Source organism: Scyliorhinus torazame, chromosome 1 (genome assembly GCF_047496885.1).
Source record: "Scyliorhinus torazame isolate Kashiwa2021f chromosome 1, sScyTor2.1, whole genome shotgun sequence".
Classification (NCBI taxonomy): Eukaryota; Metazoa; Chordata; class Chondrichthyes; order Carcharhiniformes; family Scyliorhinidae; genus Scyliorhinus; species Scyliorhinus torazame.
The window spans coordinates 326,576,257-326,648,345 of NC_092707.1; the positions used below are offsets into that span (position 1 = coordinate 326,576,257).

At 48.6% G+C, this 72,089-nt stretch overlaps 1 pseudogene; it reads right to left on the reverse strand.

The window, feature by feature from the left end:
- Positions 1 to 32,483: 32,483 nt before the first annotated feature.
- Positions 32,484 to 32,588, reverse strand: LOC140430254 (U2 spliceosomal RNA; annotated as a pseudogene).
- Between the last annotated feature and the right edge of the window lie 39,501 nt (positions 32,589 to 72,089).

Genomic DNA, 72,089 nt, shown 5'->3' on the forward strand with positions numbered 1-72,089 from the left:
TTAATCTTTACAGTCTTACAGTCTATCATACTGTATTCAAATGACTATTTTCTCTCCTTTTCTTTACTTCCGGAAAGCTCAGGGGCGTGATCTCCACGTCTTGTTCCGCTCACGCTCAAGCATCACGAGGCCAGTGAATAGCAGAGAGGCCGAAAACGTGATCCGCGCCGGGCGCCCAACAGTTTGCAATGCAACTGGCCCGCTTCTGTAAGCGAAATCAGGATTGGCGAGAAACCAATGATCACATTTAAGCCCTATTTTCATACAATCAACGAGAGCGGCCCCATATCCAACGGCCTCCCGTTATTCAGCGGCTTCCCCAATAAATGGTCACACTGGCGCCGATTAGTACTCCTTTTGAAAATGTGAAGCTGGTGGAAGGGCTCCTGTGGTGAGCCGAGGACGGGTGTAGCAATCTTTGCTCACAGGCAATCTTGGCACCACCATGCCAATCTCTGGATCCCAACCCCATTCCGGGGGCAACCCTTGTCCCTGCCCATCTGCCTCACCGATCACCTATAGCCCCCTTCGACTGCTGAGGCCTCTGACTGCGCGGCTGAAGGATATCGCTAATCGGGAATTGGCAATCGTGGGTAAGTGAGCACTTGGTATATGCCAAGTGGATTCCCGTGGGTAGGCGGGCCGTGTAGCATGTAAGAGTCATTGCCTAGCATCCCAATCAGACTGTGATGTCTGGACACTGGGGGAGGCACACGCAGCAGCCAACACCCAGGGGATGGCACACAGCTCCGGGGAGATGTTCACGACCAGAGGCTGGATGTGCGCCAAGGGGGGTGGGGTTGCCCGGGGAGATGGGCAAAGGGTCCAGTGGTCAGCCCGCATTGCGGAAGAAAGTGACAGAGGCATCATAGTGGTTGTGCAAAACCTTGTTTAATGTGCTGTACACTACCCCATTCCTTGTGCTGCCGCCTCCCAACACCCCCAGCCCCCAACCCCACCCACTATCTAACCCTCCCCACCCCCTCCCCCATACCCCAGTGCCCTCAGCGACTCTCACTGTGTTTGGCCCTCCTAGATCTACCACTACATCTTGGTATTTCCCCAGGATGCACATCTGAGGTGGAGGCATGCAGCTGCTTACCGCATCCCATGGCCCTTTGATGCCCCTGGCGAGCATCCTCTGGCGGCTCTGAGGCCGGAGGGTCCAGGCTCATTTGTCAGCAGCACATGCACAGCTGTGCCGCCCTGTCCCATGTGCTGCCTGAGAGACCCGGCCTCATCAGAGAGCTGGGACTCAGGGGCGCTGGTGGCCACCATTGCCACTCCATGGGATGGGTCCGTGTTGGCACCCAGATCCCCCTCATTCCGATCGGTGCCCATAGGACACTGGGGATCACCTCAGGATGGAGGGCCAGCTGGTTCGAGCCCCGGCTGCCCTTCCTCGTCTGGCTCTGCCAGCCCTGGCGGTTCCCCACGGTCCGCACCATAGTGTCGACGCCCTCAGCGATGCTCCTAAGTGACTGGGAGAAGCTCCGCAGTGCCTCAGCCATGGCCATGCCCATCTGAGAGCGGAATATGTCCCACAGAACCTTATCAATGTTAGTCTGGCACTGGGTGTCACCCCCCAGCGAGGCACACATACTGCCGAGACCCTCAGCCATGGCCATCACCAATTGCGCAATGCCTTGGACACCTTCACTCATGGTGCCCACGTCATGCACCAAGCTCTCCACTGCGGTCACCAGCATAGCAGTGTTTGCCTCAGTGCCACTCATTGCCGGTGCCATTCCTGCGCCCGTAACCTCTGGGACTCCAGCTATGGATCAGCTGGAGTGACGCTGCCATCTCCACCTCTGAATGTCTCGGCTGCTCCCTATCATCTCCATCAGCTCCGGGTAACTCACTTCCAGAGCCTCAGCATCAGGCTGGGATCCAACTGGGTCCTGGGATCCAGCAGAGCTCCGACTGCTGTCTCGCCTGGGGGTTGCTGCCTCCACCTGATGTACATCATCAGCAGTGTGGCGCTCACCATATTGTGCCCCAGGGGCTTGACCACTAATATGTCCCACCGAGATGTGTGTATCTGTGTTGGGGGGGGGGGGTGTTGATGTCAGCTGTGCCACAACTATTATGATGGCAGTCTCAGAGCTCTCCTCTGAAGTGTTCTCTTCGGAGTCAGGGGGGGACGGGGGGGGGGGGGGGGGGGGGGGGGGTGCATTGGTGTCTACTTACTCATGCTGCCCGGTGTAGGTCGTTGACCTTCTCCCTGCACTGGAAGCCAGTCCTCTTGGTCACACTAATGGCTGCTGCCAGCTCATCCCAGGCAGCACTGGCTGCCTTGTAGCTCACCCTCCCAGACCTCTGGGGGTATGGGACATCCCTCCTGGTCTCCGCTGCGTCCAGGAGCCTCCCCAGGCCACCGTTCCCGAATCTTGGGCTGCTCTCCTCAGTGCCATTGTTGCGAGCTGGCTGGAGTTGGCCGAGCAACTGCAGTTTAAGTGCTGCTCGACCTTGTTAGCGGGAGGCTGGCGAGCGCGGTCCCGCAAATCGGCTGGTTGAGGCTTTATTTGTGGCAAGAAGCCCATGAGGCCTCCTTAAGTAGACCAATTAACGTTGAATTGTGTTGACAGTTCGCTGGGCCGAGCGCCTGGAAACCCGCGGCAATTCCCGCTCGCTGCAACACTTGGAAATTTTTCTGGAAGATCGCGCCCCAGGTATCTAAGTGCTAACCATGAATCTGACCACAATGCTGCAATTTATTTTATTAATGGTGCAGAATTTAATTTATTGTTATAGTTCAATAAACTATATATAAACTATATATGAGAACGCTTACCCGGAGATCAGAGGCTGAATGCCCAAGGTGGCCTTCAGGACGCGCGACAACGCAGAATCGCCGAGCAGAAACTTATAGCCAAGTTCCGCACAGATGAGTGCGGCCTCAACCGGGACCTGGGATTCATGTCGCATTACATTCATCCCCCACCAACTGGCCTGGGCTTGCGAAATCCTACCAACTGTCCTGGCTTGAGACAATTCACACCTCTTTATCCTGCGGTTACCCCTATCTCTGGATCTGTAAAGACTTAATTAACTGCATATGCTCGCATTCTAAGCATTGTCTTGCATCTTTGAATTTGTCTGTATATATGTTTCTGGAACATACCTCTTCATTCACCTGAGGAAGGAGCAGTGCTCCGAAAGCTAGTGTTTGAAACAAACCTGTTGGACTTTAACCTGGTGTTGTAAGACTTCTTACTGTGCTCACCCCAGTTCAACGCCGGCATCTCCACATCAGAATAATGAAAGATGTATTGGAAATTTTCCATGGGTAAATCTGCATGTTTATTACCAATTTCGCAATGGCTCCCAGTCAGGCATTTCAAAAAAAAGAAGAAATAATAGTCACTTACAAAGTAGATATTCAGTGGAGGATTTTTGTGAGTCGATGAACTGTAAGTGTGTAAATTAGCTCACTATTGGCTTCAATTTGTCCATTGCCATTTATATATTTTACATAATATGTGAAGGGAGACCCTGGGCGGGATTCTCCGACCGCCGACGCAAAATCGCGTTTGGCGATTGGCCGGAGAATCCATTTTTACGTTGGAATCAGAGGCGGCGCAGTTTTTCCGATGCGCCGCCCCCTCAAAAACGGCATACTCCAGGAGTACGGCGCACGCCGTCGGGATGGCATCAGGACGTCACCTGAGGCCCTCTGCCGATGCTCCACTCCCGATGGGTCGACTTCCCGATGGCGTGGGATATGTCCTCTCACGTTTCGTAAACATGGCGTGGCACCTGCAGACTGTGTCCAGCGCCGCCACAGTCAGGGGGGGAGCCGATTCGCTGGCAGTGGGGGCTTCGGCAGGAGCTGGGGGGACTGGTGGGGGTTGGTTCAGGGGTGGCGGGGGGGTTTATAGGGGGGCAGTTTTTGGCAGGCCCGATCCGCAGTCAGCCAATGCCATGCTGTACGGCGTGGCTGCCACAGGCCGGCACCTTGCGGATGTGCGGCCACGGGCCTGGCCATTTTACGTCCATTGGCAGGTAAAGCTGGGGGCTTTACAAGGCGCGGCTGCTGGCCTCTCACCAGTCACAGAATCGGTGAGGTTCAGCGCCGATTTTGGCGTTGTAAAACGCCTGCAAATTTTCCGTTTGAGCCAGCACTGAGCCATTGAAACGGAGAATCCAGCCCCCGTCTCTTTTCAGTATCCAAACACCACGCCCCTACATAGTTTGAGTTTGTTATTTAACGCAGGGAAGAAGTTAAATTTGTTCTCTATAGGGAGAAGGGAATGAATCAGATGAGAAAAGGGGATGCTGATAACTTACTGGTCATCTGCGTTTAGCCAACACAAAAACAATCAGAGTTACGATCGGCACAATGCAATCGCAGCTGGTTTTTTCAAGCTTTCATGATCCCAGACAAGCAAAAAACTTTGCATGTTGAATTAAAATCTACAGCATGGAGCTGAAAGAAAAAAAACTTGAATTATATGTGGTACAATATATATTGCTGAAATGTGATTTGGCAAAAATGCACTTCCTGTCACAAGACCAGACATTTTCTGGTCACGGATGCTGTCAAATTGAACAGCAATTGCACAAGAACTCTTCTGCCCAAATGAACTTTTCTCCAAAAATGTCATACAACATATAAATTAAAGCCACAATAATACTTTCCCTAAAGTTCCAGATGTTCACTTCCCTCAGAAACTATTTATGTCCAACATTTTTTACAAAGGCCCTTCTCCACATCATATTAATATTTTTTTTTACAAGGATGCCAAACCTATGTAATTCCTCAGCTCCTCTGCGACAATCTTTAGGCTGCTAAAATAGAAACTTGGCCACACTTGCCAATTTGCTTCTTTAGTCTCCATTATTTTCTGCAATGTGATCCGTACCTTGGTTTCCTAAATAATAAAAAATCATCTCCAAACCACTTCTAATAAATTAATCCTGCATAACCCTTTGATGAATCACATGATCTGATCATGTCATGCTTCAGGAATAACATCCTTTAAAAAAATGTAACTATTTGTTTTCCCTTTCTTTTCTTCTCCCCTTTTTGCTTCCATGGATCATGCACATTCTGTCGCGTATTTAACAGGTGACCCACCTACTTCCAGACCTTCATTTATAGCGCTCATTAGGAGTTGCTTCTAGGAGCTGTTCAACCATGGCTGACAATGACTTTGTCAATGGGGATATGTTTCTTCCCAGCTTGGTGCCTGTGGTAGTCAGTATTAGGGGTATTACGGTACCCTGAATAATGCTGTAAGACCATTGGTGTGGGAGGTACCTGAGACTGCTATTTCATTGGTGAAGCCTGCCTGCTGGTTCCGCCCAGTAAGGCGGAGTATAAGAGCCTGTGTCTCCTCAGCAGCTGCATTCTGTACCTGCGCTGCTGGGGGAAATATATAGTTTTTCCTCGGATGGTGATGTCTAGTACGAGGGGACATAGCTTTAAATTGAGGAGAGATAGATATAGGACAGATGTCAGAGGTAGGTTCTTTACTCAGAGAGTAGTATGGGCATGGAATGCCCTGCCTGCAACAGTAGTGGACTCGCCAACACTAAGGGCATTCAAATGGTCATTGGATAGACATATGGACGATAAGGGAATAGTGTAGATGGACTTTAGAGTGGTTTCACAGGTCGGCACAACATCGAGGGCCGAAGGGCCTGTACTGCGCTGTAATGTTCTATGTTCTATGTTGTATAAAGCCTTCAATTGTCTCCAATCTCGCCTCAGGAGTTATTGATCGAGCATCAGTACCTTTCCACAATAGCATGCCTGACATTAGGAACTCAAATTCAGGAGAATTCAAACCTAGAACTGAAGATGATAGGCGAAGGTCTTCGGGAGCTTTATAAGGTTGATACTTCTGTGAAAATATTTGGCCCTTGGATGTGCTATTCGAATAGGGCTGGGCTTTCTGCTTTTAAACGTTTATGTTTTTGGCACCAGATGATACCTCAACTTGTGACTAAAACCATACAGCTTGTGTGTACCCAATGTAACTCAGTAAGTGATGTAACTCAGTTATCCACCCCATTTCTACTGAAAACTTGTCCTCAAGCCATTCATTACCCTGGTCATTATTTAATTAATGTTTTGCATTTCATTAGTTGTTTTGAGGCCTGATGAAACAAATTAAATAAATGAAAAGCAGCAGAAGTGAGACAATTTTTTCAATATTAGCATACCACACAAGAAAATCAGCCATGATGAACTTTTCTCTGTTGGGTATTTAGTATATTCCTAGTTAAGCTATGAGTCCCTGTTCAGCTTCTTGCAACTGAGCCTGTCAAATTTCCTCCAATTATTACTTAAATTCATTTTTACTTTCAAATCTCTTCCGATCACATTCAGATGAGGTAATGTCATGATGACCCAGCTGAAGTAAATCCACCAGCTTTAACGAGTGTTAACTTAGCATTTGTATGCTTCTCAAGTTTCATAAATTACCTGCACAATGCACATGGTGACTTTGGAGAGTTGAAATCTATAAGCAGCAATAATTAAAAGTGCGGATTGAAAGTTTTCATATCAAAATCAAGCTGGAGTAAATTATTCTGAGTAATTTAAACTTTTTCAGTAGCTGCAAGCTTGCATCACATCATCAAGCACTCACCTCAAAAGGTTCCAAAATTTTCTTTGGCTTCATTGCAACATAATGTTTTGATGAGGAAAGTAATTTTGCATTTAAGTCATAGAATCATACACATTCATAGAATTGACAGTGCAGATGGAGGCCATTCGGCCCACTGAGTCTGCACCGGTCCTTGGAAAGGGCACCCTAATTAAGCCCACACCCGCACCCTATCCCCATAACCCAGTAACCCCACCTAACTTTTTTTTGGGACACTCAGGGCAATTTAGAATGGCCAATCCACCTAACCTGCACATCTTTGGACTGTGGGAGGAAACCGGAGCACCCGGAGGAAACCCACGCACACACGGGGAGATCGTGCAGACTCCGCACAGACGGTGACCCAAGCCGGGAATCTAACCTGGGACCCTGGAGCTGTAAAGCAGCTGTGCTAACCACTGTGCTGCCGAATCGTTGGTAAATCGTCTCAAGGGACAGCAAATCGAAAGCAATCTCAAAAAATAATGTTGTTTAATTATTTTCCTTACCAGTTTTCATTTCTGAATAAAATTAATCATAAAATGATGTCATTTGACCAATATCATATAGCTGTTAGGTGAGGCATTTTCAGCATTTAAACATCCGGCCAGATGGCGGGTAGAAAATTTGGATTTGTAACCCTGCTGGGTATGATGCTATTGAAGACCCTTCAAATGGAGCAGGGCTTGGGGGGCATCTCACGCTGGGTGGGACACATATTTGGGCGCTCCCTATGCGTGGGTTTGTCATGACATCACTCAGCACTACTGGCTGATTTGATGCGCTATCTGCGAACTTAGACCATGCAGGCCCATTCAACGAATCCACTTGTCGCTCACCAAAGAAACAGCATTCAGCTCCAGGGAGTTCCAGAATTAGTGTTATTTAAAGGGTTAGGTACCCAACATGAAAGCAAGGCAATTAGGAATAACCTCTGCTATTGCAAAGTCTCTGGAAATATTCTGGGGCATTTTTATTATCGTAATAGTGAATTACTTGATTTGGTAAAGAGCATTGGTGCATCTACACAGAAGGACAGAATTCGATGACCTGTCCAAACAGAGGTTGCAGCAGCAATGGAGCTGTGTGCTGGCCAGTATGTGGGGATTATGGCTTCTATCCAGAGCAAGGTATTACATTTAACATTGCGTGTTGATACTTGGTTACATTCAATAAAGGATTAACCGCAGCCATATTGGTGTCAAGTTCAAATCAATCTTACACAGCCAGCAGCTGTTCAGTAACAAGAAGACAAGTTATAAATGTCTTGATATGTTGATAGTTTCCAGTCACATATCTGCAGGATATTTTTGGGCACAACTCAGGCTTTTTAGGATTGCAGCAATAACCGTATAACATTTTCTGTAGCCCGATCAATTTGTCATTGCAGTACATTGACTGCCTCCATACACTGATTTTTGGAGACTTCTACTTGTGTCACAATATGCACAATTTGTTTTCAATATTTGTGAGGAGAAAGGTGATTAAAACTTTTTCTTGTCATCATTTCCTGCATACTTTAAAACTTCACACTTGGGTAAAAGGATTTGTTAACTTTTCTTTTGCCAATTAAGTTCCCTCCCCGGACAAAGATGGAATGAAACAAGAAAAAAGGATTCACAGTTTTCAAACCACGGAAAAGAATGAATTATAGTGGGAGACTGTGTAGTGAGCCTTAAGCTCTATATAATGAAGATGTACAAAAGTGGAAAAGCAAATGAGGTGGCATATTTAGAAGTTAGAAAAAAAACAACAGAAGAAAGTTCAGAGGCGCTCTGACCAAGGTTGTGACAATAGGTGTATATAAACAAAACAATCATTGAAAAAGCAATGGGAACTTAAATGTGGAATATGTCCCTCATCATAACATTCTGGCACACTGATTGATCTATCAGGAAATATACTTCTTCTATCTTCAGGACCATGTCAGTATCACGTGTTGTAATACGCCTTTGAGAGATAACTGTATGATATCACTAGAAGGAAGTGTGTCATGCAACCCTACTTTAGTTTCACTTTTGCTTTTCAGCAAAACACACACACACAGCTCCACTGCTGATCTCTTCAAGCTTTCTATCTATATATAAATGTTCTTATGTACCTAGTCTTGAACCCCCAAGATGTTTTCCCAATCCTTTATGAGAGTTTGGTGTCTGTATCACTGTAACAACATGGCATGCGAACAGCAGTGGAAAGGCATGCGAACAGCAGTGGAAAGGCAGGTCTAAGATAGCGAATAGCCTTAGATCTTGCCAAATGACATGAGATGGCCTTCGACATTCTGGTCAGACCACAACAGAGCTGCCACATCAGAGAGTGTTGAAATTGCAGCGTGGTGACTGCAGAGAATAGTTTTGATGACAAATTGCCAGGATAGTGCTCAGACATAGAGCTGGTAAGCAGATGGATCCCTTGCTGTGAGATTGCAACGCATAGCCTGCCAGTTCAGTGAGTGGGACAGCATGTCAAGAGAATGAGCACCGGTTTGCTCAGTCAGGAAAGATGAGTGACAAGGGTGCAGGCCAGATTAAAACAAAAACATCGAAATCGGGCCAGAGATGGTTCTTAATTATAATGGGCATGTGAAAGTGGCTACATAGACACTCATTCCACGTACTACAGTAGAAGGAAGGTTGAAGAGATATTGTCAAAATGTCCACCAAATTCACCAGTTTGAATTGGGATGCAGCTGACCTTCTATCCGAAGTCAATGCTGAAACATCGTGCGAAGCTAGGTGGTTTCTTGATTCAGGTGCGTGTAAACCAGACAAGCAGCCATAAAAATTCACCAAATATTAGGGAATGAAGGTCTACTACACCAGCTGAACACATCAGGATTAACACAAGAAGACCTAAAGGGCCTAAATCCTAAAGACCTAAAAGGTATGCGGTGCAATTCTCTGTTCCTGAGACTAAGTGTTGAAGCCAGGGCAGGATTTGTGGACTCCCACAATAACAAAACTGGCACCGCACCTGGACAGATTCAACAACCGTGGAGGGACGAGCACGGCGCCATGTGGAACACAGTCAATCCCAATGAGAAATGGTGCGGGAATCGCTGGGTCCATGATTGATGCTCAGAAGGTTGACAAACTGCAGCAGCACATACACATTACACTCCCCACACACATTCATCCCAGCCAACAAGATGTCATTGGTTGTGCTGGAGCATGCCCATCCCGTTGATGGGTTGGCGAGGCCAGAGGGCACCTAGGCACCTGGGAGGACACCCATACGACCTGTGACCCTAAGTTCACAGTGGGCAGTCAGCGGTGTGCGCAGCTGCACGATTGTCTTGCAATGATGCTCCATGCCCGTCCACCCCGACCCCACAGCTCACCTCCTGGCCACCCCCTACTACTCCTCTCCCAGCCCTGGCAGTAGCCCCCCGGCCAACGGCACGACTGTCCGAAAACTAAGACGATGTCGGACACTTTCCGTACTCCCTTTCTCTCCTTCAGCAGCCACCATGCCTGTTTCATGATTTTTAGAAGCTCAAGTGAACCTCGACATCGTGAATTCGCCCCAATGGAGGCAGAGGATCGCAGAGGCCCTGGAGAATACCGGGGCAGGCCGGTTAATGATAAGCCAATTGCGTTTACTGTATGTGTGTTCTGGAACGTATTGATGCTGTAGAGACACCAGAGAATTAAGATTTGGCATGAAACCGACACCCGCCACAATTTCGGCATCAAAACCGGTTCTCCGTTCAATCGCGTTTCCCGATTCGGGTATCGGCCGACAGAGAATCCTAGCAATGGGCAATATTGCAAGACCGGTTCAGAATCAGGTTTAACTTCCATGTTCATTGACTGGAGTTCATGTTATTTCTACAACAACCTACAAAATTCATAATTCACTTTGTCAGCAGATATTAAGAAGGGTACATACTATGATTTTTCAAATACAGAGCTAGCAGACAGAATTGTTGAGTTGGTGATTGTATCCACTCCCATGAATTCCAGAAAGATCTACCAGACAAGCCCAAAATATATAGCATTGAACAACTGTTCGTAAATAGAGCTAAATGCAGAGTAATCCTCGCATGCCAGTGAAGATTTCAGGTCCTAAATGCCACCCCAATTGTTGACGTACTCACTAGAACACTCAAATGTAGCTAGAAGGTGTGATCTTCTGCATGCACCAAGGAAATGCCCAGCATTCCAGCAATTCTACAAGGCAGGTGGCACAAATGGCCATTAGCACTGGTAGTGCATTACAGCAAAGGCTGAGATAGCTACAAAGAGCTGTTGCTGATTTTCTCCTTGGTTCAATTGCTCTGTTTTATTACCTTTGCTCTCGAGTCGCCAGGTATCTTTATGATACCGCCACGAGGTTCAAGTCCGAGTAATGATCAATAATCCAATACACCGATTAGTAAGATTTAAATCAAAGCACATTTATTATACATAGTAATTGCTACTCATGCACAAATTCTACATCTAAGCTACTTCTACAACTAACAGGCCTATACTTAACTTTGGACTGGCCCACCAGGTCAGGGGAACAAATGGCCTTTCGTTCGGGTTCTGAGTCTGCGGGATTCGAAGTTGGTACGGATTGGTAGCTAGGAGCGCCTATCTCGTAGCGAACGTTGAATTAAGACTTATGTCAGTCGATGATCACTGCACCGGTCACGGTCAATGGTGGTTCGTGTTGCTGGGTGACCCGGGCAGGAAGAAGAGAGCGAAGAGGAGCTGCTAAAGAGAGCGATTTGAACTTGGGACTTAACTCTTATAGTCTCCAGGGGCTTCCTGCCTTTCGGGGCGGACCCTGTACCTGGTCCCAAGTGATTGGACTTTGTCCCAATCGCTTGGTTTGATTTTCTCCAATACTGGAGCGGTTCCCTGATCGATGGGCGGTCTTGAGGTGTTCGTTCACCTCCTTTGTGTTGGCTCCTGCTGGCACCGAGGAGTCTGGCTTTGCTTTGTGTGTCAAAAATGTTATTTATTGTTCCTGGGGATTGCTTATCAGTATGCAGACGGCTGCTACTTTGTTATGCTGATGACCGCTGGTATCGATGTTGTATGAGAGGTAAATACACAGCAAACCTGCAGCCGCTGGTTTCTGTCTTGTTGGCTGACTTTCCCATCAGCCTTTGTCGTTCGCCATTTTAAATCGGGAGTTGGCCACTTTAGGTGGCTACAGAGCCATACACTGATCCAAACAGACTGCACACAACGGTTGTCTTCAAATGACCATCTGGTATCCCCTCACGTACCTGAGGTGACTGACAACCAGAAAATCATGATGATGTCCATGATGAGACAATGAGCGGTGAATACATGTTTCACACTATAAATCTTGTGGAAAGCTAAGACGCTGTCACACCGCCCGAAGTGTTTAAGTTATTTGTCCCAAGAAAGTTGGCAACTATTTACTGTTGGCCAAAATTGACACAGGGGCAAGTGCCAACATGCTGCCTTTGTGAATTCTAAAACACATGTTTTCACAGACGTGGAAGGCCATAGTGATACCTACCTTTGTGAAACTTTTGGCAAACAACAATTCACTAATCCCATGTGCAGGATCCATAGGCCGAGCACAAATGCACAACAGTGAGGCCGAACCAAGGATAAATTGGATCCATTCCAGCTCCTCAACCACCATGCAGTCCAAATGCAAACAAGAATAACATCCAATAATCACAACCCCACACAGAGCATTGTGAGCAATTAAAGAAACCTACAGTCAAGGTTACTATTACAAGATCTGGGCATGCCAGCAGGTTATCTTTACGCTTTAGATACTCATTCCTCAGTTCTATACACTTATGTAATGGTATCTAAACATGAACATGTACTGTAAGCAGTTATACTTCTTTCGAAAGGGGCAAAGAATATTAAAAAATAAAAGGGGATGTTGCAAAATGCCTTTAATGGATAACAGCATGACATTACTAGAAGAGAAGTGAGCCATACGATTCAGTTTTAGTTGCACTTTTGCTTTTGAGCAGAGCACACACACATGCGCACATAGCTTTGCTTCTGAGTTCCTCAAGCTTTCTACCTAAACATAAATGTTCTTGTCCTTCGTCTAAACAAATGAACCCACAATGTGCTTCCCTAATGAGCGATTGGTGTCTGCATCATTATAATGACCCGACATTAGGCATTGTCAAACAAGCTCCCGAAATACTGGGACCACCTGTCTACCAAACATTGGTAGGTTAACACTTGACTTTGCAAAAAATCAATGTAAGTAATGGAGTGAGAGAGAGAGGAAAAAAAAGAGAAAGAAGGCGCGAGAACGGCATCAAGGGCAAAAGAGGAGAGGGGAATTGCCTACCATGAGGAATGTTGTACTATTCTTGCTACAATTCCTGTTACCTTGAGTAGAGGGACCTCTGAAAGATTCTGCCACCCGCCATTATACTTTTGGAGACTTTGGCTTTCTCGAGCACAACCTTGGTGCTGTGTAAAATCTGGCATGGCAATATCGGAAAAGTCTAGCAACTGCTGTGGAGACATCATAATTCCAAACATGACACCAACCTACTTCTGTTAAATACAGGCTGAAGGGCATTCTGAAAAATATTTGTGACATATTGTGAAAGAGACCCACAAATCACTGAAAGGCAGATTTTGCCCAATAGATTTTGCAATCCACACAATTGTAACAGATCTACTGCTGTATTGGAAACAATGATATAAGTAAACAACTGCAGTAGGAGTAGGCAGATGAATTAAAACTTCAATTTGCACATTAAGACATTGCAGATTCTTTATCATATTATTTTGCTATAAACCAAACACATTTGTAGTGAACTGTACGTTCAGAATAAATATCACTTGCTGCTATTTTAAGGTGAACTTGGGGAAACTTTAAGGAACTGTTTCATAAATTAAGTTTAAATTTCTTGGTCCATCTATAATTTAATAGTAATATTGCATTATGCTAGAAAGTGAAATGTAACAAACTATAATTTAAATTATTTTAAATTAATTTTGATAGTTAATAATGTGTCCAAATAAATGCAAAACCCATATTCTTTGGTGTTACTTGTTTGTAAAAGTATAGCATTCCTAGCTTTAAATCCATATTTTGTTCAGGTGGCATTAAGATTGCAGTTTGTCACAACACTTTGTGCAGCAACTGTGACCTTTTTGATAGTAAGTCACTAACAGCGAACCAGTAATTTCAATAACTGACATTTCACTTCAACAAGTCCTACATTTAAGTTGTTTTTAGGCACTATGTGAAAAATAAAGGGCGAAATTCTCCGTTATCGGCGGAAACTCCGCCGATCGGCGCAAAAAACGGCGCAAATCCCACTTGCATCACGTCATAAAAATGGGCCGATAGTCTGCGGCCCGAAATGGGCTAGCAGCGACGTAACGGGATCCGCGCTTGCGCAGTGGTTCACGCCGTGCAGCGTCATACGCGCTGCACGGCGTGACGGCTCATAAGGCCGCGCAGCTCCCCCCCACCCGACCGGAACACCCGACCGCAACACCCGACTTGATGGCTGGCCGTCGCTCAGCCCCGAGGTTCGAGTCACGCGATGTGGAGGCGCTCCTGGACGCGGTGGAGCAGAGGAGGGACGCCCTGTATCCCGGGCACGGCCGCAGAGTTGCCCCACGCCACAGCCGGCGTCTGTGGAGGGAGGTGGCAGAGGCCGTCACCGCTGTGGCCCTAACACCACGGACAGGCACCCAGTGCCACAAGAAGGTGAACGACCTCGTCAGAGCAGGCAGGGTGAGCCTCCCCCATATGCCCCCTCCCCATATCCCCCCCTCCCCATATCCCCACCTCCCCCATATCCCCCCTCCCCCATATCCCCCATCCCCCATATCCCCCCTCCCCCATATCCCCCACTCCCCCATATCCACAATATCCCCCCTCCCCCATATCCCCCCTCCCCCATATCCCCCCCTCCCCCATATCCCCCCTCCCCATATCCCCCCTCCCCCATATCCCCCCTCCCCCATATCCCCCCTCCCCCATATCCCCCCTCCCCCATATCCCCCATATCCCCCTCCCCATATCCCCCATATCCCCCCTCCCCATATCCCCCTCCCCCATATCCCCCATATCCCCCCTCCCCATATCCCCCCTCCCCCATATCCCCCCTCCCCATATCCCCCTCCCCCATATCCCCCATATCCCCCCTCCCCATATCCCCCATACCCCCCTCCCCCATATCCCCCCTCCCCATATCCCCCCTCCCCCATATCCCCCCTCCCCCATATCCCCCATATCCCCCCTCCCCCATATCCCCCCTCCCCCATATCCCCCCTCCCCCATATCCCCCCTCCCCATATGCCCCCTCCCCCATATCCCCCCTCCCCCATATCCTCCCCTCCCCCATATCCCCCCTCCCCCATATCCCCCCTCCCCCATATCCCCCCTCTCCCATAGCCCCCCTCCCCCATATCCCCCATCCCCCATATCCCCCATATCCCCCCTCCCCCATATCCCCCCTCCCCCATATCCCCCATATCCCCCCTCCCCCATATCCCCCTCCCCCATATCCCCCCTCCCCCATATCCCCCCTCCCCATATCCCCCCTCCCCCATATCCCCCATATCCCCCCTCCCCCATATCCCCCCTCCCCCATATCCCCCATATCCCCCATATCCCCCCTCCCCCATATCCCCCCTCCCCCATATCCCCCATATCCCTCTCCCCCATATCCCCCATATCCCCCCTCCCCATATCCCCCCTCCCCCATATCCCACATATCCCCCCTCCCCCATATCCCCCCTCCCCCATATCCCCCCTCCCCCATATCCCCCCTCCCCATATCCCCCCTCCCCCATATCCCCCCTCCCCCATATCCCCCATATCCCCCCTCCCCCATATCCCCTCCCCATATCCCCCCTCCCCATATCCCCCCTCCCCCATATCCCCCATATCCCCCCTCCCCCATATCCCCCCTCCCCCATATCCCCCCTCCCCATATCCCCCCTCCCCCATATCCCCCATATCCCCCCTCCCCCATATCCTCCCCCTCCCCCATATCCCCCCTCCCCCATATCCCCCCTCCCCCATATCCCCCCTCCCCCATATCCCCCCCCATATCCCCCATATCCCCAAGTGAATCCAGCCCTAACCTTAACCTCTGCAATGCACGCGCAACCGATGGCGTGCATTCATATACCTGCCAACACTGTTGCCTTTTACCCCTGCCACCACCCCCCCCCCCCCACAGGAGAAGCGCGCACACAACAATAGGGAGTATGTGAGGACTGGAGGAGGGCCCGCTGATGAGAGGCCACTGACCGTACACGAGGAAAGGGCCCTGGAACTGGCTGGCGGACCTGAGGACCGGGAGGTTGCTGATGCAGAGGTCGGGGCCCCACGAGCAAGTGAGCCACCAACAGCCCGTCCCCATATCCCCCCTCCCCTATATCCCCCTCCCCCGTATCACCAGATCACTGCCTGATGTCTAACCATGCATGCTTCATTGTGTATCGCAGGACCAAACGTCCAGGCACCCATCCCCGCAGATGCAGACCGCCCGCAGGATGCCCCTCGGAGACCACAGGAGACGGAGAGACCCGCACCCTCCAGCATGCGACGCCCGCAGGATGCCCCTCGGAGACCACGGGAGACGGAGAGACCCGCACTCTCCAGCATGCGACGCCCGCAGGATGCCCCTCGGAGACCACAGGAGACGGAGAGACCCGCAACCTCCAGCATGCGACGCCCGCAGGATGCCCCTCGGAGACCACGGGAGACGGAGAGACCCGCACCCTCCAGCATGCGACGCCCGCAGGATGCCCCTCGCACACCACGGGAGACGGAGAGACCTGGAGCAACAGGGAGACGACACCCCCGTCACGTGCGGGAGCGACCACCCAGCGATGAGGGGGGCAGCCACAGGCCCCCGTCACATCCGAGCCAGGACACCACTACCCAGGACCCCACTATCCTGGACACCCCTACCCGGGACACCACTACCCAGGACACCCCTACCCGGGACAGCACTACCCGGGACAGCACTACCCGGGACAGCCCTACCCAGGACACCCCTACCCGGGAAGACGAAATACCGGACAGTGACTCAGAGTGGATGGGTGGAGACGAACCCCCACCCCAAAGTGCCATGGACTCAGAGTGGGACGAAGAGCACGACACAACGCCACTGCTGTCACCAACACCCTCCACCATCGCAGAAACACTCACCACGGTTGGGCACTTTAGTGATGAGGCGTCTGGTACACTCACTGGTGCGCACAACACAGCCGTCCCGGTACAGCAGGTGGAGGTAGGAGCAGCAGAGGGACCGGGCGGTCGGAGGGCAGCCCAGGCCAAGCGAACATCTGCCGCCCAGATGGATCCCGGGTTCCTGCAGTTACCACACCCACACATAGATCCGATGCAACCACCGACATGGAGACGAGCGAATAGGGTGACGGGTGGCTTGCGGCGGCTGCGGTCGCAGGTGGAGGAGTCCACCCGTGTCCAGGAGCTGGGAGTGGTCCCGGTCATGCGTGCCACCCAGGCTGACACCGCACGGGTGGCGTCCGCGGTGGAGGCAATGGGTGCGACGATGTCAGACATGGGGAACGGTTTGTGAGGCCTGGGGCCTTCCGTGCAGGCGGCGTCTGTGGCCCAGGAAATGGCTGCCCTCTCACAGGAGGCCATGAGCCAGTGCCAGCGCCAGATGGCAGAGGCGCTCAACGCCATAGCCCAGTCTCAGCAGGCCATGGCCCAGTCTCAGCAGGCCATGGCCCAGTCTCTGCAGGCCATGGCCCAGTCTCAGCAGGCCATCGCTGAGGGCATCGGCGCCAGTGGCCATGTGCGAGCTGGCGTCGCACTGTCGCAGACAGGGTTCGACAACCCCCTGGGCTCCATGGCTGCAAACCTGCAGACCCCTGTCGATACCAGCACGGGCCTCCAGGACTGGCAGCGCCAGATGTCGGGGGCGCGTCGGATGGCCAGTCCGTTCGCATCCCCCACCCATGTAGAGGCCTGGGGGCCATCGGGCACCCCGAGGGAGGAGGAGGTGGTGTGGTCCGTCCCGGCTCCCTCTGTAGGGGAGGTCCCGGTACACCGCGACACCTCGGACTCCACCCCTTCCGTCCCAGGTGCATCGGGTGGGCAACGGGCAGGACAGGCTGGCAGCTCGCCATCCCAGTCGCCCGGGCCGCAGCCTGGCCCAGCTAGGCCAGGACGCCTCAGGAAACGGCCGCCAAAGGGATCCGGTGTCAGAGGGCAGGAATCACAGGAGTCCACCTCCAGTTCTGCTGTACCGTCTGGGGAACCACGTACACGTAGTCAAAGGGCCCGTAAGGCCAAACAATTAGACACTGAGTAAGTTGGCACGGGTGCAGGGCACAGATGAGTTTTAGGGGCTAGGGCACGTGCATGAACTCCTTTGGTTATTAAAGTCAATGTTACACCTACCGAAGCTGCCTTTGTGCTCTGTCCAAAGTGTGCGGGCGTGTCATGTACGTTGAGCGCAAGTGTGTGTGTGAGGGGTGGTCTTACCTCAGCCCCAGGTGAGTCTGCCCCCTTCCCCCTGGGCCGCCATCAACATCCCCCGGGCAGAGGACGGGACCGTGCGCTGCAGTGTCACAGCCGCATGCAGGGATGGTCCGGGTGGATGGTGGTACTGTGGCCATGGGTCAGACATAGTCCAACGATGTAGAGCCAGGAGCTCATCGGAGGCGGGTTGTCATCATCCTCCATGGCCTGCGATAGACACGCGTCCACCCGCAACTGGGTGAGCCCGGCCCGTTGTGCCGCCGGTGGATCGGCAATTGGGGGTGGGGGGGTGGTGTGCATGCGGGTGGGGTGGGTGGGGTTGGGGAGGGGGTTGAGGGTGCTGGGTGGGTGGATGGGTGGGGGGTGTGGGTGGTCGGCTGTTGTCATGGTGTGCGGTCTGTGGCCATACTACCCGATTCCCACGCCCATCTAGTCAGTGAAGCGGGCGTCTATCAGTCTGTCCCGTGCCCGCTGGGCCAGCCGGTAACGGTGGACAGCCACCCGCCTGTGTCTACCCCGTCTGCCCTGACCATTGCCCCCATCCCCCTCATCTGGGGAGGACTGGGCCTCTTCCTGCTGCTCCTCCACTCCACCCTCCTCTGCCTGCGGCACATCGCCCCTCTGCTGGGCTATGTTGTGCAGGACGCAGCACACCACAATGATGCGGCCGACCCTATCAGACCGATACTGGAGGGCGCCCCCAGAGAGGTCTAGGCACCTGAAACGCATCTTCAGCACGCCAAAGCACCTCTCGATCACTCCCCTTGTCGCTACATGGGCTTCATTGTAGCGGTTCTCCGCCTCATTGCGTGGCCTCCGTATAGGCGTCATCAGCCACGATCGCAATGGGTAGCCCCTGTCCCCCAGCAACCAGCCCCTCAGCCGGGGATGGCGTCCCTCGTACAGGCCGGGGATGGATGACCGCGACAACACGAATGAGTCGTGTACACTGCCTGGGTGACGGGCGCAGACGTGCAGGATCATCATGCGGTGGTCGCAGACCACCTGTACGTTCATTGAATAGGTCCCCTTCCTATTAGTGAACACGGCCCTGTTCTCTGCAGGTGGCCGCACGGCGACGTGCATCCCATCGATCGCGCCCTGGACCATGGGGAACCCGGCAACGGCAGAGAAGCCCACGGCCCGGGCATCTTGGCTGGCCCGGTCCACGGGGAAGCGGATGTAGCGGTGCGCCATGGCATAAAGGGCATCTGTCACTGCCCGGATGCACCGATGCACCGATGTCTGCGATATGCCGGACAGGTCCCCACTCGGTGCCTGGAATGACCCCGTTGCATAAAAGTTCAGGGCCACCGTAACCTTGACGGACACAGGGAGAGGGTGTCCCCCGCCAGTGCCACGCGGTGACAGGTGTGCCAGCAGGTGGCAGATGTGTGCCACGGTTTCCCGGCTCATCCGGAGTCTCCTCCTGCATTTCCGGTCCGTGAGGTCCTGGTATGACTGCCGGGGCCGGTACACACGGGGCGCCCTCGGGTGCCTCCGTTGCCGTGGGGCCACGACGTCCTCCTCCCCCTCCTCGTCCTGTCGGTCAGGTGTCCCTCCAGCCTGGGCGGCTGCCGCCTGCCCCTCTGCGGCAGCCTGCGCCGCCTCTCTGGCACGCTCCTCCTCCTCCTCCTCATCCAGGGCAACATAGACATGAGCGGCTGCCACCACGGCGGCCAACATCGCTGGATGGTCTGAAAACATGACGGCCTGGTGCGGGGGGGAGGGGAACGACGACATGTCATCATTGCCCATATCCCCTCCTCCCCCCAGCCAGGTGGCATGGACCGCATGGGTCCAACTGTTGGAGGCTGGCACCTGGCCAGGTGGACCAACTCATTTGCCCTCCCATCACCCACCCCGGCACGGACCCCCTCCCCAACCCCCAACCTCCACCCCAGCACGGACCCCCCCCCCCCAACCTCCACCCCGGCACGGACCCCCTCCACAACCTCCACCCCGGCACGGACCCCCTCCCCAACCCCCAACCTCCACCCCAGCACGGACCCCCCCCCCAACCTCCACCCCGGCACGGACCCCCTCCCCAACCTCCACCCCGGCACGGACCCCCTCCCCAACCCCCAACCTCCACCCCAGCACGGACCCCCCCCCAACCTCCACCCCGGCACGGACCCCCTCCACAACCCCCAACCTCCACCCCGGCATGGACCCCCTCCCGGCACTCCCCCGGAGCCCAGCCTACTCTAACCACCCCCCCCCCCCCCCGCCGCACACACACACAAGCCGAGACACACCTCTCCTCACGCAATCAGTCTGCGGCCACGCCATTTCCTGCCCAGAGCCAACCCCCCAGGCCGTCACTCACCTCCTCGCTGGTCGGCGTGAGCCTGGAGCACCGGGTCACGCCGATGAAAAGGAGGTTTGATTCACGTCGACGTGAACGGTCATCACGTCGACGGGACTTCGGCCCATCCGGAAGGGAGAATATCGGCAGGCCGAAAATCGGCTGCCTTGCGCAGACCCGTGACATTCTCCGCGGCAGCGGCGCCATTAACGCCCCGCCGACTTTTCTCCCTTCGGAGACTTCGGCGGGGGCGGGGGCGGGATTCACGGCGGCCAACGGCCATTCTCCGACCCGGCGGGGGGTCGGAGAATGACGCCCAAAGACTTGAAAATGGGGCCCAAGATGCGTGCGCACAATTCCAATCGGTACACAGTCCTGTGTGAATGCACTCAATGATCAATAGCAATATTCAGAGCAGCAAGGTTATGATTAAATCAGCACGCACGCTGATTCTCAAGCCACTGATGCCAAATTGCGACTTCACATTCAAGCCAAAACCATGCCCTGAATTTTACTCTTGGAGTGCTTGCAAATTCAGCAGGGCCCGACAAGATTGCGATCGCCACAGAATATCATACTGGGTGGATAATTAGAGCTCACCCAGCGTGAAGCACAGGGGTGGGAGCGCATCGAAACCTGGGTCTAATGGGGACCCGGCGGGGTATTTAAAACATGCAGATGCATCTCCCTGAAGACTGCCGGGAGTTATGGGGAAGGCTGAAAGGCTGAAGGAATCGAATAAGTGTCCTGTTTGCAATCATGACCTCATGGTGGGCATGTAAGGTGACCCCGCAAATCCGGTGGGTACTCTGCCCCCCTTATCCCATTTCTCGGATGAGTTCCTGGGAGTTCTGGTGGAGTAGGTCACTGCCAGACAAGACATTCTAATGTCAAGGGGGAGGCAAGAGACCCTTGACCCCCTTGATCAAAAAGGCCTGGACAGAGGTTACCACCAGGTCAGTGGGCACAATATGGTTTGCTGCATGTGGCTTCAGTACTGCAAAAGGTTCAATGATCTGCGGTCAGCAATGGTAAGTGCACAGATGACACGGAACTTTGCGGGGAAGTGTAGTTGAGTGTCTATTCCTCGGGGTACTCAGAGAAGTAGGAGTGTGTGTCAACAGGTTAACTGCCACTGAAGCCTGCACTGGCAATGTAAGGATGTCAGCATGCTTGGCCTCAGCCCAATGGAGGGTGAGGTGTGCCACTGTGACACACCCCACTAACTGGCTATGGTGGAGGTGGTGGTGCAAGCTGGAATGAATCATCAAGGAGATGAAGCACGAATGAAGAATTCTATTTTTCACTTTCAGGAGAAGAGAAGCCATAATGCCGTAGTTTGCCGAAGAATGGGTGGTGGTATATGCCCAAACTATATGGCCTCATCAAATCGGACAGCAATGTACTGGAGCTGGAATGCCATTGGCCAGCTCGCTCCACCAATCATGGTGAGGCAGAAGTCTTAGATGAAGGGTGCAGGTCACAGATGCGGTGGGTAATGCAAACATTATAGGATCCTCTCATCTGAAATGGAAATGTTGCAGCCAGAGTGCCCATTGAAGCTCCAATGCAGATGGCACCATTGACAATGCAGGTCTCCATTATGTCATCATTCCACAAAGCATGCATAAAGACTATGATGATTGCATGTACCGATATGTTGTCTTCCTAATACAGACACATTGGGCGGGATTCTCCACCCAGCGATTGTGGAATCGCGAAGCACAATTGGGCAGAGAATCATGCGTAAGCCTAATATCGAGGCCAGTGCCAGGTGGCCACTGGGATGCCATGCTCCAGTGCCTCAACAGCGCATGACTGTGTTCCACGTCGCATGCCGGCATTGGCATGTCATTAACAGGCCCGACCCGGCAAGTTCTGAGCTCCCCACGATGCTCCGCCTCTGCCAGGAGGAATTACAGACGAAGATGTTCACTTGTGATATTTAAAATTGGGAAACTGAGGGAGAGAGAGGAGGTAAGGCATGTTCCCCGAGGAACGGTCATGGGTTGCCAGTCCTGCCGCTGCCTGGGGGAGCTTCTGCCAGGGCCGGGCGGGGCGCAGCGGGGGCGGTCAGGCGATGAACCATGGGGTCGAGGGTGTCAACCTGTGACCATGGTGCCCACGCATGGCTCCCATTTCTGCAGCCTGCAATGCAGCCATCCAGCTGCACACCCCACCAACTGCCCACCATGACCCGTGATTGTGCAGAGCCTCACTGGTCATTCCCCCCCTCCACCCCCAACACACACACACAACCATCTGCGCACACCACCTTGCTGACAGGGCATCATGCGGTCCACCCGAGGAGGATGCCACGGTAGGTGACACAGGAGGGCGCAGTCCCCTCTGGCCAGGCACCGACGGGGCCAAAGGTGCGGGGCTGAAGGCAAAGCGGGAGGGTGTGGGTGGGAATGGGATGGTGGCACTGCATCGGGCCCCATTGAATTGGCAGCACCTGTTGTTCGAGGACCTGCTGGTCCCAGTCTGTCGCCGAAGACTCCGGATGACCAGGGAGAACGTTTGGCATATCTGTCACATCATGACGCACCTGGAACAGTTATGTATGGAGGTGGACATCCACTCATGGTGGCTGTGAAGGTGAACCTTTATGCGACAGAGTCCTTCCAGGTGCCGAACGGGGACATGTCTGGGATCTCACAGACCTTGGTGCACAGGTGTATCCGTGCCATTACAGAAGCCCCGTATGCCTGGGCAGCACAATACATAAACCTGAATATAGACTCAGCCCACCAGGTTGCCTGGGTTTAACACTGCTGTTGAGGCTAATGACACCTATCTGGAGGCCACAGATCAACGCCCATGCAGCAATCATGCAGCAACAGGGCATTGGAATCCTGAAGATGCGGTATAGATGCCTGGACCGCTTTGGAGGGACCCCTTCAGTATAGCCACAGGAGGGTCTCCCACATCGTGGTGGCTTTCTGTGTCCTCCACAACATTGCACAGCAGAGGGGCGACATGCTGGAGGAAGGGGAGGAAGAATCCTCGGCTTCGTCCAACAAGAAGGATTCGGAAGAGGGCCAGGATGAGCAGGACATGGGGCTTGAGCAGGCACATCATACTTGCATGAGGAGCTGGCAGGGGCAGAGTAGTCCCTGGGCATTGACAGTGGGAGTGCTGCTGGAGACCAGGACCATGCCTGAGGCAGATAATGAACCTCTGGAGTTGTCGATCAAGCGGCAGATGCTGAAGCCCAACAGAATGTGCAGGGAGATTTGGCAAAGTGTAATCCAAAAAGTACTCAATGGCAGAAAAGTCAAAGGAAGACAGTGCATTTCACTGGCTGTGAAGGAAGAAGAAAGCTACAGCAGCATGATGGGCCCAGTCATTATGGATCAACATGTCCTAGGGGGGGGGGTTTGCTAGAGCTGTTGGGGAGAGTTTAAACTAATGTGGCAGGGGGATGCGAACCGATGCAGAAAGTTGGAAGGTAGTAAAACAGGGACAGAAACAAAAGGCAGTACGGGGGAAAGTGTAAGGCAGAGAAGCCATAGTCAAAAATCAAAAGGGCGACAGTACAAGGTACAGTGACTGAGGGGAGCTCAGTGAATAGGACCAGGAATACTAAAAGGAATAAAACGGGAAGTGAAAACATTAATGGAAAGCGACGCGGCAGGTTGTTACATGAAGAAATGGGTTCAACGACAAGGAAAATTAGGAGAAAGGTGAAGAGGAAATATAACTTAGGAGAGGTTACTGATCGAGGTGTTAAGATTCGGAACAGAGGTAAAAAAAGCCAATATAAGTGTACTTTACCTGAATGCTCGTAGTATTCGGAATAAGGTAAATGAGTTGATGGTGCAAATCATCGTGAATGACTATGATTTAGTGGCCATTACTGAAACATGGTTAAAGGATGGTCATGACTGGGAGTTAAATATCCGAGGGTATCAAACTATTCGGAAGGACAGCGTGGATGGTAAGGGAGGTGGTGTAGCGCGGTTATTTAAGGATAACATCCGGGCAACAGTAAGGGATGACATCGGTGCGTAAGGATAAGGTTGAATCTATTTGGGTGGAAATCAGGAATAGTAAGGCGAAAAGGTCACTGATAGGAGTAGTCTATAGGCCACCAAATAGTAACATTATGGTGGGGCAGGCAATAAACAAAGAAATAACTGATGCATGTAGAAATGCTACAGCAGTTATCATGGGGGATTTTAATCTACATGTCGATTGGTTTAACCAGGTCGGTCAAGGCAGCCTTGAGGAGGAGTTTATATAATGTATCCGTGATAGTTTCCTAGAACAGTATGTAATGGAACCTACGAGGGAACAAGCGGTCATAGATCTGGTCCTGTGTAATGAGACAGGAATGATTCAGGATCTCATAGTTAGGGATCCTCTCGGAAGGAGCGATCACAATATGGTGGAATTTAAAATACAGATGGAGGGTGAGAAGGTAAAATCAAGCACTAGTGTTTTGTGCTTAAACAAAGGAGATTACAATGGGATGAGAGAAGAACTAGCTAAGGTAGACTGGCAGCAAAGACTTTATGGTGAAACAGTTGAGGAACAGTGGAGAACTCTCCAAGCGATTTTTCACAGTGCTCAGCAAAGGTTTATACCAACAAAAAGGAAGGACGGTAGAAAGAGGGAAAATCGACCGTGGATATCTAAGGAAATAAGGGAGAGTATCAAATTGAAGGAAAAAGCGTACAAAGTAGCAAAGATTGGTGGGAGACTAGAGGACTGGGAAATCTTTCGGGGGCAACAGAAAGCTACTAAAAAAGCTATAAAGAAGAGTAAGTTGGATTATGAGAGTAAACTTGCTCAGAATATAAAAACAGATAGTAAAAGTTTCTACAAATATATAAAACAAAAAAGAGTGGCTAAGGTAAATATTGGTCCTTTAGAGGATGAGAAGGGAGATTTAATAATGGGAGATGAGGAAATGGCTGAGGAACTGAATAGGTTTTTTGGGTCGGTCTTCACAGTGGAAGACACAAATAACATGCCAGTGACTGATGGAAATTGTCCCATTGGGCAGACGCAGCATGGGTTCATAAAGGGCAGGTCGTGCCTAACTAATTTAGTGGAATTTTTTGAGGACATTACCAGTGCGGTAGATAACGGGGAACCAATGGATGTGGTATATCTGGATTTCCAGAAAGCTTTTGACAAGGTGCCACACAAAAGGTTGCTGCATAAACTAAAGATGCATGGCATTGAGGGAAAAGTGGTAGCATGGGTAGAGGATTGATTAATTAATAGAAAGCAGAGAGTGGGGATTAATGGGTGTTTCTCTGGTTGGCAATCAGTAGCTAGTGGTGTCCCTCAGGGATCAGTGCTGGGCCCACAACTGTTCACAATTTACATAGATGATTTGGAGTTGGGGACCAAGGGCAATGTGTCCAAGTTTGCAGACGACACTAAGATAAGTGGTAAAGCAAAAAATGCAGAGGATACCGGAAGTCTGCAGAGGGATTTGGATAGGCGAAGTGAATGGGCTAGGGTCTGGCAGATGGAATACAATGTTGACAAATGTGAGGTTATCCATTTTGGTAGGAATAACAGCAAAAAGTTGGTTTCCAGGTACAACAGGTGATTAAGAAGGCAAATGGAATTGTTTCCTTCATTGCTAGAGGGATGGAGTTTAAGACTAGGGAGGTTATGCTGCAATTGTATAAGGTGTTAGTGAGGCCACACCTGGAGTATTGTGTTCAGTTTTGGTCTCCTTACTTGATAAAGGATGTACTGGCACTGGAGGGTGTGCAGAGGAGATTCACTAGGTTAACCCCAGAGCTGAAGGGGTTGGATTACGAGGAGAGGTTGAGTAGACTGGGACTGTACTCGTTGGAATTTAGAAGGGTGAGGGGGGATCTTATAGAAACATATAAAATTATGAAAGGAATAGATAGGATAGATGCGGGCAGGTTGTTTACACTGGCAGGTGAAAGCAGAACTAGGGGGCATAGCCTCAAAATAAGGGGAAGTAGATTTAGGACTGAGTTTAGGAGGAACTTCTTCACCCAAAGGGTTGTGAATCTATGGAATTCCTTGCCCAGTGAAGCAGTAGAGGCTCCTTCATTAAATGTTTTTAAGATAAAGATAGATAGCTTTTTGAAGAATAAAGGGATTAAGGGTTATGGTGTTCGGGCCGGAAAGTGGAGCTGAGTCCACAAAAGATCAGCCATGATCTAATTGAATGGGGAAGCAAGTTCGAGGGACCAGATGACCTACTCCTGCTTCTAGTTCTTATGTTCTTATGACATTGAAATCTGACCACCCACCTGTCAACTCTTTTGGGTAAGGTCCCATGTTAAACAGAGCCACACGCAGGTTTCTACAAGGGGATAGATGTTATGATAAAACCTTTGTTAGTCCGCACTTGGAATACCGTGATCAGTTCTGGGCACCACATCTTTGAAATAATATATTGACTTTGACAGGAGAGAAGCAAAGATTTACTGGGATATCTGGACTCCATCAGTGAAATTGTAAATATATCGTGGAATTTAGAAGGTTAAAGGGAGATTTGATCAAAGTTTTAAAGATATCAAGTTAAAGAGTAGATAGAGAGAAACTGGGTGGGATTCTCCAGTCGCCCAGCCATTGGTTTCTCAGGGGCGTGCCGTTCATTGGTGCTGGGATTCTCTCTTCCCACTGCTTGTCAATGGAATGATGATAGAGTGTTGGATATTGGCTGCACATGGAAGTCATGGTAATGCAAAGGCAGCACAAATTTGCCATCCTGCCTACCTTCACACATTGGGCACAGGTCCATCGTGATCCCTATGCCTATTCTGGGGATTATCACATTTAGCCAGCTCTGTCTTTGAACTTCAAAGTCCTCTGTCATCACTCCACTCTTTGTTTGCAATCAACCGTATGGTGGCACAGTGGGTAGCACTGCTGCCTCACAGCTCCAGGGTTCCAGGTTCAATCCGGCCTCGTGTGGCTGTCTGTGTGGAGATTGCACTTTCTCCCTGTGGGTTTCCTCCTGGTGCTCCGGTTTCCTACCACAGTCCAAAGATGTGCAGATTAGGTTGATTGGCCATGCTAAATTGCTCCTTCGTGTCCAAAAAGGTTAGGTGGGGTTACTGGGTTGGTGGATAGGGTAGAGAAATGGGCTTAAGTGGAGTGCTCTTTTCCAAGGGCCGGTACATACTTGATGGGCCGAATGGCCTCCTTCTGCACTGTAAATTCTATAATATCTATGATAGCCCGAGGACTATCAGTTACCCATTTTAGAGTGGAAGATTATATAGTTAAATTATATCATGTTTAAAGATTTAGAGATATTTGTTGCCATGAAAAAAATAATTGAATAAAGGTTTTATTGTTTGAGAAGGCATGAGCTAGGTGGAATATTTACCATGATGCTGTCAGATCCCAATAAAGATATGTGTTTCATTGTGATTTACATCAGCACCTTCTGTTTCTATACAAACAGAAGCGGTTTATCGCAAGTTTTTTATTTGTAAAAGTGTGCTCCTTATAGGTGACTGGAAGGAATGCAACAAAACCCTAACTATCCAAAGCATTGCTTGATGGAACATTGATTGCAAACCATATAGCCTTATTTGTAATAAATCAACTGCTCGAAGATAGACAGTGTCGCAAAGAATAACTATTCTGGCAGGTTACTGAATATATTTTGATATATATAAATGACATTATGGTGCATTATTTTATTTTTAAATGATCCTAACCTGTGTTCTCAAACTTAATGTGCTCATTTCCTTGTGGTACTATATTCTGAACATTTTATGATAACAGAAATGATTGTACAGCAAACAAAGGACTCATCAATGTTCCAGGAACATAAGGCTTGATTTTAACCCTGTCCACTTGCCAGAATGTGATGGGTAAGTGGTTAAAATGCTGGTTGTGTGCTTCTCGCCGCACTGCCACCATTTTAACTGCACACTTTATGGATTCTGGAATGACCCCAGTCAGAGGCAGGCGAGAGTTTCATTACTGCGCAAAGGTTGTGGCCAAGTGATTCAATTAGAACCTCGATAGGACATTTAAAAAAATAAATTTAGAGTATCCAATTCTTTTTTTCCAATTAAGGAGCAATTTAGCGTGCCCAATTCATCTATCCTGCACATCTTTGGGTTGTGGGGGTGAGACCCACGCAGACACGGGGAGAATGTGCAAACTCCGCACGGGCAGAGACCCGGGGCCAGGATTGAGCCCGGGTCCCTCGCGCTGCGAGGCAGCAGTGCTAATCACTGTGCCACCGTGCCACCCTTGAACTTCGACAGGAATTTAACTGCTCATCAACATAGAGTCCCTACAGTGCAGAAGGAGGCCATTCGGATCATCAAGTCTGCAGCAATCCTTTGAAAGGGCATTCTACGTAGACCCACTCCCCCGCCTATCTCTGTAACTCCGTCTAATCCACACATATCTGGAAACCAAAGGGTAATTTAACATGGCCAATCCACCTAAACTGCACATCTTTGGACTGTGGGAGGACACTGGAGCACCCACAGGAAACCCGCGTGGAAAAGTGAGGAACATTCAAACTCCACGCAAATTGATCATGCAATTTGTGCACACAGTCGGTTGCAACAGTGAAACCTGGCAGCAGGCAGGAAGGCTGAAACTCCCCAAAAGTATGTAATTTTAAAGTTTAAATATTTTTCTAGGCGCTGGGAGGTGCAGGAGAGTTCGGCTGGGCCCGACAAGTGAACGCTAGGCTTCTCTCTTGCACAATCACTATCTCCTGTGGATGCCAATGGCCACTTGGCTTGGGGCAATGCTCCCCTGGATCCCTGCCAGTAGTCTCTTGCTGCTCCAAAATCCTGACCCTGTCCTCTGGTCCAGTAGTGATTTATGCGAGCTTCTTGCAGGGGTCAGGCATGAAACCCAGGTGTTACAATTTGACAAGAGCCTCCTACGACAACATCAGGCAAACTTACCACTGGCATGATGAATGTTTTATTTTAAAATAAATTTAGAGTATAACTTCACTGCAGTGTTAATATAAGTCTACTTGTGACGCTAATAAAGATTATTATTATTATTTCTTCCAATTAAGGGGCAATTTAGCGTCGATGATCCCAGTGGCGGGATCAAGACAGGCCCTGGGTTGGTTGGTGGGCCCGTGTCGCCCCCCGCACTCAGTGTGGTGGGGATTCTGGCCCGGAGGGTGACTGTCTGAAGGCTGTCAGCTGCCCAGTGCCAGGAGCACAGGGTGCACATGTGGCTGTCTGCAGTGGGGTGCAGGGCTCACTTGTGCCTGACTCTGTGTCGCCCCTCACCCCCTCTGGAGTACTCCCGGAATCTGGCACATCTTAATAGAAGGTTGTTTTGCTTTTCTGCCTCCGTAGATAGTTCAGGCAGTGCCCTATTGGGCCCCCTCCACCAACACCCCGAGTCCTGCCCTCCCCACCACCCTCCTTTCCCCTTTCTCCCCACCACCCCCCTTCCTTTCCCTTCTGTTGGTACAGAGGCGAGGGTGTCTTTGGTCTCTCCATCGCAAAGTTTAGTGCTTGTACCATTTGTTTTTTGTAGAAATGTGTTGTGAACTGTATTAACAATCAGAGTATCCTACCCCCCCTCCCAGTACATTGGTACTGAGGGGGGGTACCCTGTTTCTCCAACAGAAAATTAGTGTTTGTACCCTTTGGCCTTGTATATATTTTTTACTGTTTTAATAAAAAGATATGGCCAATCCACCTACCCTGCACATCTTTTGGGTTGTGGGGGTGAAACCCATGCAGACATGGGGAGAAGGTGCAAACGGCACACGGACAGTGACCCAGGGCTGCGATCAAACCCGGGTCCTCAGCACTGTAGGCAGCAGTGCTAACCACTGCGCCACCATGCCGCCTGTGCATGATGAATGTTTGTTGAACAATGCACAATCATAAAGGGATAGATTTAAATGGCACAGATGACTTTGATATACCAGCCCTAATTGGATAATCAATGTGAGTTTAAGTCATGTAACTCACCAATCACAAGGTGCTTGGCTGATGCTGCGATAGCTACCTAAAAGGCAACCATTTAAAAGGAAACTGCCATTTTTCAGCAAATAACTTTTAAAAGTTCTCAATTGTTAACATCGGGCGCATGCATGGAAAAACACCTGGGATTACAGATGCAACAATTAAGATTGTGCCCTCTCCCCTGTAGTGATATTCAGATATCAATATACATGATCAATGTATGTAAATGTAGTACAGTCATTTCAATACTAGATGGCTCACAGTCAGACACTATATGAACTGGTTTCCCGCCTTTTCTAAGTCAGATGATTATAAGAAGTGATTCAGAACAGTAAATAGCAAGACATAGAATAGCTAGAGTGAGAGAAGGGAGAACTGGTTTGTTATAATAGTGTATTGTTATACAATTATCGGTATTGTACTTTAATTCTTTATTGTTAGTTTAGTATTGAGTAAAAGGACTCACAGTTTATTATTTTGTTACTCATTAAATAGTTCATCTTTCAACAAGAAGACGATTGTTCATTTTATCATCCTGGTGGATTCAAGAGTAATATATATATTTTAGATAAGTCATTATTTAAAATATAACATCCCCCAGGTCTTACAATTTCTTCCTATCAGAAATGATGGTGCGTATCTAATTCCCTTTTGGAAACCACAATTAAGTCTGCTTCCAAGCAACACATGCCAAATCGTTACCACTCGCTTTATAAAATGGTTTGTCCTCAAATCGCTTATGATTCTTTCGCCAATCACATATCCACCAACAGTTTCTCTCTACCTATTCTGTCTGGACCCCTCATAAGTTTGAACATCTCTATCAAATCTCCTTTAAACCGTACCAACTCCAAGGGGAATGACTCAAAGCTTATAATGAGAAGTTTGGTTAAGCTATCCATTCTGCGGAGAGTTGATGACAGCTTACACACCATCTCCCTGTGTGAGCCGGTTCATTGAGAATATGCTAGCTAACATCACCAAGAAGAGAACCGAATGCCCACAAGTGGCCTCGCAGTCTGAAAAGCCTGAGAACATCAAACATCGAAGTCAAGGACCAACCAACTAAGATCTTCCACTGGAGTTACCTCAGTAGATCAGGAAGACCTCGCAGAAATTCCAGGCAAATGGCACACTAAATGAGGCAGATGTTTCGAAGCAGGAAGAAATTAACCAGGCAAAACAAAAGCAATTTGCATTTGTATAGCACCTTTGATGTAGTAAAACATCCTACAGTACATCCCACTGGAGAGTTATAAAATTAAGTTTGGCACTCAGTCACATAAGGAGGTATTAGTATAGCCTGACCAGAGATAGGTTTAAAGGTGCGCTTTAAAAGAGGAGAAAAGAGAGGTAGAGAGACATTGGCCGCAATTCTTCAGCTGTTCGTTGGCGGAGGGATTCTCTGCTCCCACCGGCAGCACATCCCTGCCTGCGGGTTTCCCGGTGAAATGGGGTGGCTTCAATGGGAGTTCCCATTGACAGCGGCGGGAACAGAGCATCCCGCCACCAGCAAATAGCGCATCACCTCCCGCTGCTGAGAAACACACGTCTGCGAGGCCCCTGAAAAACCCGCCCGTAGAGGAAGAATTCTCGAGCCTAGACCTCAGGCAGCGGAAGACGCAGTCTTTGGAACAATTAAAATCAAGAATGAACAAAAGGCCAGTGATAGAGATATTGGAGGATTTTCTAGCTGAAGGATGTAACAAAGATAGGGAAGGGAGAGGTTTCACAATAAAGCTGAGAAATTTAAAATTGAAACCTTGCTGCAGCAAGGGTTGATGTGGCTCGACAAGCATTGGGGTAATGAGTGACTGCCAGTTAGGATGCAGGTAGCAGAATACTGGATGAGTTCAAGTCTATGGAAGGAAAAAATAAGAGGCCAACTAAGAGAAATTTACGACCATTCAGGAGAGCTTATTAAGTATAATAAGATATGAAACTTAAAAAACTAGATAGTAGTTTACAGGTCGCTAGAGGCTTTACTTCCCGTGTTAACCTTGGACATAGCGCACACTACTTTGTATTATTCTTTGCGTCTGAATAAAAGCTCATAGCCTTACAGTTGAAGTAGATGCTTTATTGTGTGAGTTTGTTCTCTCTCCAGCGCTTATATATTTTTTTTACTTTTTCAGAGTTACAAAGCCAGGGCTCAGAGTGTGGTCAGGGGCGAACACCTAATCCAGCTCCTCGTCTGCTCCAAAAACCAATTCAGATTCAAATTGAACCCAATTCATGGTCTCTACAAGAGAGACATATCAGATCTGAGTCAAAAGGCTACTACACTTGATCTTAGCCAAAAGGCCAAGAAGCGATCTCCAGCGCAAAGACTATATGTTACATCTGAGCTGCCTGTCTGTGTCCTGCTCACCAGCTGCCATTCCTGTGAAGAGTGCCCCTTGACTTCCTGTTTTGTCTCTTATATACATCTCTGGTGCTCCCTCTAGTGGTTACTTAGTTGTGCTGTATTTACATTAACCATTTGTGTATATACAGTGATGCATATCACTATAGACTTGGCTTGGATTTTATTGCTTCTTCTCTTTGTCTTACTCGCAGCAGAACATCGGGCACCAGACATGGTCGGTGAGCCTGAGGAAAGGGTGGACGTCGGCATCGGATAAGGAAGTGAGACCCCACCGAGTTGCGGTTCCCCATGGCACGTCTGTCACCAGACCCCCCCCCAACAACTATGTCCACACCACCCTCATATCCCCCCCCACACACACCACATCCTCATCCCCGCTCCACTACCCTTACACCTCCTCCCCCTCCCAACGCATCACCCCACACCACACCCACAACACCCCCACATCGCTGTTCCACTACCCCTACACCTCCATCCCCCACCCAATTCACCCCCAACACCCTCACTCCCCTGGCCCGTGATGCAATTATGCATCTTTTCTTGTGTCTTGCAGGAGCTGCTGGTGATGGGGCGGGCCCTCTGGTAACCCCCGTCCCTGGCCCCCGCCACAGTCAGAACCCCAGGTGCCGAACAGCGGAGAGGACGACACTGACACGGTCGGGAGCCCTCGACACACATCCCAGGACAGCCCGGAGCCCGAGTCCGTAAATGACACTGATTTCCCGTCACAGCTATCTTCAGCACCCTCCACCATCCCAGAGACAATTACCTCGATTGGGTGCCTTAGTGAAGAGGCTCCTGGGACACTATCTGGTGCGCAGCACACACATGCTCTGGTACAGCAGGTGGAGGTAGGAACTCCCGAGAGGGGCAGATGGTCGGAGGCCAGGCTGACCCCAGGGACAAGCTGCCGTCCAGAAGGGTTTGGGACTTCTGGAACAGACGGTCCCATCGATTGTGGAGATGCAGTTGCAGAGCCAGGGACTACATGTGGGGTTGTTGGCGCGCATCCAGCACCTGCAGGTGCAGTTCAAGGAGTACAACCGCATGCAGGAGCAGGAGATGGTCCGACCATGCGTGTCACCCAGGCCAACACTACACAGATGCAATCCGCTTTGGTGGTGCAGGTTTCGGCCATGGATCAACATGTTCAAGGCCTGGGGCACTCTGTGCAGGCAGTGGCCGAGGCCTAGGACAGGGCTGCCATATCACAGGCAGCCATGTGCCAGGGCCACCTGGACATTGCAGTGGCGGCCTTGAGCATGGTCCAGTCATAGCAGGCCATAGCTACGAACATCGGCGGCATTGCTCAGGCGCTGGCCGACATGGCACAGACCCAGAGGGAGTTGGCCCAGTCCAAGAGGGAGATAGCGCAATCACTTGGGGATGTGGCCCACCCCCAGAAGTGGTGGCACAGTCGGAGCATGATGTGGTGCAGTCCCAGACGAATCTGGTCCACTCCCTGTCCTCCTTGACCACAAGCCTGCAGATCGTGGTCGAGACGAGGCCTCCAGGACGAGCAGCGGCAAGAAGAGGGGGAGCCTCGGGTAGGCTCTGCTCGCACCCCCGTCACTTGGCGTAGCCCGGGGTCACCGGGCACCCGGAGGCGGCCCGGGCTGGTGACTCCCGCAGGGGAGGTCCTGAAACAACGCAGCACCTTGGATTCCCCCCCCCCCTCCTCACCCCCCCCTCCACCCCCCCGATCCCTGGCGCATCATTCTGGCAGCACGCAGAACAGGGTGGCACCACGTAACCTGGGACACCTGAGCAGCAGCCGGGCACATCCAGTCCCAGTCGCCCCAGAAGACGGCTCCAAAGGGGACCCAGGTCACAGGCGAGAATCACAGCAGGCCACCCCCACTCCCGATGTATTGACTGGGGGTCCACCTAGACTTGTATTAGGGCCAGCAAGGCCAGAAAAGTAGACACCAGTTATGTTGGCACAGGTGCAGGGCACAGTTTAGCGACAGGGGCTATGGCACAAACCTGCATATATGTTTTCACATTAAACACCTGTGCACTATGTTACAACCCACTTTGGTACTCTGTCAGAAGGGTGTGAGGGGTGGACTTGTCTGGGTTGGCCACAGAGGGAAAGCGCAGGAGAGTTGAGGGGGGCTTGACCCAGGGACTGTGGTTCAGCCAGCACTCACAGCTCCCCCCCTGTCCCCCCGGTGTTCCCCCCCCCGCTGTCCCTAACTCTGCCACCCAGGGAATTGATGGGATTGTGTGATGGAATGACCAACTCGCATACAGGGATCACCCAGGTGGATGTTGGGAAGTGCTACCATGGGCAGGAGTCAGACATTGTCAAACACTGCAGAGCACCAGAGCCCATCGTAAGGTAGGCTGGCATCATCCTCCATCCCATGGACCATACCTGCTTTTGCTGGCATCCCAGGGTCCGCACCCTGTGGTGTGGCAGGTATGTATCACGGAGTAGGTTGTAGGCAGGGTGGAGTGGAGGGTGGTGGCCGGAGTTCAAGAGTGGTGGGATGGGGGCACCCATATGGCCGGAAGCATTCTACAGGACCACGGGCCTTGGCGGGTGGTCAGTGGGGTGCGCAGCAAGATGGCTGCCTTGCAGCTGTGTCAATGGCGGTCTATGCTTGGACACCGCCCCAGTTCCGAGGGAGTATGCCGGCGCCACGCTCCTCCCCCTCTCGCTTGGACAGTGACAGGACCAGCAGCTCACTGTCGCTCCTTCGCATGTCCCTACCTCCTCGCTCTCCTTCATCAGCCACAGCACCTGTTTCCCAATTTTTAGTAGCAGAAGTGAAGCTTGTCATCGGGAATTCCCCTCAGTGGGGATGGAGAATCGCGGAGGCCCCTGAGTATCCTGGGTCAGGCCCACTAATGAAATGCAAACGGCGGCTACTGTACGTGCAGAGTGGAATGCATTGACGCCGCTGTCGATGCACCGGAGAATCGGGATTTGGCGTGAACCCGGTGGCGGCCAAAAAGTCTTTTTTTAAATAAGTTTAAACTACCCAATTTTTTTTTTTCAATTAAGGGGCAATTTAGCATGCCCAATCCACCTAACGTGCACATCTGTAGGGGTGAAACCCGCGCAGACATGGGGAGAATGTGCAAACTCCATACAGATAGTGACCCGGAGCCGGGATTGTACCTGGGTCCTCAGCGCCGTAGGCTGCAGTGCTAACCACTGTGCCACTGTGCTGCCCATGCGGCCACAATGTCGGTGCCAAAACTGCTTCTCCGCCCAATCACCTTTCCCAATTTCTGCGGCGGCCGACGGAGAATTCTGCTCAGCCTGGGTTCTTGATTGTGCTCTTTATCACAATGTTAAAGATGGTTACAGCCCGAGAAGCAGCATTCATATCGTGGCCTGTCAGATTGTTAATTAGCTTTCAGATTCTGCCACTACTGTTGTAGAGTGTTGGTTACAGTTCAGTAGAGCTAAGGCAGTCTTTGTACTTATGCGTAGGTTAATGGTAAGTATTGACTCTGAACTATTTACAAATATCCACACTAGACTGACCGTGGGTGTGGGTCATGACTCTCTTACATCACTGAGTAGGTGGCACTGTGTGTAGTCCCACATTAACCCTACAGTGCCAGACCTTTAAACTACATCTGCCCCCAAGCATTTATCCAATGCATTTAAGTGATTAAAGTTTACCTTATGTCTTACATTTTGATTATTATTGTACATTTACATTGTGATTACTGCATTATCACTACCCCATCTCCCCCTTTCAAGTCCTTGAATTCAAAATTTCAGGCAGTCTGGAGACTTTACAACCCTTCCATATCTCGTTCGCCTGTTGGAGGAGCGGTAGACTCTGTAACTGCTGGTTCTTCACCTAGCTTTGGAGGCTGTTCTGGAATTTGCATATGTTTTCATCCTGTACATCCATTTTTTATATTGAACCTGCTCTTGGTCAGTCAGCTGCAGGGTGGATAAACATTTGTCAATCCTTTTGCTTCTTCCATGTGTGTTTGTTACGGCAATGTCCTCCATGGCAGGGGATGAGCAATCCTGTGACTAGAATGAGGTTTAGTGGTACTGTTACCTCTGCGTTTTGCTGTAAGCCTTAGGTGGCTGCTACCACGTTGCAGCATCTTTTGTGTCCTTTGCATGCTGGCTGGGAGTTGCAGGCATATGTTCAGTGGTCACAGTGCTGACCTGCAATACCGTCGTTGGAGCCAAAAATTGAGGCTCATCAGACTGCTAGTCGCTCTCTATCCTTCACTGGAGACATCCTGATTACCTCCTGGGTGGTTGGTCTGTCTGACCATTGAAGGTTTTCCAGCACTTGCAGTAAGAATGGACAAGTCTGTGTAATGTTCTTTGATTGGGCTGATGTTGAATCTTGATGTTGTAGTGTGAACAAAGAACATTAGACTTTGTTTTATAAACAAAGTTATTTGTTACTAACACTACACTAACAAATTACTAAAATGTCTAAGATTAATACAGTTGGAAATAATGGTCTAACACTAACTTACACTAAGATGCTGCAGAGCTACTCTAATATGTGACTACTACAAACTCCCTACCAACACCTTCTCCTGGAACACATGGTGTGTCCAGGTCACGTGTCTGCATACTCACACCACCTGGTGGTCGGATGTTGGTACTACAACAGTTATACATATATTATTATTTACATACAGATGATAATACGGATGACAATCTACTTATCATCATGGCCTGCACTACAAAGAGAGAAGACAGTTCAGAACTGAAGTCCCGGTCAGAATATTATTTTTCCTTTGACTATCCAGGAGCTTGCAGTTCTATATGATTAACGACTGGTTATCTTGACATCTTCTGCTATTTTGAAGAGATCCAGGGCTACTCCAGCATCTCTGTTCAAGGCAGAGACGGTTGGGTTATGGAGGACATATATCAGCTTGAAGATTTGTTTGCCATCATACCTCAATGATTCCAGAATCATGCCTGTGACTGGAAATCAGGTACCTCCGGGCCATAGTGTGGCGTGTCTGTTGTTCGAAGCCAGAGGTCTTTTAGACATGGTTCTTTGTCTGACAGGACTTTTGCACACGCTCCTGAATCTTATTTCAAATTTGTTCAATGGCCATTGACTGAACTGTTCATATTCCACAATGAAAACCAAGATCTTTGACTTCACACAAGAATCATGGCTGTCTGTCTTCCGCATTTGCAGTCTTGACATCTTGGATGATCTTTGAGTCTACTGTGCATTTCAGAGTTTATGCTCTGTGCAGTTTGTTGTAGTCTCCAATCCTATTGCACTGAATGCATTGGGCGGAAACTGCAGACCTACAACTAAAACCATCATCCAAAGGAAGAACATGAAGTCACAAAAATAACAAGGACCTTAAAACGCTTCACGAATACTTGTGACAAAAGTTGTTTGCATCGTGTATGTTTGTGTATTCACATATGATGGACTGCAGCATCGATAGTATATATGTTGCTACATGGTGTGGGAATAGATGCTGCAACTAAGTCACTGGGCAGGGCTGGACAGAATAGCCTTTACACCCTTAGTGAGTTTACTCTCTCCTTCAAACAACCCAGGAATCGAGGACTGACGTTAAAAAAAAAAAGTCTTGGGAAGAAATGAATCACTGTTATGATCACACTATTCAGGTCACTGATCACCTGCAAACTGATGGAGTGGAAATCCTTGTGATTCATAAATGATCTAGCAGATCAATGGCGAGAATAAATACACCTAAGGCTTTTGGAAATCCTGCAGTGTGGATAACTATCACTCTGCTATTGTTTCATCCTGATAAAATTGTCCATCTGAGTGAATAAAGGATTAGTTACCTGCATTCTTGAAGCATTAATGAACTGTGCAGGTTTGCTGCTACTGTAGATATCCCCTGAGGAAGGTTGGAAGAAATGAGAACCATACAAGTTGATGATGGGTGTGACCTTGGTTGCCACTGTCCCTTTGATGCTAATGGCACATTCACTTGCTGCAGACAGTGCAATTCTGTTCCTGCATTCCCATTCATTCCGACAGGTCCAGGCAGTTGGCCTGAATTTATTGAAATGACTGAATGAACAATGGCACGTGCAGATAGAATACTCCCTGAGCATTCCAACCTTCCAACATTTCGGCATTTCTGCTCTTTTTCAGTATCTAAAATACACAAGACTAGAGCAGCGCGGAATGCTATAGCCATTTTCACAGGTTTGGCTAAAAAATGAAACTGAAAACCTTTAAGAAGCTATTTTCTGTAAGATCAGAGTGATTGTAGGATTACAAGCACAGTGCAAGACTTGTCTAAAATTCAGGAAATTTTATGAATGTGCATTTTCATCAAATTGATTCTGCTAATTAAACTCGCACACATTTTGTGAGAGTGCAGTTTATGCTGTCCTATGTAGGTCCAATAGAAAGCTAGCAAAATGGGATATATTCTTTTCCAGCTCTTTATATGTCCCAAGTACTCTGATCCACTTTTTATTGTTTCTGTGTTTGTTAATCTTGAAATTAAGGAACCATGGGTCCTATATTTGGACTTGAATGTATTAAAGGGTGTTGGATAGTAATTGGACAGTTAAAAAAGTTACTCCAAGTGCAGCCACAGCGTGGGAAATGACAGCAGAAAATGCTGAAAGAGCTCAGCATGTCTGGCAGCATCTGTGGAGAGAGAAACGGAGGGCGTAATTTACTGGCGATGTCGCGCCTGACTCGGGATTTACGACACTCGTAACGCCTCACGAGATCTAATGAGAATTCACAAAGCATTGTGATCTGGATCCCACCGTCAATGGGACTCGGATTCTTGTCCATTAAATCGCATCCAGAGATAACGTTTCGAGTTCAATATGACTCTTCTTCACAATCAATAGTGTGGAATGTTAATTTACCATTCCGTAATTGCGCAATAACGCAAGCCTTGTTCTGTTAAAAACAAAATTGAATTGACTGTGCACTGAAAAAATATCTGCTGCGCACAGCAACTCATTTTGAACGGAAAGATCCAGAACTTCCATCCAATAAAATGAATGGATGGAAAATTGTGCAGTATAGTTTCCCGATTGATATTCCTAAATGGTGAAAAATGGCAACTAGGGAATGGTTTCATAGAATCATAGAATTTACAGTACAGAAGGAGGCCATTTGGCCCATCGAGTCTGCACCGGCTCTTGGAAAGAGGACCCCACCCAAGCCCACACCTCCACCCCACCCCCACCACCCAGCAACCCCACCCAACACTAAGGGTTATTTTGGACACTAAGGGCAATTTAGCATGGCCAATCCACCTAACCTGCACATCTTTGGACTGTGGGAGGAAACCGGAGCACCCGGAGGAAACCCACGCACACAAGGGGAGAACGTGCAGACACTGCACAGACAGTGGCCCAAGCCGGGAATTGAACCTGGGACCCTGGAGCTGTGAAGCAATTGTGCTAACCACTATGCTACCGTGCTGCCCTGGTTTGATATAAGTCATGGTTTACTCACATATGAATATGTAGTATACATACAGAAAGAAGTACTTCTCAGTAGCAAATATACCTATAGTTGTGTATAAGGCCTGTTCGAAGGCCATGAGTTGATTATTATGTGATGAATAAAATCAGAAGGCTTCACACGTTTTGCAAAAAGCAAAAACAGATTCAATCACCTTAAATGTGTGGGGGCTAATTTTTAAATTTGACACAATCATAAAGGCAAAAATTTTAGGGTGGATTCTCCATTGCCCGACGCCTTGATTGAGATTCTCGATTGGGTGGAGAATGAATCGTCCCCCAGAAAAACGGGTTTGGCACCGTTGCGATGCTCTGATTCCCCCACCAGCAGCCTCAGCGTGCTTGCCCGTCCAGCGCAAGTGATTTGCATCCATTTCTATTTGATTAAATGGCTAGAAGCCCAATTACCCTCCCCACCCCTGCCCCCCCGGTTTATACCCAACCCACACTGCGGGAAATCGACTGGGAGGTCTTTAGTGCAAATTTGTCCAAGTGTGGCTCTGATGCGGTGGACCCCGAGGTGGGTCAAGGCGGTCAGTGCATAACTGAGGTGCCCCCAAAGTCCATGGGAAGGCCCTCCTCCTCCCAGAATACAAATCCTGATCACTGCATTTCACTTACCCTTCCTTAACATCTGCTGCCTCAGACAAAATGGTTTAAAGCAGCAACTGTTACGAACGTCAGAGGTTTTCTCGACCTTGACCTGCATTGCGCAGGTCAAGGAGTCACAGCCTGAGTGAGAGAGATACAGACCGAGTGAGAATTTGGTAATTTGGTGCAGTGAGGTAATTCGGTGAAGAGTGGGAAAAGGTGCTTTTTCCCTACTGTTTTGTTCTCTCTCTTTCTTCGGGCCTAAGTTCGGGAGCCGTTCGGAGTAGGAGGAGCAGTCTCTGTGAGTATAAAAACCTAACGGTAACTTCCTGTTTTCCAGTTGTTTTTTTTTCCAAAAGTGACGTCAGAGGGAAGCTGTGATCTGAGTGGTTGATAGCAAATCTGCCCCAAATTTAAAAAAAAAACACAGCTAAACTCAGAAACTTAAATTAAACTAATTAATTAATTAGTGATGGCTGGTCAGGTGATGTGCTTGAGCTGCTTGATGTGGGAGCTGGCAGATCCCATTGCGAGCTGCAGCGACCACATCTGCAGTAAGTGTTGGCTGCTCGAAGAGCTCCGGCTCAGAGTTGATGAGCTGGAGTCTGAGCTTCAAACACTGAGGCACATCTGGGAGGGGGAGACTTACCTGGACACTGTGTTTCAGGAGGCAGTCACACCTGTCAGAGTAAGTAGTTTAAATCCTGCCAGTGGCCAGGGACAGCAGGGTGTGACTGCAAGTCAGGCAGGTAAAGGGAACCAGCAGTCAGGAACTCAGGAGCCTCAGCCCTTGACTCTGTCCAACAGGTATGAGGCACTTGCTCCCTGTGTGGATGGCGAACAGGGCTGCAGGAAGGATGAGTCAGCTGACCAAGGCACCATGGTTCAGCAGGCCATTCAAGGGGTGGGAGTAAATAGGCAAGTTGTAGTAGGGGATTCTATTATCAGGGGGATGGATAGTATCCTTTGTGAGCAGGATAAAGAGTCCCGCATGGTATGTTGCCTGCCCGGTGCTAGGGTGCGGGACATCTCTGACCGGCTTGAAAGGATACTGGAGAGGGAGGGGGAGGATCCAGTTGTTGTGGTCCATGTCGGTACCAACAACATAGGCAAGTCTAGGAAAGAGGACCTGTTTAGAGATTATAAAGAGCTAGGATTCAAATTAAAAAACAGGTCCTCAAGGGTCATAATCTCCGGATTACTGCCCGAGCCACGTGCAAATTGGCATAGGGAGGCAAGAATCAGGGAAGTTAACACGTGACTGAAAGAGTGGTGTGGGAAAGAGGGGTTCCTTTTCATGGGACACTGGCATCAGTTTTGGGACAGGGGGGACCTATACCGTTGGGATGGTCTCCACCTGAACCGAGCTGGGACCAGTGTTCTGGCGAAAAGAATAAATAGGGTGGTCAATAGGACTTTAAACTAAAGATTGGGGGGAAAGGGAAAGTCAGGGAATCAAGAGGTGAAGTAATCAGTGGGAAGCGTAGCTGCTTAGGTATACAAAAAAGCACGAAAAGACAAAACTCAGGAGAGGTTACGATAGTCCCCATCCCACAAAATATGACACAGTGTATGGAAAGGCTCAGTAAACCAAGGTCCACCACACTAAGAAAACAAAAAGGGACGGTCAATAGAGAATTAAAGGTGCTATATTTAAATGCGCGCAGTGTACGGAACAAGGTAGATGAGCTTGTGGCCCAGATTGTGACTGGCAGGTATGATGTGGTAGGCATCACAGAGACATGGTTGCAGGGGGTTCAGGACTGGCATTTAAACATCCAGGGATTCACAACCTATCGAAAAGACAGGGAGGTGGGCAGAGGGGGCGGGGTTGCCTTGTTAATTAGGAATGAAATTAAATCAATAGCACTAAATGACATAGGGTCAGATGATGTGGAGTCTGTGTGGGTAGAGTTGAGGAACCACAAAGGCAAAAAAACCATAATGGGAGTTATGTACAGGCCTCCTAACAGTGGCCAGGACCGGGGGCACAAAATGCACCACAAAATAGAAAGTGCATGTCAGAAAGGAAAGGTCACAGTGATCATGGGGGACTTCAATATGCAGGTGGACTGGGTAAATAATGCTGCCAGTGGACCCAAGGAAAGGGAATTCATTGAATGTTTACAGGAGGGCTTTTTGGAACAGCTTGTGATGGAGCCCACGAGGGAACAGGCCATTCTGGACTTAGTGTTATGTAATGAGCCAGACTTGATTAAAGATCTTAAAGTAAGGGAGCACTTAGGAGGCAGTGATCATAATATGGTAGAATTCAATCTCCAATTTGAAAGAAAGAAGGTAGAATCAGATGTAAAGGTGTTACAGTTAAATAAAGGTAACTACAGGGGCAGGAGGGAGGAACTGACGAAAATCGACTGGGAGCAGAGCCTAGTGGGAAAGACAGTAGAACAGCAATGGCAGGAGTTTCTGGGAGTAATTGAGGACACAGTACAGAGGTTCATCTCAAAGAAAAGAAAGGTTATCAGAGGGGGGATTAGGCAGCCATGGCTGACAAAGGAAGTTAGGGAATGCATCAAAGCAAAAGAGAAAGCCTATAATGTGGCAAAGAGTAGTGGGAAGTCAGAAGATTGGGAAGGCTACAAAAACAAACAGAGGATAACAAAGAGAGAAATAAGGAAAGAGAGGATCAAATATGAAGGTAGGCTAGCCAGTAACATTAGGAATGATAGTAAAAGTTTCTTTAAATACATTAAAAACAAACGGGAGGCAAAAGTTGACATTGGGCCGCTCCAAAATGACGCTGGTAATTTTGTGATGGGAGACAAGGAAATAGCTGAGGAACTAAATAAGTACTTTGTGTCAGTCTTCACAGTAGAAGACATGAGTAATATCCCAACAATTCCGGAGAGTCAGGGGGCAGAGTTGAATATGGTAGCCATCACAAAGGGGAAAGTGCGAGAGAAACTAAGAGGTCTAAAAATTGATAAATCTCCGGGCCCAGATGGACTACATCCTAGAGTTCTAAAGGAGCTAGCTGAAGAAATAGTGGAGGCGTTAGTTATGATCTTTCAAAAGTCACTGGTGTCAGGGAAAGTCCCAGAGGATTGGAAAATCGCTGTTGTAACCCCCCTGTTCAAGAAGGGAACAAGGAAAAAGATGGAAAATTATAGGCCAATTAGCCTAGCCTCGGTTGTTGGCAAGATTCTAGAATCCATTGTTAAGGATGAGATTTCTAAATTCTTGGAAGTGCAGGGTCAGATTAGGACAAATCAGCATGGATTTAGTAAGGGGAGGTCGTGCCTGACAAACCTGTTAGAGTTCTTTGAAGAGATAACAAATAGGTTAGACCAAGGAGAGCCAATGGATGTTATCTATCTTGACTTCCAAAAGGCCTTTGATAAGGTGCCTCACGGGAGACTGCTGAGTTAAATAAGGGCCCATGGTATTCGAGGCAAGGTACTAACATGGATTGACGATTGGCTGTCAGGCAGAAGGCAGAGAGTTGGGATAAAAGGATCTTTTTCGGAATGGCAACCGGTGACGAGTGGTGTCCCGCAGGGTTCAGTGTTGGGGCCACAGCTGTTCTCTTTATATATTAACGATCTAGATGACGGGACTGGGGGCATTCTGGCTAAGTTTGCCGATGATACAAAGATAGGTGGAGGGGCAGGTAGTATGGAGGAGGTGGGGAGGCTGCAGAAAGATTTAGACAGTTTAGGAGAGTCGTCCAAGAAATGGCTGATGAAATTGAACGTGGGCAAGTGCGAGGTCTTGTATTTTGGAAAAAAGAATAGAGGCATGGACTATTTTCTAAACGGTGACAAAATTCATAATGCTGAAGTGCAAAGGGACTTGGGAGTCCTAGTCCAGGATTCTCTAAAGGTAAACTTGCAGGTTGAGTCCGTAATTAAGAAAGCAAATGCAATGTTGTCATTCATCTCAAGAGGCTTGGAATATAAAAGCAGGGATGTACTTCTGAAGCTTTATAAAGCATTAGTTAGGCCCCATTTAGAATACTGTGAGCAATTTTGGGCCCCACACCTCAGGAAGGACATTATGGCACTGGAGCGGGTCCAGCGGAGATTCACACGGATGATCCCAGGAATGGTAGGCCTAACATACGATGAACGTCTGAGGATCCTGGGATTATATTCATTAGAGTTTAGGAGGTTGAGGGGAGATCTAATAGAAACTTACAAGATAATGAATGGCTTAGATAGGGTGGATGTAGGGAAGTTGTTTCCATTAGCAGGGGAGACTAGGACCCGGGGGCACAGCCTTAGAATAAAAGGGAGTCACTTTGGAACAGAGATGAGGAGAAATTTCTTCAGCCAGAGAGTGGTGGGTCTGTGGAATTCATTGCCGCAGAGGGCGGTGGAGGCCAGGACGTTGAGTGTCTTTAAGACAGAAGTTGATAAATTCTTGACTTCTCGAGGAATTAAGGGCTATGGAGAGAGAGTGGGTAAATGGAGTTGAAATCAGCCATGATTGAATGGTGGAGTGGACTCGATGGGCCGAATGGCCTTACTTCCGCTCCTATGTCTTATGGTCTTATGGTCTTATGGAAAGGCAAGTACAGTTGAAAGGGCTTCAAATCCTTTACTAGCCTTTGAAATGCAAAACTTCCATTCAATTTGCCCCACCATGTATTTCATTAGTCAATGATTGACATGTTTATTAGTCCAGAGACAGGTGCTTGATGGATTGTTTATCCATCTTTCCCTTAATGCTTTAATACATCTCAGGCACCCTGCTTTGGTGCTAACCACAATGTTAATAAACACTCTTGCTATAATTGACAACTCCTCACCATATCAAAAGTTGCGAAGTGGTTTCACTTCTTCTTATTCACAGCAGAAAGATGCACCATCTGCTGTAGTGGTTAAGAGAATTTATCTAGAGCTCCATGAAGAGAGGCTTTCAAAGTTATGCAGGTGGAAATGTTTGGGTGAAAGTACCAAGTCATACCAAGTCATACTAAGACTGTTATCATAGAATCATAGAATGTACAGTGCAGAAGGAGGCCATTTGGCCCATCGAGTCTGCACCGGCCCTTGGAAAGGGCACCCTACCTCAGCCCACACCTCCACCCTATCCCCGCAACCCCACCTAACCTTTTTTGGACACTAAGGACAATTTGGCATGGTCAACCCACTTAACCTGCACATCTTTGGACTGTGGGAGGAAACCAGAGCACCCGAAGGAAACCTGTCACAATATACACCAGTATATCATGGTGCAGACACACACTGATGGACACACAGTGGGGCCAATCAACACACACAACACCGCAGCCAATCACCAGTTAGAGCTCACGCACTATAAAGACAGGGGGCATCAGAGTTCCCGCTCATTCGAGCTGCAGTTAGCTAGTAGGACAGAGCTCACAGCCTGCAGCACAGACATTCACCATGTGCTGAGTGCATCAACTGGTTAGGACAAGGCAAAGGTCTTTAGTTAAAGCTAGTATCGTGTTAACCCACAGTGAGAGTATGTTAAACAGTTAATGATTCAATAAAATAGTGTTGCACTATTTCAAGTGTTGGTGACCTGTATGTGTTCCACGGATCCAGAACGGCCAACACAACATGATACAAGGAGTTGAGGGATATTAGCACTTCTTAGACCTACCTGCAAGTGATCTGCCTTCAGCCAGCATTCCACCATCCTGCAAAATGGACAACATCTGCCCCCCGCCGCCGCTCCGCATCGCCGGCAACCTAGGGGCCAACTGGAAGATATTCAAACAGCGCTTCCAGCTCTTCCTTCAGGCCACAGACAGGGAGGACGCCTCGGATACCAGGAAGATTGCTCTCCTCCTATCCACGGCCGGGTAACATGCCATCCACATTTTCAACTCTCTCACCTTTGCGGATGTTGAAGATAAAACAAAGTTCAAGACGGTCCTCCTCAAGTTTGACACTCACTGCCGCGTAGAGGTGAATGAAAGTTTCGAGTGCTACGTGTTCCAACAGCGTTTGCACGGTAAGAATGTACCTTTCCAATCCTTTCTCACGCACCTCCGCATCCTTGCGCAGTCTTGAAGCTACGGGCCCACCTCCGACTCCATGATACACGACCAGTCGGACCCCCTGCAACAACAGCTCCTCAAAGTAAAGCAGCTCACCCTAGCGGCCGCCGTTGAAACCTGTGTCTTACACAAAATGCCACGAGTCGGTATTCCCACATCCAAGCGGCTGAAACGGCACGGCAAGGTCCCCACGAGGCGGAACGGGTCCAAGCAATTGAGCAACTCCAGGGCCTCAGCCTGGATGAGGGCGGCCATTTTGCGCGCTTTTCGCAGACTCCCGCGCTTGTGCGCACCAAACGAGGGGACGGCGATGTTGAACAATGTAATGCGCAGGCGTGCACCACGCACAACCGCACCGCGCATGCAAACATGCTGACGCTACGCCGTGCGGCAACTGTGGCTCGCCCATTTAAAACGGCAATGCCCTGCCAAATCTCGACAACGCCTAAGATGTGGCAGACTTGGCCACTATGCTGCCTTCTGTCGAGCAGATAGCCTGCCAATTCATACTGCTTCAGCCAGCCTCGCAGGAATGTCCGGGCAATTCAACCCACGGTCACCGAGTCCGATGAGGACCTCCCACACATCAGTGACACCGAGGACCCGAAGGCGCCTTTTCGAGTCGGTATCATTACAAAAAACAGGGTGTCCCCGAAGTAAAGAATCCAGCCTCTATCGGTATACAGCATCGATCCAGACGATGAGTGGTGTGCCACTCTGACGGTCAACCGGTCCCAAATATGATTCTGCCTGGACACTGGTGCCTCCGCCAATCTCATTGCACGGTCTGACTTCCAAAGCCTTCGTGTCAAACCAGCCATCCTTCCATCAGCCTGCCAGCTATTGGATTACAATGGCAATACTATTGCTGCCAGCGGCTCGTGCCAACTTGAAGTGACGCACAGGTCACGCAAAGCTATCCTTCCCTTTGAAATCGTGGGCTCCTCGAAAGCCTCCCTGCTTGATGCACAGGTATGCAAGCTGTTGAACCTAGTTCAGAGAGTTCACTCTCTCTCCTGCTGACTTGTCTGCCTTTCAGGAAACTGACTTCAGGGCGCAACTCGACGCCATCACCACGACGCCTTCGAAGGCATGGGCACGCTCCTATATACCTACAAGATCTTATTGAAACAGAATGCCACGCCTGTGGTGCACGCACCTCGCAGGGTCCCAGCACCCCTCAAGCAGCAGCTGCAGGACCTCCAGGACCAAGGAGTGATTTCCAAAGTCACGGAACCAACCGACTGGGTCAGTTCCATTGTATGTGTAAAAAAGCCTTCCGGCGAATTGAGAATTTGCATTGATCCCAAGGATCTGAATCGCAATATCATGAGGGAGCATTATCCAATTCCCAAGCGAGAAGAGCTCACATGTGAGATGGCTCGCGCCAAGCTCTTCACCAAACTCGACACCTCAAAAGGATTCTGGCAAATCCAGCTCGACAAATCCAGCAGGAAACTCTGCACATTCAATACCCCCTTTGGCAGATATTGTTACAACAGGATGCTGTTTCGGATCATATCTGCTTCAGAAGTGTTCCATAGGATCATGGAACAAATGATGGAAGACATTGAAGGTGTTCGCGTCTATGTCGACGACATAATCATTTGGTCCAGGAGCATGTTGGTCGCCTCCAGCACATATTCAAATGTATACGTGAGCAGGGCCTCCGCCTCAACACGGCCAAATGCTCTTTTGGTCAGACGGAACTCAAGTTCCTCGGGGACCACATCTCCCAGTTGGGTGTGCGGCCAGGTGCGGACAAGGTGGCTGCTATCACAGCCATGAAAACGCCAGAGGACAAGAAGGCGGTCCTCCGATTTCTGGGCATGGTCAACGTTTTAGGGAAGTTCATCCCTAACCTTGCTTCTCATACCACGGCTCTCAGGAACCTGGTCAGGAAGACGACAGACTTCCAATGGCTCCCTGCCCACGAGTGCGAATGGAGAGAACTCAAAACCAAACTCACCACGGCCCCGGTCTTAGCTTTCTTTGATCCAGCAAAAGAGACCAAAATTTCGACCGATGCCAGCCAATCCGGCATTGGGGAAGTGCTCCTGCAATGCGATGAGGCCTCATCATGGGCCCCCGTTGCATATGCGTCACGTGCCATGACCCCCACGGAGCAGCCCTATGCGCAGATAGAAAATGAGTGCCTGGGCCTTCTGACCGGTGTGGTTAAGTTTCACGATTATGTGTACGGACTTCCTCAATTCACCGTCGAGACTGACCATCGCCCGCTAGTCAATATAATACAGAAAGACTTGAACGACATGACGCCTCGCCCCCAGCAAATTCTTCTCAAGCTCTGGCGATATGACTTCCAGCTGGTATACACCCCAGGCAAAGACCTCATCATTGCTGACACTCTCTCCAGGACAGTCAACACTCCATGTGACCCAGCGGGATTTGTCTGCCAGGTTGACGCCCATGTGGCCTTGGTGGCCTCCAATCTACCTGCCACGGATGAACGCCTCGTCCAAATTCGCCGCGAGATGGCGCCTGACCCTTTGCTACAACGTGTCATGCGCCACCTAACAGATGGGTGGCTCAAGGGCCAATGCCCTCAGTTCTATAATGTCAGAGACGATCTGGCGGTAGTAGACGGGGTTCTTCTGAAACTGGACCGCATTGTCATCCCGCATAGCATGCGCCAGCTCGTCCTGGAACAGCTACACGAGGGCCATCTTGGCGTGGAAAAGTGCCGCCGACGGGCCCGAGAGGCAGTGTACTGGCCCGGCATTAATGAAGACATAGCCAACACAGTGCTCAACTGCCCCACTTGTCAGCGCTTCCAGACGGCCCAACCACTTGAGACCCTGCAGCCCCATGAGTTGGTCACGTCACCTTGGACCAAGGTGGGCATCGACCTGTTCCACGCACTGGGTAGAGACTATGTCCTGATCGTGGACTACTTTTTAAATTACCCGGAGGTGATACGGTTGCACGATATCACATCGTCTGCAGTCACCCGTGCCTGTAAGGACACCTTTGCTCGACACGGCATCCCACTCATGGTTATGTCGGACAATGGCCCCTGCTTCGCAAGCCAGGAATGGTCCAACTTTGCCAGGTGGTACAATTTTGCACATATGACATCCAGTCCCCTGTACCCCCAATCCAACGGCAAAGCGGAGAGGGGCGTCCACATAGTCAAACGGTTCCTCTGCAAGGCTGCCGATGCTGGGTCCGATTTCTACCTTGCCTTTCTGGCCTATCGCTCCGCCCCACTGTCCACTGGCATGTCGCCAGCCCAGTTACTCATGGGTCGTACCCTCAGGACCACGGTGCCGTCCATTCATGTCCCAGACCTCGACCACGTTCCGGTCCTTCGACGAATGCAGCTGTCTCGTGCACAGCACAAGGCGACTCATGACTCCCGTGCAGCTGATCTCCCTGCTCTGGCTCCAGATGACAACGTCCGCATCCATCTTCCGGATGGTGGCTGGTCTGCAACCGCTGTGGTCCTTCAGCAGGTGGCCTCCCCGCTCATTCCTGGTTCGTCTACCGGATGGCTCCATTCTGCGCCTCAATCGACGCGCCCTTCGTCTTGTTCCACGCTCGCTACCTGATCCTCCACTGTCGCCTCGCCCTCCTCCTGACCCTGCCATGGACTATGCAGAGATCCCGCTCACTCTGCATCCTCCTCTCTCTGATGCAGTCCAGCCCGCTCCTCAGCCGGCGGCTCCCGATCCACCCTTGAGGCGGTCAACCAGAATTCGTCGCCCACCTGAGAATTAATTTGTGAACTTTGCGGACTTATAGACTTTCTGAATTGTTCTGTTCTTCCATTTGATCGTTTCCCTGGTTTGTATATAGTGTTCATCTCGTTATTCTTGTTGCATACTGTTTTTCTGCACCAGGCACCTTCCCATGTAAATAGCTTAGTTCTCATGTACGTAGTCCTGTAAGTATGTCTTCGCACCCCACACATAGTTAGGGATATTCTCACCATACACTATTTATTGCCACACATGTACATTCTTTTATAAAAAGGGAGATGTCATAATGTACACCAGTATATCATGGTGCAGAAACACACACTGATGGACACACAGTGGGACCAATCAACACACACAACACTGCAGCCAATCACCAGTTAGAGCACACACACCATAAAGACAGGGGGCATCAGAGTTCCCGCTCATTCGAGCTGCAGCTTCGTAGGACAGAGCTCACAGCCTGCAGCACAGACATTCACCATGTGCTGAGTGCATCGACTGGTTAGGACAAGGCAAAGGTCTTTAGTTAAAGCTAGTATCGTGTTAACCCACAGTGAGAGTATGTTAAACAGTTAATGATTCAATAAAATCGTGTAGCACTACTTCAAGTGTTGGTGGCCTGTATGTGTTCCACGGATCCAGAACGCCCAACACAACAAAACCCGCGCAGACACAGGGAGAACGTGCAGACTCCGCACAGGCAGTGACCCAAGCGGGAATCGAACCTGGTGCTGTGAAGCAACAGTGCTAACCACCGTGCTGCCCAGAAGATTTGTCATCAAAGCTGTCGAAGGAGCCTGCACAGGAGGCCAAAGTCAAAGTACCAAGAAACATGGGAAGGAACATAATTCTGAAAATATTTGCAGTAATAGGTTGGGCTGAGATTTGTGGATGAGAATGGGGATAAGGATTTTAACTTCAATCGACTGGGGGATAGTCAACCATTTGTGAGAATTGTTATTCATTGAATAATTGTTAATCATTGAGCAGAGCTTAATGGAATCACTGGTTTGTGTGCAGCATGGTATTGGAAAATGTGTAGTTTATTGTGGGTCGATGTCAGGAGGGCGGATAGGAAAGCAATGACGAAATTGAGTCTGTGGTGAAAAATGTAGGGATGGATTAGGGCAAAGTCATGGAGGTAAAAGTAAGCAGCGATTAGGATGTGGCACTTGAACAGAATACTGAGATTACATGCATTCTGCTTTGCTAAGTGAGCAGCCAGGGAGGAGAGTTATTTCAGGGAGGACAAGTTAGCGATTTAAAAAATATAAGTACAAATAGAACAAATTTACCTGGGATTAACGGGCTATAGATACTGCCCACATGGAATAGCTTGTTTTACACCATTAACTGTATCTATTAAGTATGGTCCCCTTTTGAATATCGATAATATATTTGAAAGAAAAGTGCTACATTTTAAACTAATCCCTGATTTGAATATTAAATATTACTGCCTTTTGGCCTGGATATTTCTCAAACTTCTCCATTTTTGGTGCATTTAACAGATTTAGAATTGGGAACTAAGATGAAGTGATGATGTCACTGTACTGTGATAGTGCCAAACATGCTCTCAGTTGAGTACTTTTTGTCCAATCAGAGTTCAGTTACACTCTCCGCTATGACTGAAATTAGATTACACTACGCTAAATAAAGCAACAAGTGCATTATGTTAAAGTGCAGCCTATTTATATTCAGCCCCACTAGCTGTTGTGCAGATCATTCAGTTGAAGTATCCAATTACCTTTCACAGGTCACACAAATGTGTCACATTAGACAGGCTTTGATTGGTTCTGCGTCTTTCATGGTCTTCTCTTGATACATTGGAAATTTCAGCATGGAAAAATATTCACGATGATTTCAATCCAGTTTAAACATGTCCTACAGATATGCCAGATTTCCTACGGGTTTATGGATTGGACTGGATTTGTTGATTGTCACGTGTACCAAGGTACGGTGAAAAGTATTTTTCCTTCGAGCAGCTCAAACAGATCATTTAGTACATGAAACGAAAACAATAAGAAAATACACAATATACATTGATTGCACACATGCTACAATCCAAGGACCACCGCAGTTCCTTGGGTAGTGGTTATCACGTTTGCCTCGCGTGTGGAAAGTACCTAGTTAGAAACCAGGCGGCATCATAGTTAAACTATTTGGCAGTTGGATGGTTAGCTCAGGTGGTTAGAGCGTGGTGCAATAAACACCAAGGTTATGGGTTCGATCCCTGTTCTGGCCAAATATGCTCATCTATCTTTAAATTGACATTGTGCCTGTTGTGTTCAGTCCCTTTGCGGTCAGATGGGTGGATATGAATAATGGGCTGAGTCACCAACCGTGCCCTTTCGCACTGCACGGAGGGATTTCCTGTATGGGTTGCTGCTGCACTCATCGACCGGGCATGTCTTGTTGCCATCTGGTGGTGGAGGTCTCTCTATGGAGAAGGCCTCCCCTTTAACACTGGGGACCTGGGTTGGAGGATGTGTACGCAGCAATCCCATACAGCTGTAGAATCCATCGATTCACGGACTTGCAAGATGCCTGCCCTTTTTTGTGGTCCAGTGAAGCCGTGGACCAAGCTTATATAGGTTGTTTTAGATTCACCACATTTTCAGTTATTTAAAAAAGTTTTTGTTGCAGTTTTGTTGCACTTCAGCCCCTCGCACCTGATCTGTGGGCACCTGGTGCAGAGAGGGGGCGGGGAAGGAGGCGGACCTCCTCTTGAACCTGCTCCTGGGACTGGCCAAACTTGCCATCAACAGGTCCAGGCAGCAGGCAATCAAGGGGGCCATCCCACCCGACTCTCTGCCCCTTTACCGCGTGATGCGACCATCAATTCACACGAGACGATTAGTAGAAGTGAACAGTGGTTTTAATAAGCTAGATCTGTGCCTGCCTGCGACTGCTCTGTACTATGTATATACTGCAGATCTATATACCTCCCCGAGGGGGCGGAGCCACAGGCGGAGCCCACAAGGGCATCAACATAATACAATACAGTGGTGAATTGTAGTAGCAATATGTTCACCACACCGCGGCTACATTCGCAACTGGGTGTTCCTGGAGAGGGAGCGTGCGTTGCCCAACGTAGGAGAGAATGGAATGGATTGTGCCCCTAAACATGGATTCTGCACAGATTTACCTGCCACCAGTATCTGTGTAGGCTCACTGGTGAATTGTGAATCACCAGTTGAAAACCCAACTAACTCTCTAACAGTATGTGGCTATTTGCGCTGGAATGTGTCTGTACACCCTGTGATGGCACCCCACCCCTGCAGAAGGAATGAGGAATTGTCCTCACACATTCCCACTTTGCTATACCTGAAAAGGCCCTGAAAGACAAATGAAATGGCTTGGAATTAGTTTGTTGCAATGTAACAATCGTGACAATCACCATACTCAACCTTCTCATAGTTCAGCCATTCATGAAATAAAGGCAGCCCTTTATGTCAGAGTTATTTGTAGTTCAGTTACCAGTGATCCAAGAGTTCTCTCTAACACCTCCTCTGATGGGGCCTGGCCTTGCCCTCTGTGCATCCATCATTAAAAACCTCCCGTTTCCTCCAAATTTCATTTCGACATTGCCCTTTTAATGAAGTTAAAATCCCATTATGTGGGTGTACATCACGCCCATACGGAGCTTGGAGCCGAAACCCACAGAAGTCAAACTTTCTAACCTCAGCAAATCTGAAATCGGTGAATTGAGCATGCTGATTTGACTTGTAGGTTTCACCCACGCTATCCCAACCTCCCCCAACCCCCCACCTCGGCTCAGAAGCTGCCTCCACATTAATATTGGGGGCTGCAGCTGACTATATTCCACACCGAGCCTTCTCTGATTAAAAGTGGGCACGAGAAACATATCCAATAAAAATAAATTGTTATCTTATTTACTTGGGCCAGAATTATTTTTATGAGAAGCTTTTAGCTTCATATCTTTCTGTCAAATATATCTGTGAAGTGCTTTCTGGAAGACAGCCATTTATGTTATCTTTTGACAAATTGCTCTCTGTTAGCGTTTGAGAATCATTTACTACATAGCCTAGTAGTTTTAAAACATTCCTTTCACAGATAGAAAAGTATTTTTTTCAATTAAAAGTTGGCGTGCTGGAATGCCATGGAATCCGACATGGATCTCAACCTGAGCAATCTGATTTCATTCCGATTGCACACGGAACCCTGGAATAGGTGTAAACATTGCCAGACAGGAAAAGTCCGAATCAACATCAGTCGCTCATATCAGAGACAGGTTAAAGAGTGTATTGACAGATTCAGCGTCAAGCGGGCAAGCTGTTACATAAATTTCTCATTAATCCTAAACTGTTGTGTGGTTTCGTCGATTCCTGTTGAATTAAATTTGCTTAAATGTTCAATGTACCGCTATTGCTATCATTTCTGCTCTCCATTCTGGCAGCTTTCCCAATGCCATTACCCCAACACCCCACCATACTGTTAATGTAACCATTGGTATTTGATGCCCTCCTCTTGCTCAGCAGGCGGCTGGATCTCAGATAGCTTTTGGTACATAGAGCATAGAACATACAGTGCAGCGTCAAGAACTTTGCTCTTTACCCTTTTTCTTTGGCCTCAGCGGGGAACGGAAGGGTGAGATCCAAATTGCGACATCTCGCAAGATTTTGGTAAATGACATCTCGCAAGATTCAACGGCTTTGTTGCGTCAACAAGTGGGGTGTGACGAGGCCATTAAATCGCATCCCATGTCTTAAGAAAAAAGTACTTAACAAATATTTTTGATGGTTTGTAAATGCAGTTTGTGAATCGTCAGTTTGGATTGAAATATATACTCGGTGAGATTCTCTATTTGGGAGGCTAGGGGCTGCATTCTCCGATTTTGAGGTTAAGTGCTGATGCTGGTGTGGAAACTGTGCCATTTTATGACGCCAAAATCGATCCTGTAACCGGTGATGGGCCAGCAGCCGCGGCGGGTAAACCTCCAGCTCACACGACAAAAACGGCTGGAGAATGTCCGGCTCCGCGGCTGCGCATGCGCACGGCGACAACCTGCAGCGGTCATGCTGTAAAACATGCCGCCGGCCGTGCGCGGACCTGACCTGCCGAATACTGCCCCCCGGCCACTCCTTGCCACCCCACACAAGTCCCTCAGCCCTTGCGAAAGCCCCCCCCCCCCAGGCCAGCAGCATGGTTCCCGGCCGACTGTGGCAGCGCTGGACACAGTCCGCAGCTTTCACACTGGGTTTCCGACCACTGAAACCATAGGACCCCCACGCAGTCGGGAACTCGGCCCATCGGGAGTGGGGCATCGGAGGAGGAGCTTCCGATCACATGCCAACGTCCTTCCAACGTGACGCAATGACGCCATTTTGGAAGGGGCGGAGGATACAAAACTGGCGTCAAACCAGCGGCACCCTCGATTTGGGCATTGGAAGGGAATCTCCGCCAGTTTGCCGATTATGATATCGGCGTCGGGCAATGGAGAATCCTGCCCTATGTTCTCCCACATGGCAAGGAATACGAGGGAATCCCGCTATAGGGCTGCTATTTCGGGCAGGCTGCCCGAGAGCGAAGTCCCGTGTCCGGCTACTCCCCCCAACCCCATAAAATCAGTCCTCCTTCCCCCTGCCCACAAAGCAGGCCCCCATCAAGGAGTGTCTGGGTGTCCCCTTTTCCCCCAATTATGGCGGTGACCCGCCCTGCTCCCCCTCCCCCCAGGGACTTCCTAACTAGGGAGAGCCCCTGAAATCCCTTTAACAAGGAGACTCCCTCAGGGACCCCCTTAACAGGGCCATTCCCCCTTGGAATCCATGGATAGAAGACCCCCCGGGAATCTCTAACTGACGAACTGAAGATACCCCCCACGGGGTCCCCCTAACTAAAGGAACCCCCACAGGGAATCCCTCAGTAATGGAACCCCACCACACAGAGACCACCTAACTAAAGGGACCACCAACAGCGAGCCCCTGACTAAAATGACTCCCCCCCCCCCTCCCCAGCCCCACCTAGAGACATTCCAGACAGGGACACTGAAAATAATTATATCTGTAACACTGACCTGGAGCTCCAGGTGTCCATTTCTGGAAGGAGACTAGCTGTGATTTATTTTTAAACCCCTCAGATCCATTAGCTGCAAGCCATTGGTACATTTTGAGTAGCAGGCTATGATTGACAGCTTTCACAAAATAGCTACAGCCTTGATTCATCCATATCCCTTCATGGATGAGTGACTCTAAGTGCTGAAACCCCAATGTTTACAAATATCAACCACATCAAAGAGCAGTAAGTGCACTGCAATCATAAGTTTGTATGTGGAATGCATGGAGTGATTGGATGCACTTACCTCTCCCGAGTAAAGGGGTCCCAGGGGGGAGTCTCCCTATTAAGGGGGTCAAGGGAAGGTCTCCCTATTAAGGGTGTTCCTGGGGGGTCTCTCTATTAAGGGGGCCTTTTGGGGGGTTCTCCCATTTTGGGGGTCTCTAGGGGGGGGGGGTCTAGTAGAGGAGGAGTGGGCAGGCAGCGTATTGTATGGGGGGAAGGTAGCGCTTGGATGGACTTTGGGGGCAACTCCCTGAAGGAGGTACCCGCTTGGCCCACGGCGAGGGCCACCAGGTCAGGCGCATGTTTGGTGGAACCTGTAGTAATCCCCATCCACATGATTCCCGGCCCAGGGGACCGGAGAATCATGGGGGGCCAGAGAATAGAGTGCAGAGCCTGCTAAATGGATGCAAATGGGTGATTAAGATCCGTTTGCATTCATTTACATCCTCCCATTGTCGCGTGGGTGCAAACTTTGCTCCCACTGTCAGCGGGGTGGTCAGAGCATCGGGTTCGGATTGTATCCACCGATACTTGGAGCCGATCCAGATTTAGCGATTCTCCGCCACATCGGTGGCCCCGCTACCGGCGGCGGGTGGCGGAAAATCCGGGCCACTTATTCTGTAATTTGTGCGTGACAACACATTGCGGAATATCTAGCTGAGAAGGTCATTTCGACTTTTTGTGGCAGTACAAAATCAGCGATAGAATCGACGGCACATTCCTATTATTGCACAAAGTCAAAAGGACCTCCAGGGGTTGTGCTGACTAATTTTTCTTCCGAAGAATATAAAAAATATTTACTTCATACATATAAAGTCACTGTACTGGAGGAACACCTGCAGCTGAAGGTAGCTGTGAATTATTCACTAATGTGTTTGTTGGCTCACCCAAGTGGAGATGACCCTGAACATTTGTTATGGGCCAGGGTTTAGAAAACTCCGAAGTATATCATGGAGTTCACCTGACCCACAACTATTTATAGATTTGGTTACGAGGAGCACAATGGCCTACTTTTCAGGTGTTATTTTAACAGAGGCCGTAAGCACTTTTAAACAAAACAAAGTTTATTCTACAAATTCAGTTAACATTTTACAAAACACACAGAGTAACCATTTTTTATCAACTACAAACATAAATACCCCACACAGCTACAGTTCTCTCTGTATACATAACCCTTAATAACTTCCCTTTCTGCTGTTTCAACTTGATAACAACATCCAATAAAACCAGGAAAACCCTTTTAACAAAACAGTAGGTTTGAATTCTTTACATATTTTAACATACACAGAGCGAGGAGAAGCCTTCTTTTTCTGAATCCAGCTTCCAACAGTGCAAACCGAAAGTAAAACCCAGAGCCACAGCTCAGCTCCACCCGCAAAATGACATCACTAAAGCCATGTGATAATACAAACATCTCTTAAACATTTCGCATGACACACCTGTACTTGAATCTTTACCCATAATAGGGGGGCGGGGGGAAAACCTCTGGCATCCAATGCATACGTTCATGATACTCATGATATTAGGTGTTCATTTTACGCAGTGAACTGAGCCTGGCATTCCTCTATGGTGAGGATGCAGACTCCAATCACAGGCTGGTGTCAGTTACTGATAGGACAGGGGTGTAGTGTGGACGATGTCATCTTGACGGTGTTGGGGGAAGATGGGGGTGGGGGTGCATGTTATTGATGGCGCAGCAATATAACTCAGGGTGACCATGTAACCTCGTGGCAGTAGATGGTCAAGGGAAACCTTATCTTGCTGACATTTTGCGTGCCTCCCCCCCCCCCCCACAAAAGAAGGGATTTTGGACTACAGCCAGCTATGCTCGCAACCTACCTGGCCACTGCTGCAGTTGTGGATGCACAAGATGAACCTGCAACAGAAGAGCCGGGGTCAGCCAGTAAGGCTCAAGTGCCAGCTGTTCAACAGGCCGAGGAGGAGGTGCAAAGGAAGTGCCACGTGTATACCGTCCATGCCTGTCCTTAGAGGATCTGCCATCCCGCATCTGCCGCTGCCGACTCCAGCTCACTAGAGAGATGATGGCTCACCTGGTACTGTGGAGATTTGAAGGAACACACCCACTCCTGGTGGCTGTCACGTTGACAAACTTTTATGCCTCTGGCTCATTCCAGGGCTAGAGCGGGAACCAGTGCCAGCTGATGAGATTTTAAAAGTAATCCTTAATAGAGTATGGTGGCACAAACATTGTTTGCATTCTGATCAAAAGGTCATAATCTTGGCTTTTAGCAACATTTTTCTGAACAGTTTGCATTTGAAGTTATGTCACCCGTGGCCAATGAAAATCATGCATTTTATTTGAATAATAAATTATCTCATCTGCTGTAAACTCCCTGATGGCTGCTTTACATACCTGACTGTACCATTGCCTAATAGGGACCTATGATTTGTGTAAATTATAACCATTCAATATTTTTTTATTAAAAATACATTTGAAGGCCTGTCACCTGTTGGTATGTTTGTTGAGAAGTACTCGGAAGTCAGCCAAGTGAGAACAAATAACACTATCATAACCTTTCTACTCTTCACTCTGATAAATTATCTTCTGTAGAAGCATATTTGTAAGACTTATAAATAGATGGACCACGAACAACAATCTGAATTAAAGGCATAATTGAAAGTAAAACTGTCAAGATACTCTCATCCCTGTAATGTTCCGTCCATTGTTTATGAGTGTACAGGATTTACACACTGTTCCATTCTTTTCTCTGACTTGCATCTTGGTCCTCAGCTCACCACAACCGACACGGTAACGGTAACATGTTGCTATGTTGAAAATGACTGCATATACTTGCAAAAAGATCGATTAAGCACAGCGCCAACATCATTAGGGTCTGGGGGACCCCTTCGCACTAGCATCAGAGATTAAAGCCCTGGCCAAGGGTGGATTAATGCAAAGACCTATTGGCATGTGCACTGGCCTCGCATGTGAGTTTGGATTAGCAAAATGCCTGGATTGTCCTGGAGTCTCAGAAATGGAAGATTAACCTCCCAGACATTATCGTGGACAACGGGGAGAAAACTGGATAGCCTAACTTCACCTTAAATTCATCTATATTTTTCCACTTCAACCACTCTCTGTGGTATCAAACTCTTTGGATAATGACATTTTTTCTGATTTTCATATGGATTTCTTGGTGACTATCTTGAATGGGTGTAAATTGAAAGAGGTGGATAAGCAGCGAGACATTGGTGTCTTTATTCATCAGTCACTGAAAGTAAGTGCGCAGATAGAGCAGGCAGTAAATAGTATGTTGGCCTTCATAGTGAGAAAATTTGAGTATAGGAATAGCGATGCTTTACTGCAATTGTATAGGGCATTGGTGAGGCCACACCTGGAGCATTGTGTGCAGATTTGGTCTCCTTATCTGAGGAAGAATGTTCTTGCTGTGGAGGGAGTACATCAAAGGTTTACCAGGCTGATTCCTGGGACTTTCATATGACGAGAGACTAAGTCGGTTAGGATTATATTCCTTGGCGTTTAGAAGAGTGAGAGGGGATCTCATTGAAACATATAGAAAGAGCAGACTGTGGTATAAGGGTTTGGCACTTAGAACATAGAACATAGAACGATACAGCGCAGTACAGGCCCTTCGGCCCACGATGTTGCACCGAAACAAAAGCCATCTAACCTACACTATGCCATTATCACCCATATGTTTATCAAATAAACTTTTAAATGCCCTCAATGTTAGCGAGTTCACTACTGTTGCAGGTAGGGCATTCCACGGCCTCACTACTCTTTGCGTAAAGAACCTACCTCTGACCTCTGTCCTGTATCTATTACCCCTCAGTTTAAAGCTATGTCCCCTCGTGCCAGCCATTTCCATCCGCGGGAGAAGGCTCTCACTGTCCACCCTATTTAACCCCCTGATCATTTTGTATGCCTCTATTAAGTCTCCTCTTAACCTTCTTCTCTCTAACGAAAACAACCTCAAGTCCATCAGCCTTTCCTCATAAGATTTTCCCTCCATACCAGGCAACATCCTGGTAAATCTCCTCTGCACCCGCTCCAAAGCCTCCACGTCCTTCCTATAATGCGGTGACCAGAACTGTACGCAATACTCCAAATGCGGCCGTACCAGAGTTTTGTACAGCTGCAACATGACCTCCTGACTCCGGAACTCAATCCCTCTACCAATAAAGGCCAACACTCCGTAGGCCTTCTTCACAACGCTATCACCCTGGGTGGCAACTTTCAGGGATCTATGTACATGGACACCTAGATCCCTCTGCTCATCCACACTTCCAAGAACTTTACCATTAGCCAAATATTCTGCATTCCTGTTATTCCTTCCAAAGTGAATCACCTCACACTTCTCTACATTAAACTCCATTTGCCACCTCTCAGCCCAGCTCTGCAGCTTATCTATATCCCTCTGTAGCCTGCTACATCCTTCCACACTGTCGACAACACCACCAACTTTAGTATCATCTGCAAATTTACTCACCCACCCTTCTGCGCCTTCCTCTAGGTCTTTGATAAAAATGACAAACAGCAACGGCCCCAGAACAGATCCTTGTGGTACTCCACTTGTAACTGAACTCCATTCCGAACATTTCCCATCAACCACCACCCTCTGTCTTCTTTCAGCTAGCCAATTTCTGATCCACATCTCTAAATCACCCTCAATCCCCAGCCTCCGTATTTTCTCCAATAGCCTACCGTGGGGAATCTTATCAAACGCTTTGCTGAAATCCATATACACCACATCAACTTGTAGGGTTAATGTGGGACTGAGTACAGCACCACCAGAAAGTGATGGAAGAGAGCACATTGCTTGCACCCAGAATCAATGTGGTGTTGGACAAAGCTGTGTACGGACATAAGCATGGAGACAGCTCCTAGATTGTACCCTTTACTGTATATTTGTAAATAGTTCCAGTAGTTAATAAAGACGTACCATTAACCTGCTAAAGACTGTGAAGATATCATCAAACCTACCAAGATGTAACCAACATCCCACAACAGGGTGGCAGTGGTGGGATACAAACTCGGAGCTTGCTAAAACGCAGTGACGAACCAAAATGTTGGAAGATTAAGAAACTATCAATGAAAAATTCTAACTGGAAAAGAATCTCCAAAAGTAAAGGCACAATACCACCAGGTTAAACCTCCAAAGGAAGGCTTGGAAATTTTAAATTCCTTGTTGCAGCATTGAATCTCCTTTGGAAGTTTAGTTTCAGAATGAACAGTTGGCAGAACTTGCAAGGGTGAGCTAAATCTTTTAAAATTCTAGGCTTCATCAATTATTGAGAATTGAAAAAGAATTCAGAGTGAAGTTTGAAAAAAGCCATTGCCAAAGCCCAATCTTTGAGTTGAAGCCGGAACATGTGGCATCCAAGCTCGTCAGAAAATAAAGAGAAAGAATTAATTAAATCTTTTGGGAAAATCCTGACTGTTCAATTTGTTGAAAAGCAAGCAGAAGCACAAAATTGATGGACCCATCAGACAAACAAAACTAAAACATGGGGTAAGAGAAGTCTGCAGACAGATGATCCAGGTAGCCATCGTTAAAACATTTTTTCAGGCAGAGCATCATTGCCATTGTAATGGAGCCCACCAAAGCTCTTTGTCTCCAAGTAAATGATGACACCATCTTGAAGTCAAAAAATCTTTTAAAGCATCACCTACTTTTATAATTTTGACCATGGATCAGAATACCATGCTTCCAAATCAATTCAGACAATCCATGGCCCAGAGCAATCACAAAACTGGGGGCTTTTGAGGAATATATTCTGAAGATATGGCAGTGCTTCAGATTTAAATACAAAGTTAGAAGAAAAGCAGTTGAACACTCTGCTTTATTCAGTATGCCTGATTGCAGACGATTTATTGCACAACACCATTACATGACAGGGAAATGATGAATCATGTACAATATTCAGTGAGGCACTAAAATCATTCAACATTTATTTTAATATAAGAAACAATTAAATACTCGAAAGAGCCAAATTCAAAAAGCGAATGCAACTGCAAGGGAACCAGTTGATTCATTCATCAATAATCTTCATAGAATGGGAGAAAGTTACAAATATGGGGTGGGATTCTCTGACACCCCGCCGGGTCGGGGAATTGCCGGGGGGTGGCGTGAATCCCGCCCCGCCGGCTGCCGAATTCTCCGGTGTCAGGGATTCGGCAGCTGGCGGGAATCTCGCCGCACCGGTCGGCGGCTGCTGACAGCACCCCCCCCCCCCCCCCCCCCCTGGTGATTCTCCAGCCCGCGATGGGCCGAGTTGCCCGTTTTAGACCGGTCCCGTCGGCGTAAATTACAACAGGTACTTACTGGTGGGACCTGGCTGCGCAGGCGGCCTCCGGGGTCCTCGGGGGGGCGCGGGGGGATCTGGCCCTGGGCGGTGCTCTCACGGTGGCCTGGCCTGCGATCGGGGCCCACCGATCCACGGGCGGGCCTGTGCCGTGGGGGAACTCTATTCCTCCGCGTCGGCCGCTGTAACAGTCCGCGATGGCCGACGCGGAGACGAACCCCCCCTGCATATGCGCTGGGATAACGCCAGCACACGCTGGCTCTCCCACGCATGCGCCAACTCGTTCCGGCTTGCGGAGGCCCTTCGACGCCGGTTGGCGTGGTGCCAAGCCCCTTCCCCGCCGGCCGGCGTGGCGCAAACCACTCCGGCGTCGGCCTAGCCCCTGAAGGTGCGGAGGATTCCACACCTTCGGGGCGGCCCAACGCCGGAGTGGTTCACGCCAGTCCTTCGTGCCGGAGTTGCTCGCCCCACCGGTTCCCGCAGAATCCCGCCCATGGAACTTTAAAATCTGAACTCATCAATACAAAATAGTGATAGGAGTACTGGACTAAGCATGCTTTGACCACATGCAAGCAATGGATGGTCTAACCCTGGAAAAGGCAATTCAGATCACTGGGCAGCCAGAACACCACAAGCAGCACAGAACCATTTTAAGGGGAGAAAATACACCGTGGTGCAGATGCCAACCCACAATTCAGATAGTTAAGCAACAAAGACACAGGGACACTCCTGCCAGGAAAAGCAATACATGAACTGATCTAATTGTGGAGCTAAGCATCCCCACAATTAGATCAATGTTCTGCAATTTCAGCCCAGTGCTTTCAGTGCAACAGGATTGGACACTACAGCACACTGTGCAAGACAAAATCTCTGAAGTGCAGAGAAGGCCCAAAGATTATCCATGAGGTTGAGACTGAAAGTTCAGAAGACACAGCCATGCTTCTTAGGTGGGGTCAAAGATCTCAATTTCTTATTTTGGAATGTGGGCATTTCACAATGGCTATTGAACAATTTTCAATTGGACATCAGAGCCAGTGTAGCAGTCCTGTCAGACAAATAGCCATGGCAAAAGTGTGAAATTGTCCTTTTTGCAGGAAAAATAAAAACAAGCACATTCATTGTCTATATGGTGAGAGATTGCAGAGCTCTGAGGTGCAAGGGAGTCTGGGTGTCCTATAATAATAATAATAATAATCGCTTATTGTCATAAGTAGGCTCCAATGAAGTTAACTGTGAAAAGCCCCTAGTCGCCACATTCCGGCGCCTATTCAGGGAGGCCGGTACGGGAAGTGCATGAATCGCAAAAGGATTGTCTATAGGTAAGCCAAATGATTAGAGAAGCTAAGAGAATGTTCTCATTTATTACAAGGGGAATTGAATGTAAAAGTAGAGAGGTTATGCTTCAGTTATACAAAGCATTAGTGGCACCACATTTAGAGTACTGTGAACAGCATTGGTCTCCTTATTTAAGGAAGGATGTAAATGTATTGGAAGCAGTTCAGGCAAGGTTTACTGAACTAATACCTGGATTGGACAGGTTTTCTTATGAAGAAAGGTTGGATAGGCTAGGCTTTTATCCACTGGAGTTTAGGAAAGTAAGGGGCGGAGTCTTGAGAGGGTGGGAGCAGAGAGGATGTTTCCTCTTGTGTCAGAATCTAGAACTAGGGGTCACTGTTTAAAAATAAACAGTCACCCATTTCGGACAAAGATAAGGAGAATTTATTTTCTCCCAGAGGGTCGTGAGTCTTTGGAAATCTCTTAAAAGACAGTGGAAGCAGAGCCTTTGAATATTTTAATGGCAGAGCTGGATAGATTCATGATGAGCAAGGGGGGTGAAAGGTTATCAGGCATAGGTGGGAATGTGGAGTTGAGTTTACGATCAGGTCAGTCGCGATTTTATTGAATAACAAATGGGTTTGAAGGGCCGAGTGGCCTACTCTGCATCTAGTTTGTATGGCCAGGTGGCTGACACAGCCCATGACGCCCCTATATGGAGCAGGGGCCTTAAAACCCCTGGTGAAAGGCACAATCCAAGCGACACTGTGATACAAGAATAAAACAATCCGTGAGATGCACTTTGTGATTCACAACCAGGACGGTTTATGGTTAAACTGTAAAGCCTATATTGAACTTAATCTGTTACAGATGATTGACAAGGTCATTCAGCAAGGGCCTGGCTTCAAGTATAATTCTGAGGTCCTGAAACACTTCACAGGACTGGGGCAACTGAACAATGCATGCTGGATCGCACTGCGAGGGGATACTAAATCTATGTGCCCATTCAAACCATGTAAGATCTCCCACCCACACATGAGGCAGGTGCAGCAATAGCTGGACAAGATAGAAGTAATTTCCCCAGTCACACAACCAATTGCATGGCGTTCCGGGATGGTCCCTGTCCCAGAACCAAATGGGTCCATTCGTATCTGTGTCGATCTGACATAACTCAATGAAACCAGAGTCAGAGAAGTACATTCCATATCCTCAGTGGACAAAAGCCTGACAAAACTTTTGAAGAGCAAGTTTTTTCAAAACTAGATGCAAACAGCGGCTTTTGGCAATTCCCTTTTGATGAACGTTCCAGGCTGCTGACAACATTTAATACCCTCTTCAGCAGATTCTGCTTTAACCGCCTGCCATTTGGAATCAGGTCAATGGCAAAAATATTTCCATGTATGATGTCGGACATTTTGCATGGCCATTAAGGGGTCTTTTGCCACATGAATGATTCATTAGTTCACAGTGCGATGGTGGATAAACATGACAAGAGACTCACTGCAGGAAGATGGGCTGCCGCTAATTGACAAATGCAAGTTTTCGAAAATTGGTTCCTGGGTCACATCGTCAGCAATAAAGGTATCTTGGCAGACCCACAAAAAACCAGGCTAGCAGCGAGTTCCCAACCCCATCCTCCATTCCAGACTGCCAGCGATTCTTGCAGATGGTGAATCAGCCGGCAAAATGTTTACCAAATTTGGCCACAGGTCATTAACGGTGAGGCATCTGCTGAAGAAATGCCAAGCATGGTTCTGGGACTCACATCAAGAGAAAGTATTCACTCGGATGAAGGCAATGCAGCTCTCTACAGACTTGCTGGCCCAGAATAACCCAGCCCTCCCCATCAACATAGCAACAGATGCTTCATCCATGGATCTGGGAGCAGTTATACTGTAGGAAAAACTGGATGGAAGTTGCCGATTTGTTTACTACATGGCCAGAAGGCTCCAAAATAAGAGTGGTACTGCCAAATCTAGACCCTCCTGGTTGTCTAGACGAATACAGGGGAAGATCAAACAGAGAAAGGAAGCATATGACAGGCACAAAGAATTAAACACTGCAGATAGCCTAGACTAATATCGGCAGTGCAGGGACAAAGTCAAAAAGGAAATGAGGAAATCAAAGACAGGGCATGAAAATAGATTAGTAAGTGAAGTTAAAGAAAACCCAAAGATGTTTTATCAATATATTAATGGTAAACGGTCAGTTAAGGACCTATCAGAGATGAATCATAGAATCATACAATCCCTACAGTGCAGAAGGAAGCCATTCAGCCCATCACGTCTGCACCAAAACAGCACCCTAACCTAGGCCCAATCCCCCATCCTATCACTGTAGTCCCACCGAGGGACTGTTTAGCATATCCAATCCACCTAACTTGCACATCTTTGGACTGTGGGAGGAAACCGGAGCACCTGGAGGAAACGCAGACACGGGGAGAATGTACAAATTCTACACAGAGAGTCGCCCGAGGTCGGAATTGAACCTGGGTCCCTGCTCTGTGAGGCAGCAGTGTTAACCACTGTACCACAGTACCACCCTTGTGTGTATATGCAGAAGCTGTGGGAACGGTGTTAAATTAATATTTTGTCTCCTTATTTACAAAAGAAATGAATGATGCAGATATAGTCTTCCAGGAGGAACACTGTGAGATACTGGATGGGATAAGCATAAAGAGAGAGGAAGTACTCAAAGGATTAGAATCCTTGCAAGTTGCTAAGTTGCCAGGGCCAGGTGGATTGTTTCTGACGCTACTGAAGGAGCTCAGGGAGGAGATAGCAGGTGCTCTGAAGATGATATTCCAATCCTCACTAGATACAGAGGAGGTACCAGCGGACTGGAGAAATGCAAACATGGTTCCATTGTTCAAAAAGGGATCAAAGGAAATGCCAAACAATTATAGACCAGTTAGTCTTACATCAGTAGTGGGCAAATCAGTAGAATCAATACTGAGAGATAGGATTGACTGTCACATAGAAAGGCATGGACTAATAATAATAACAATCTTTATTGTCACAAGTAGGCTTACATTAACACTGCAATGAGGTTATTGTGAAAAGCCCCTAGTCGCCACATTCCGGCACCTGTTCGGGTACACAGAGGTAATATTCAGAATATCCGAATTACCTAATGTCTTTCGGGGCTTATGTTAGGAAACCGGAGCAGCCGGAGGAAACCCACGCAGACACAGGGTGAACATGAAGACTCCGCACAGACAGTGACCCAAGCCAGGAATCGAACATGGGCCCCTGGTGCTGTGAAGCATCAGGGCTAACTGGTGTGCTGCCATGCTGCTAGTCAGGGATAGTCAGCATGGATTTGTTGAAGGATGGTTTTGCCTCACAAATTTTATTGAATTCTATGAGGAAGTGACAAAAAGGGTTAATGAAGGTAGTGCAGTGGACGTTGTGTACATGGATTTTAGCAAGGCATTTGACAAAGTCTTATATGGCAGATTGGTCAAGAAAGTGAAAGCCCATGGGATACAGGGCAATGTGGCCAACTGAAATTTTTTTGGCTTAGGAATAGAAAACAAAGGGTAATGGTCGATGGCTGCCTTGCAATTGGAAAGTTGTTTCAAGTGGTGTTCCTCAGGGCTTGGTGTTGGGACCCTCATTTTTTGTGTTATATATTAACAATTTGGACATGAACGTGGGACACATGATTGGGAAATTTGCAGATAACGCAAAGATTAGCCAAATGGTGGACAGTGTAGAGGATAGCTACAATCTCCAGCATGATACAGATGGATTGGTGGAGTGGGCAATAAAGTGGCAGATGGAATTGAACACAGAGAAGTGTGAGGTCATGCATCTAGTGAGGTCAAACAGTTATTGGGAGTACACAATAAATGGCAATATACTAAGAGGGGTAGATAAAGTGGGAGATCTTGGCGTACAAGTACACAGGTCCCTAAAGACAGCAGTTTAATTAGACAAGTTTGTTAAGAAAGCAAATGGAATGCTCTCCTTCAGTGGCAGAGGTATAGAAGAGAAAAATAAGGAAATAATGTTGGAATTGTATAAGTCACTGGTGAAGCCACAAATGGAGTATTGTGTGCAGTTCTGGTCACCACATTACCGGAAGGATGTAATTGCTCTGGAGAGAGTGCAGAAGAGGTTTACAAGAATGTTGTCAGGGCTAGAAAAGTGTAGCTTCAAGGAGAAATTAGATTTGTTGGGGTTATTTTCCTAGAAACAAATGAGGCTGAGGTGTGACTTAATTGAGGTGTACAAAATTATGAGGGGAAGAAATGGAGTGGACAGGATAAAATTGTATCCTTCGGTGGAGAATTCTAGAACCAGGGACATAGATTCAAGATAAGTGGCAGAAGGTGTAGGGGGGCATGAGGCAGAACATTTCTCCACAGAGGGTAGTGGGAGTCTGGAATTTGCTCCCCAAGTTGGTGGTGGAGGCAGAGACCCGAGACTCTTTGAAAAAGTACCTGGACCTGCACCTTAAAAGTGCTCTAAACTACAGGGTTATGGACCGGGCGCAGGAAGGTGAGATTAGAAAGGGCACCTGGATGTCCTTGGGCTGACGTGGACAAGATGGGCTGAATGGCCTCCTTTTGTGCTGTAACTTTTCTATGATTCTATGACAAGGTATGTCATCATAGAAAAATATGACCTCACAGTCACCTGGACATGCAAGACGTTTTCAGACTATCCCATTGGCCTCATGGTAACAATCAAAATCGACCACAAGCCACTAATCTATCTATTAAACAAGAAGGAGCTATTAAAGATGCCTCCCAGGACCAAAAGGTTTTGCTTATGCCTCATGAGGTTCACCTACGAGACTATATACATTCAAGATAAGAAAACAGACACAGCAGTCACACCTTCAAAGGCCACAGTGGGTCTCCTGACACATGGGATGTTAATCCCATCTAATAACAAGAAGGGTAATCCCGATTGACAAGCAGACAACTGCCAGTGACTGGAAGTAAACTCCAACAGACCCACCAGGAACAAATGTGTGATGAAGAGTATGCCCGCATCTGCAGATACTGCCAACAAGGATGGTCTCTGCAGAGACTAAATGGGGGCACCACAAAACCTTAGTTCAAACAACAAAAACACTTTATGATTAGAGATGACCTCCTGGACTATGATGAGCAACTGGTCGCCCCATTCACCTGCAGCCAGAAATCCTTCAAAAAGCACACCAAGGGCCACCTGGACATCAATTAGTGCAGAGCACTGGCCCAGTCCGCTGACCGGTGGGCAGCCATTTTCAAGGTGATTGAAGACACCATTGCAAATTGCCAGGTGTGTGTGTTGCACATGCAGGGTCAAAGTGAGCCCCTCATCCCCACAAAATCCCCCACCAGGACATGGGGGAGACTCTCCATTGACCTGTTCTTCTTCAACAGCAAATCGTTGCGGACTACTTCTCCAGGTGGGGTGAGGAGAAGCAACTGTACGCAACTGTCACAGAAGCAAAAATAAAGCACTAAAATAGCTATTCATGAGCCACAGTATCTCAGACGAGATTGTGTCCAATAACTGCCTACAAATTTCAAATGAGCACTTTGTATATTTCGCCACCACACCAGGTTCCACTGCCATGCCAGCTCCACCTGAAACTCATAGTCAAAAGAGGAGGCTGAAAGAGGTGTCTGTACAGTAAAAGCCCTCATAAAAAAGAACGAGGACATTCTCACAGCACTGTTAACCTATGGGTCCACCCCATGCGGCTTGTCCCCATCTGAACTACTGATGGTCAGGAAACGCCACACACAACTTCCAATCTTGCTGTAAAAACTCATACCAAAATAGGTAACCAAGGATTACCAGGCCATACAAGCAAGCGAGACGACTTACAACAGAAGATAGCACCATACATTTGCCACAACTATGGAAAGGTGGCAAGATCTGGATTAAAGAGCTCGAGAGAGAAGATACTGTCAACAGAAAGACTGAGAACAAACCTCTCTATCCTACCTAGTTGGCACCACAGAGGACACAGTCATGAGAAATAAGAGGAGTCTTCACCTCATCCCTAGACCACTGTGCAGCAGATAGATATCGAGTAACATTTCCAGATGATAGAACAACCTCCAAATCTACAGGAAGAACCAGCAGCAACCTTTGACAGTAGTGCAAGCAGGATACAAAAGGATTATAAGGACTCTGGGGCCCCTGGACCTTTGAATTCAAGAACTTGAAGGGAGAGCAGTGGGGTAGTGATAACCAAGGCTCAATTCAGGTTGAGCAGAACTTTGCTACTTTTCAATTCTATCTGTCCAGAAATAAAGCAGGGTGCTTGGTTTAATTTTCTTATGGTCTTACTAACTTGTGGCGCAACCTTTAGTGATTGGTATATTTGTATTCTGAGATTCTTTTATTCCTCTACCCCATGTAGACTTGCACCTTTCAATTGTAATTGTAATTGACCTCTGCATTCTTCCCACCAGAATTACCACTTGGCGCGTAGATGGATTGACATCAGGACACAGTGGAGAAACTCAGTTGATCCCTTTAGCTTGGAGCTTGGGAGCTTCTTACTCCTGGTATGACCACCCAAGGTTGCAAGGTCAGGGGAAGGTACCAGATAAAGTGTGATCCAAAATGTCCTCAGTATCAGAACAGATGAAGGAAGACTATGCGGGGTGGGGGGGGGGGATTTTTCGGCTGTTCTTACCAGCAGGATCTTCTGGTCTGCTCACAGCAAACCCCCGCCGTGAGTTTCCCGGCAGCAGGGGATAGGTTCAATGGGAAATCCCACAGCGGCAGAACCAGAATATCCCATCGCCGGCCAACGGCAGGCCACCCCCTGCTGCCAAGAAACATGCCACAGGGGACATGGAAATCCCCCCCCCCCCCCTCCCTGAGGCATCTCACTGGCTGGTTCCGGTCCACCAGTCGGTCATGACTGTGTGGACAATGACAGTGCCCCAAGGTCCCCATGTTAAGGCTACATGCAGGTTTCTACCAGGGTCTATTTGCCAATTCCTAGTGGCAATGGAGAACTGACAACTGGTTCAGGTCCGCTAACCTGGGAGTCCCTATTCACGAATCTGCACACAGGTGACAGATGCATGAAGGTCCTTGGATCCAAATGTTTTTGGGGGAATATATGACTGAGGTCCTCTTCACTCCAAATTGTAAGAGGGCTCGAAAATTGGCCCTAAAAAGAGGCTGGCCCACTTTCACTTGGCTGAGCAAACACATCCTGTGTGATTGCTATCTGAGTATTCAAAGAAAGAATGCATTTAATTTTGCAAATTTGAATATTAAAGCAAACATAAGAGTGACCTTCTGGAAAGAAGAACTCCAATCATATCATGTGATCTATCAAGACTCCAAATTGACATTACCACCTAGCAGGGGGTTACAACTTTTACTGGAAAGGAAAGGCTAACACTATCCTTCGTTCCCTCAGAGTTGGTGTTTCCACCCAGAATAGGACCTTGGATGCACTGCCTGAACTCTTCAACTGTACAAATGAAAGAGTCATGACACTTCACCTAAGCTCAGCCACAATCAATACGCCTCCATCATCAGCGTTTATGCCCAACCCTCAACTCCAATTTAGACTTTAAGGAAAGGTTCTATTCTGACCTTGATGAAGTTATCACTGCCATCCCAAATGAAAAAACGATCATCCCTCTGGAAGGCTATAATGCCAAGGTGACTGTGTCTCTGATGCCTGGAGCGGAACTATTGGAACAAATGGCGTGGAGAGGATGCCAATGGCATCCTCTGCTGACAAAATGTGCTCAGCATGGCCTCATTATAACAAACACCCTCTTCCACCAGAAGGACAAATGCAAAACCACATGGAGTCATCCTCGGCCAAAGCATTGGCAGTTCCTGGATTATGTAAT